Here is a 72,089-nt window from a genome sequence, read left to right as displayed (position 1 = left end):
TGAAAGAGATACAAAGATCTTGGGAGGGTGTTCATTTTAACAAAGTTAATTATTGCGGCTAGAGAGAGGTGTAGTATAGACCAGCGTTCAAAATCATCCTTAGTATGAGTTAAGAGGGGGGCAAAGTTGGCCTGAAAGAGTTAGTTGTATTTGTCTGTAACATGTACCCCAAGATAAGTAAAGCCATCGTGGGCAATCCTAAATGGCAGATTGTGTAAAGGAGACTTTTTTGCGGCTATATTAAGTGGCATCAGTTCACTCTTGTTAAGGTTCAATTTATACCCTGATAAGCTACCAAAGGATTCAATAGTGATAAGGGCAGCAGGGACAGAAACATAAAGATCAGATGTATACAATAATAAATCGTCCGCATACAACGATACCTTATGTTCATGGCCGTATCTAACTATACCTTTGATGAGAGGGTTAAGGCAGAGTGCTATTGCAAGAGGTTCTATGGCAAGGGCAAATAATAAAGGACTTAAAGGGAAACCTTGACGTGTTGAGCGCTGTAGGGGGAACCAACTGGATTGTGTGTCATTAGTCCTGACTGAGGCTTGAGGGGATGAATACAAAAGTCGTATCCAAGTAGTGAATTTAGAGCCAAAGCCGAATTTATTTAGGGTGTAGAAAAGGTATTTCCATTCCACCCTGTCGAATGCCTTCTCTGCGTCTAGGGATATGACAGCCTCAGAAGTATTGGTCGTAGAGGGGTTATGTATGATGTTAACTAAACGTCTGAGATTAAAGAATGAGTGTCTATTTTTTATAAATCCTGTTTGATCAGGTGAGATAATTGACAGAAGGACTGATTCTAAACGTATTGCTAGGAGCTTGGCTAAGATTTTATAGTCTACATTTAGTAGGCTGATTGGACGATATGAAGCACATTCCAGCGGGTCTTTGTATTAGAGAGATCGTGGCTAAGGTAAGAGTCTGTGGGAGAGTGCCATTTACAAATGCTTCATTGTACATTTCGTTTAGGATAGGGGCTATCTTAGGAAGAAACTTCTTGTAGAACTCGGCTGAGTAGAGATTTTACGGCCATAGATAGTTCTTCAGTAGTAAGTGGCTGTTCTAATTTTCCAACCAGATCTTGGCTAATTAAAGGAATATCGAGGGAGTGGAAGAAGTCATCTACTTCTGAGATATCGGGTTCGTTTTCAGATCTATATAAAGATTGGTAGAAACGCTTAAATTCGTTATTGACCTCTTTGGGGTCTAAGGATATCCCAGATGATGTGCGGACTTTATGAATCTGGTGTGAAGACGAGACCTGGCGCAGCTTGTGAGCCAGTAATTTATTGGCTTTATCTCCTTGTTCGTAATAAGTGCTTCTAGATTTGATAAGCAGTTCAGTAACCTGATCTGTCAGTAGTGTATCATGTTCTGCTTGCAAAGCTAGACGCTCCTTATAAGCATCTGGAGATGGTGATACAGCATATATATTGTCTAATTGAGCGATACTGTGCTTCAGCATAGATAGTCTGGTATTTTTCTGTTTCCTCTCATATGCAGCATATGAAATTATTTCGCCTCTGAGATAGGCTTTCAAAGTTTCACAGAGAGTCGATGCAGAGATGTTTGGGGTTCTATTTGTACTTAAGAAAAAATCTATTTGGTTTGACACAAAATGTAGAAAGTAATCTTTACTGAGCAGGTGGGTGTTCAGACGCCAGGGTGGTCGTAGATTGGTGGCAGCCTGAAAGACTACTACTAGGGTAACAGGGGCATTATCAGAGATAATTATTGGATTATACAAGCATGAAGATACGGAATGAAGAAGTCTGTCGAATGAAGGAAGTAGTCTATACATGTAAAGGTATGGTGGACTGGTGAGAAGAAGGAGTATACTTTACCAGATGGGTTAGATAATCTCCAAGGGTCATAAACCGCATAGTCAGACATAAAGGTCCGGACTACCCTAGCTGTGGTTGTCAAAGTGTCATAATCACAGCAAGAGCGTTCTTCACTCCTCATTTCCCCCTCACATTCACCACACACCCTCCTCACTCCTCTTCATCCTCCCTTCCATCCACCACGGAAGCCTCATGCCCATATATGGTCAGCACCCCTTCACCCCCTGTCACTCAAATCAGCTGCACCTCATCCCCTGATTCGCACGCTGCCAGGCACCTCACTCCTCACAGCTGTATCCCATCCCCTGATGATGAAGACCCTACTTCTACCGGACGACGCTGACCAGAAGTCGTCGTGGTGTTAGTATCATTACCTAGGACCTCCGTGCCAGCGTGCCCTTGTCTGGACCCCCCTGGAGCTTACCAAGGAGTTCCTGCTCCCTCTCTCGACACGGTGTCTTCCGTCCGCAGTAGCACTGGAGTGCACCTGCTCCCTTTACCTCAAGAACATTCCCAATTCATATCTGTTGTACATTTCTGGATGTAACTCTTGCCTACTTGGGAATACTATTAAACAACCTGAAACGCTCCATTCTCTCCTCTCCCGTGTTCAGCGATTGGGCTCTGCTTAAAACCCATTCTCACACAAAGTAGTAGGTTTAGTGGAGGAACGGTCCAGATGTGGATCCAGCCAGCAGTTAAAGTCACCTCCTACTATCAACATGTGGGAAGACATATCAGGGAGAGTGGAAAAAACTGATTAAAAGAAATCCCCATTGTCCCAGTTAGGAGCATAGATATTGACAAGGAGTACATTTGTGTTAAATAACCTACCGCTGACAATTACATATCTGCCATTGCGGTCTGCAATCACATTGGAACATGTAAAAGGTACTGATCTGTGAATTAGAATAACCACCCCCCTGGCCTTACTCTGAAATGAGGAGTGAAACACTTGACCCACCCATCTGCTTCTAAGACTGGAATGTTGTGAGGTTTTAAGATGAGTCTCCTGCAGTAAAATAATATGAGCCTTTAATTGGTGAAGGTGGTGGAGAACCTTACTACGTTTAACTGGGTTATTAATGCCTCTGCAATTCCAAGTAATAAGATTAAAGAACAGGGTACCATGTAGACCAGAGATTTTGGTTGACCTTGAATGTGTAAAATCAAAAAACAAAAACAAGTAATACAGTACAGAAAACACAAAAACTAGAACCAAGAACACATAATACAGTACAGAAAACACAAACATACAAAACGAGAACAAATAATACAGTACAAAACATACAAAGAACACAGAAAACACCCCTTCCCTTGCCGAAGCATCTGTGAGATGCAAGCAAAACCCTAAATACCAAAATAGCCTAGAGAAAAATGTGCGTCTACTTCCCCCCCCTACATTCCCACCCACCTCCCCTCTATACTCCCAGCAGGATAGCTTTCCTACTTCTATAACTTCTCCTATCCGGAGATTAAGCTGCATCCCACCTGGTGTGGGATGTGCATGAAGTCCCCCCTGTGTCTCCCGAGTTTCGTGGTCTCTGTCCAGCAGAGAGATTTTTACAACTTTTTTAACTAAACCTATAAACTGAAGCTATGACATCAGACATGGCCACAAGTAAATGTCTCACATTTAGCAGATGGACTTTATATGAAATAATAAATGCAATAAAGTGCATACGTATTGCACGTGTGCCTGCGTTAATGCTGCACTTACACACATGTACATGGGCTTTGAGTGAAATAATAATAAGTGGGTGCGTGCACCTGCTGCCCATGCATAAGAAAAAAAAGGCTTTAGATGAAATAGTAAATGCAGTATTCATACCAACGCAGTGAATGGGCTTTAAGTGAAATCATATTAAATGCATGCGTATACGTGCTGCACCTATCTGCGCAGTAAGTGGGCTTTTAGGAGAAATAATAATAAATGCATACATACATACTGTGTGTTCACACATACACACACATGCCTGCCCACGAATGCATGTGCACTCACACACATTCATGTAGCCATGTGCATGCAAGCAAGCCTACCAGTACCACACTAATTGTCAAAAATTCACATTCTTGGAGAGCTAATACCACAATGGCCACATGTAGCCTTAATTTATGTTTTGAAGAGAGGGTCTTTCCTCAGCCTTGGAAAATAGCTAAAGTAACTCCACTACCAAAGAACTGTAAAGAGCCATTTACAGGTTGAAACAGCCCCCCCCCCCCCCTCACAGTGAGCTGTGGTGTTCCACAAGGAAGCATACTAGGACCGCTACTGTTCCTAATTTATGCAAATGACATGTCGTCAGCTTGTGACTGCAACTTGTTCTTGTTCGCGGACGACTCAGCCCTGCTGGTCTCTGACAAGAACAAGTTACAGGTTGAAAAAACCCTCAGCTCTGAACTCGGCAAAATCTGCACCTGGCTCGCTGATAACAAACTAATATAATATAATGCAGGACCTGCTCAGAGGTCTTTAATTGGCATGCAATTATCCTCAACACACACATACACATCATTCATCTATCATTACACCTGGGTAAAACAGAGTCCATTCTCTTCAGATCAAATAACAAACTCAGCAAGACCGACGGCTTCTCAGTTACAGTGGGTGACAATATTGTCACAAGGAAAGATGAAATTACATACCTAGGTTCCATCCTAGAGGCAATTCTTTCCTGTGACAAAATGGCATCCAAGGTAATAAAAAATTGTCAACCAACGAACTAGATTCTTGTACCGGATCTCCTCTCTGGTAAACAAGAATACCCTGAAGACTCTGGCAGGAGCACTCATTCAAGGGTACTACGACTATGCTTGCACCTCATGGTACCAAAGCACCTCAAAGGCGCTAAAAACTAAATTACAAACATAACAAAACAAACTGGTCAGACTTCTACTTGACCTTACCCCTAGAACCCACCTCACCCCTGCCCACTTTGACAACCTAAGATGGCTTAGAGTAGACGACAGAGTACAGCAACTTGCAATGGGCCTGGTCTACAAGATACACTATACGACTAAGGTACCCATGTACATGTCAAAATACTTCCCAAAGGTCAGTGAATACCACGACCACAACACCAGAGGAAGCTCAACAAATCATGTTAAACCCAGATTCGGCTCAAACAAGGGACTAAACACGTTTCGCAATTATGCCACATCAATGTGGAACGCCCTACCCAAAGCTGTAAAGGAATGTGAATCCCTACCCACATTCAAAACCGCTCTTAAACAGCACCTACGGGAGGCTGCAATTCGAAACTGGCCACCGTAAATGTCCAAACCCCCCCACCCCCACCCCCTCCTAATAGACAGTCTCCTCCCCACCGCATTTATATATTCTCTCCCCACCGTATGTATATTTCTCTCCCACCCACCCACCCCCTCCTAATGTACAGTCTCCTCCCCACTGTATGTATATATTCTCTCCCCACCGTATGTATATTTCTCTCCCACCCACCCACCCCCTCCTAATGTACAGTCCCCTCCCCATCATATGTATATACTCTGTCAGGATCTATGGGTAACAGTACTGTATATTTGCATATCGTATATGTCACAAATGTAACAGTACTAAATACCTGTATGTCATGTATGTCCCTATGCCATAAATGTCATGTATGTTGTGTATGTCATAAATGTCACTATGAATTGAAAATGGGGGACCCTGATGTAAACAAGACAAACGTCTTTCTCTGGTCTGCATCCCCTTAACAATTGTGTGTATTGAACCGTACTGTATTGTACCCATTCTGCAATCTGTTAAATAAAGTTTTCATTCATTCATTCACAGTAGGCCCATTAGTATTTTACCAGTAATATGTAAGTTATTGGAAGGAATTGTGTTCAAGCAGATTCAAAAGTATTTCAACGAAAACAACATTCATTCTGATTTCCAGCATGCATACAAAGTAGGATACTCTACAGTCTACAGGAACTGCTTTAACACTGCTTACAGATAGCTGGCTACAACTGATCGATAGGAAGTTAGTTGTGGGTACAGTGCTCTTGGATTTCAGTGCGGCTTTCGACATCATAGATCATGACCTATTATTATTGAAATTATAAACATATGGGTTTGAAGACACTGCCATGGAATGGATGAGAAGCTACTTGTCTAATAGACAACAATGTGTTATATTTAATGTTTCCATGTCAAATATGGTAACACTCCAGTGTGGTATTCCCCAAGGAAGTTGTCTTGGACCCCTCCTTTACTCTATATTTGTAAATTATATGCCTTATGTATTGAAAAGTGCAGGTATAGCGATTTATGCCGATGATACAACTATATATGCATCCGCTGAGAGCACAGAAGTGAATAAGATACTTCAGAGTGAATTATTTATGATTTCGAATTGGATAACTGAAAACAGACTCAAATTAAATGTAGCAAAAACAAAATGTCTTATACTCGGCTCTAAATATGCCTTAAGGTCGGAGCATAGACTGAGTCTCTCATTACAAGACGCTGGTATTGAACAAGTGAAGGAGGCCAAATTGTTGGGTGTAACTATTGATGAGGCACTACTTTGGTCTACCCAGATTAATAACATGGTTACCAGGATGAGTAGCAAAAAAGGAGGTAGGGACCGCACTCTGTACCAGGATGAGTAGAAACATCTCCATAATAAGAATAAATGCTTACCTCCTAACGAATACAACAATTAAAATGGTAGTACAATCTTTAGTCTTGTCCCATCTTGACTACTGCCCAGCAATTTGGTCTAGTGCGTCAAAGCAAGAGCTTAGTAAACTCCTGCAGCTCACTCAAAATAGAGCTGCCCGACTCACTCTTCACTGCTCTATAAGGAATAGTGTGGAGGGAATGCATGCTAGACTGTCGTGGATGAGGGTGGAAGAGAGACTAGCATGCAGTTTGATTAGGTTTTTAAAGAACATTTGTACCTTGGGTAAACCCACTCAATTGTATTCTATGCTTTTATCCACCAATGATAGACATGACCATAATACCAGACATGCTTCAAGTAGTCGCTTTACCCTACCTCTGCCTAGAACCAACGCTCTAAAGAAAACGGCAATGTATAGAGCCATAACAAAATTATTGGAATAGGATCCCATTACATATTATACGGACGGAAAACAAGGCCAGTTTAAAAAAGAAACTTAAAGGAGCCATAATCCGGAAGGAAATCAATATATGTCATGCATGAGTGTAGCTGCAGCCATGTTATCCAAAACTTCTTCTGTTTACTTTGTGTTTTTTCTTTTTAAAGGTATGGTGAAATGGATTCAAGGCTATTTTAGACATCATTTTAAATTTTAAATTTACATTTTACATTTACATTTAGTCATTGAGATGACGCTTGTATCCGGAGTGACTTGCAAGTTCTGTACGACAGGTCAGCAGGAAGGGAGCGGTTCCGGGATGCTATCGCCCTGTATAGAGTACCGCCCTTTTCATAAAATTACCTACCTAAGTCTGGTTTTGTGGAGGGGCTGTGTTTTGTGGGGAGATGGTATCCTGGAACTGTCTTCCCAGCGATGTTTGAAACATCAAAGAAAAGGCTATAGTTTTAAAAGAAATCTCAAACACTATTTACACTCACACACACAATACAATCTAGTCTGATTGATTGATTGATTGATTGATTGATTGATTGATTGATTGATTGATTGATTGATTGATTGATTGATTGATTGATTGATTGAAAATGTCATTGGCGGATGGCAGAGTGGGTACAATACAGTGCGGCTCGGTGCATGCGGTTATTGGGGGGATGCGGACTGGAGGGGGACTTTCGTCTTGTTTGCATCGGGGTCCCCCATTTTCTATTCATGATACAGCACAGCTTGAACCATGATAAAAAAAAATATTTGGTTCTAACTTGATTTTATCTCTTTGTTTTCTATCTCTTGTTTATCATCTCCTGTTTTACATTTCTTTTTATTCTATGATACATGTTTTTTCTCTATTCTATGATTAATTTTCTTTGTGATATATGCGGGGTCCCCCATTTTCTATTCATGATACAGCACAGCTTGAACCATGATAAAAAAAAATTATTTGGTTCTAACTTGATTTTATCTCTTTGTTTTTTATCTCTTGTTTATCATCTCCTGTTTTACATTTCTTTTTATTCTATGATACATGTTTTTTCTCTATTCTATGATTATTATTCTTTGTGATATATGCTTTCTTATGTTCTATAGGTGTATGTTATCTTGTGTATGTGTATGTTGTTGGACCCCAGGAAGACTAGCTGCCGCTAAGGCATCAGCTAATGGGGATCCGTTTAAATAAACAATACACAGGGGAGGGGAGAATTGGAGGGGAGAATTGGCAATGCGAAATTGGGATGGGAGAAAAATTGAAAATAAGGAGAAAAAGTGGATCAAAAGAAAAAAGGAAAACGAAGACCGGATTTTGGAAACGTATGTTATGTCAGTCTTTTCATACGGAGCAGAAGCATGGACACTGAATGAAGAGGCAAAGAGGATGATAGACTATTTTGAAATGTGGATGCTGAGGAAGATGCTGAAGATAACATGGAAGGATAAGATCAAGAATGAGGAGGTACTGAGAAGAGCGGGTATGCAAGGAGGACAGCTGCTGGAGAGGTTGAAAAAAAAAAAGATGGAGTTGTGCAGGCATGTTCTGAGAGGATCCAGCGGGGAGATGTTCAAGAAGGTGGTGATGGGGAAGGTGGATGGAAAGAGAGAGAGTGGAAGACCAAGAAGAGGCTGGGTAGACGACGTCTGTGATTGGAGCGGAGTGAGAGGCGGAGTCACGGAGTTGGAGAGAAGAAGTGGGGACAGAATGGGTTGGAGAGTGATAGGCAACCTTCGGAACGAATAAGCCACCTGATGATGATGATAACAACTATAGCTAAACTTACTTTTTGGACAACGAACGCATAGGGAATTATCTTGGGAAATTGTTTAGATGAATTTCAAAAGCCAAAGGTCTGGTGCACTATACTGTATGGGTGATTCCAATCAATTCAATTTCTGTTTTTTATTTATTTATTTTGTATGGTCATATAACTATTTATAATGCATGTGATGTGAATGAATGAATGAAAATTTTATTTAACAGATTGCAGAATGGGTACAATACAGTACGGCTCAATACACACAATTGTTAAGGGGATGCAGACCAGAGAAAGACGTTTGTCTTGTTTACATCAGGGTCCCCCATTTTCAATTCATAGTGACATTTATGACATACACTGTACAACATATATGACATCATGTCACTGCAGCATACATATTCGTATAGCCCAGTTTGACCTGAAAACAAAGATGTATATAACATGATTGTGCATTAGGGACTAGGAGACCCATATGATTGTGCATTAGGGACTAGGAGACCCATGCATGTTACTGACTGAACATGATCAGTGATTGCTGTAGGAATGTATACACTATTGTTTCAACATGTATTTAAAAATAGATATATAATTGTTTAAAATATATAAAGAAAATAATAAATATATATACACACCACTTACAGTACCTTTAAAGAAAGGACAAATTATTTGGCTGATATATATTTTACCCAATGACCTGCATGCACTCAAAATACATTGCATGCTCATGATTGGGTGAACCAGGTTGATAAGCTGTCAAGCAAGCTGTGTGCGTGTGAGGAGAGGAGACTAGTCTAGCTCTGTGATGCGTATTGCACACAGAGACATGTCTAAACACAAACAAAAAGTGCCATAGTCTACATAAAGTAATGTATAAATGAATTTTACGAGACATTGAGGTAGATTGATTACAGTAGTTGTCAGAATCCACTCAATGCTCATGAGTGCCATGTGCTTTATAGCAAGCATTCTTCTGTTCTGGATAGAAGAATGGTTCCTGAGATGGTTCCTGTATAATAATAATAATAATAATAATAATAATAATAATAATAATAATAATAATAATAATAATAATAATAATAATAATAATAATAATAATAATAATAATAATAATAATAATAATAATAATAATAATAATAATAATAATAATAATAATAATAATAATAATAATAATAATAATAATAATAATAATAATAATAATAATAATTTTTGTATAGCACTTTTCATAAGAAATTGCAGTTCAAAGTGCTTCACAACAGTAAAAAATACAGGCATAAAAAAGATAGAGAGGCATATAGCAAGGTAAGGTAAATCACATATTTTCACATTAGGATCTAGCATCCCATTAGGCCTCTCTGTTTACGGTTTCATTCAGTAATAAAAATAATAAAATAGAATAGACAGAGTAAAAAAAATGTATCATTAAATGCATGCAGTTTCGACTATAGTTGGAAGTTCTTCAGAATAAAGGTTTAGGAGTACAGCAAATCTAACATAATCTGTGAGTTTGCTGAAAGGTTACTGTAATGACTTCATTAAAAAAAGGAAATAAATTACGGAAATGTATTTAACTAAAATTGTATTAAAACGTATACATATTACTAACTAATGCATTTTATAGACTAAACCTAAATCAGCTGCCAAAATTAACACAATCTGCATAGATATTACTCTTCTATTTTTGCTTAATAAATACTGATTATATGAGTAAATCATTAATGTTATACATTATTTGTTATGTCATATTATAATTCATGTAAATATGAAATTAACTAATGATAAAAAAAATGTATTCAATATGTCCTTGTCTTATTTACTGTCACTTATTTTATATATCATCTTATTTCTTTGTTGACTGCATGTCTTATATATAGGTGAGATACACCTATAGGTTTTTTTTTTATCTCACCTGCAATCTCGTGCATGTGTTGCTTTGTTCTTCCTTGGTTCCATTTTGCAAATAAATACAATCTAAATCAATAATGTGATGCAGTATCCATGTCTTTGTTTTAAATGGTGCATGGGGTCACCCGCAAAAAGAAGGTTAGGAGTGACGGAGTCCCTGCTATATAGAGCCTGAGGCCATCTACAACTCTGATAATAAGATTTTGAGTATACTCCAGTAGTCCAGAATAACGCGCAATTTATTAATTCGAGCTGCTAATGTCTCTAACGTATGAGATATAGAATAAGGCTGCAATATCACACCATAGTCACATTTTAAGGCTAAGCATCACTTTATGTGTGCAGTTCCTGGCATCGATCTGTGTTAAATCTGAATGGCTTTATGTAACGGTCTTGTCATTTGTCGTTGACGGACGCATTGTTGACGGAATTTGATTAGTAACTTCAGTAACTGACATCTGATTTCGTCAAGTTAAAGCACTTTGTTTTTTCCAAATATTTGAACCTGTTGAACAGTGACGCCTCACCTGAATAATTGTCATTCTCACTCCTCTTCATGGCTTCTGCCCAAGATAACGGAATGGCCGCTGAAAGCAGGCAGATGAAAAGTAAATATTTATCCATCATCTTCTCCAACGGTCCAACAGTAATCTGTTAATGAGAGATTACAATTAATGTTAAATTAATACATTTAGCATCGGGCAGTCAAGCGCATATAGAGCTAAATGTGATATCTTACTTAATATTCTTTTCTCCTTTGGAAGAAAAAAAACATCCTTTATTGGCTATAACCTATTTTCTCTCTCGGGTTTTCTAATGCATTCAATACAATATCCACACTTCATTTTGGGAGGGTGCACGGTAGGGGGGTGTGGGGGGGCTAAGCGCAACAGTTGCTTCCACGCCCATTCTCGCGTGTTAGTTACAGCGTACTTAAAAGGACAGTTCGGCCAAAAATAAAAATAAAAATAAAAAACATATTTCCCCTATACCTGGAGTGCTATCTATCCATCCAGGTCGTTTTGGTGTGATTTGCTTAGTTTTGGAGATATCTGCGTACAGTATATGTCTGCGTTAGAGATATTTTAAATCACTTGAATACAATGGAGCTGAATGGCACTCGGCTTGTGGCACCAAAGCACAAAATCGTTTTTTTTTGTTGCAAAAACTAAAAAAAATTGCCATTAGTGAGCTTATTTCTGGCTATACCCTTAAAAGTGCCAGTGAGGCCATTTCAGAGAAATTAGCAACAGTGAGTTTATCGGTCCAGCATCGGTCCCCCCCCCCCCCCCCCCCAATGGTGACATTTGCGTGATCGGTTTTCTATCACTCATTGAACATCACGCCGGGTCAATTAACCTTGTCAGAGTGGGCACTGGGCACCCTGTTTGTGACTGTGAGCTATAGGCAGGCAACTGCCTGGGAAGGTCCCACTCACTCAGCACGACATGGGAAGGGAAGGGGGGCGGGGGTAGGGATTTGGGAATCAAAATAGCACACCTCTATAATGCAATTCGTCAAATTAAATCGACCAGTCACTCAGGCAGATACAGTAAGATGAAGATAGATACAGTAATAATAATAATAATAACAGATCAAATTTATATAGCGCCTTTCATAGAACCCAAGGTCGCTTCACAATCAGGATTGATTGAAAACTTTATTAACAGATTGCAGAATGGGTACAGTACAGACACAGTACAGCTCAATACACACAATTGTTAAGGGGATGCAGACCAGAGAAAGACTTTCGTCTTGTTTACATCAGGGTCCCCCATTTTCAATTCATCAGGACATATATGACATACATGACATACAGATAGACAGTACTGCTACATCTATACATTTATGACATACCAGATTTGCAAATACAGTACTGTTTGTGATACAAAAAGAGTCCAGAAAAGGGAGTATATACATTTGATGTAAAAACTGTACATTGGAGGAGGTTGGGTAGGTGGGGGGGGGGGGGGGGGGGTTGGGTAGGGAGGGGTTTGGGGGGGAAACACTGTACAACTGTACAAGCAAAACTGTACATTGGGATATTGACAACCATACTAGGTAATTTACATTGGAGGGGGTTGGGGGGAAACACTGTACAAACAAGCAAAACTGTACATTGGAATATTGACAAAACCATACTAGGTAAATTACTGTACATTGGAGGGGGTTGGGTTAGGACATTTACAGGGGCCAATTTCGAATTGCAGTCTCCCGTAGGTGTTCCTTGAGAGTGGTTTTGAAAGTGGGTAGAGATTCACATTCAAAAACAAAAAATAGGGCTAGGGAAATAGGGGGGGAAAAAGGGGATGAGGGAAGGTAAGGGATAATGGATAATGGACCTAATCTAATCTAAACTAACTGATGGGGGAAAGCCTTGGTGAATTTAAGAGGTGTGTTTTTAGAGCAGATTTGAAGGTGTCCACTGCACAGTACTGAGACTGCACTTTTAAGAGTTTTTAATGATATCCTTCTGGCCACTGACTCTGGTGACTCCCTTATGTTATCCTCGTATTTTTAGATCTCACTGCTGCCTTCGACACAGTGGATCACAATATTTTGCTCTCCCGTTTGGAGCACTGGGTTGGCATTAAAGGCCAAGCCCTGGAGTTTTTTAGATCATATTTGTCTGAGAGAAGCTTTTGTGTTAGCCTGGGCGACGCTGTATCCTCCACAGCACCTCTCCCCTGCAGGGTTCCCCAGGGCTCAATTCTCAGGCCAATTTTATTTGTGTTGTATCTGCTCCCCTTAGGGCCTATACTTCGAAAGCATGGCGTCTCCTTTCACTGCTACGCAGATGACAGCCAGATTTACATGTCATTAAAAAGAAACAATAGCAACCCGGTAAACCCACTATTAGCATGCCTTGGCGATGTTAAGGCATGGCTGGCATCAAACTGTCTTTGTCTCAATGACAGTAAAACAGAGGTCATGGTGTTTGGTCCCAGCAATGGGCATGTGTCTCCTCCTGGTGACTTGGGCCCTCTTGGGCTTTTTGTGAAGCCAACAGTCACCAACCTAGGGGTAAAATTTGATTGTGACCTAAAGTTGGACAAGCAGATCAATGCTGTGGTGGGAAAGAGTTTTTTCCAACTTAGGAGGCTGTCCAAGGTCAAACCTTTTTTATCCCGTTCCGTTTTTTAAACGGTTATCCATGCTTTTATGACCTCTCGCCTTGATTACTGCAATGCCCTGTACGTTGGCGTCAGTCAGGCCTCCCTCTCTCGTTTGCAGTTGGTGCAGAACGCCGCTGCCCGTCTGCTGGCATTTCCCCTGTGCTGGCTGCCCTCCACTGGCTTCCTGTGCATTTTAGGATTGATTTTAAGGTTTTACTGTTTGCTTTTAAATGTTTGAACGGCTTGGCACCGGGTTACCTCTCGGACCTGCTGGAACCCTATGTTCCCCCAAGGTCCCTCAGGTCCTCTGACCAGCTCCTCTTGGCCGTTCCAAACTCCAGGCTGAAGCTTAGGGGGGACCACTGCATTAGGCAGGCCCCCACTCTGCAGGTGTTTAAATCACGCCTCAAAACACATTTATTTGCTCTGGCTTTTAAACCGTTTTTTTGAGACTGGCCTTTTTATGTGACATATTGTACTGTTTTTATTGTGTGCTTTTATTCAATTTTTTTTTATGTTTTATCTTATGTTATGGACTTGTACAGCACTTTGGTCAACTTTGTTGTTTTAAATGTGCTTTATAAATAAAGTGGATTGGATTGGATGATGAATTGAAAATGGGGGACCCTGATGTAAACACGACGAAAGTCTTTCTCTGGTCTGCATCCCCTTAACAATTGTGTGTATTGAGCTGTACTGTATTGTACCCATTCTGCAATCTGTTAATACAATTTTCAATCAATCAATCACAAATGTAACAGTACTGTATATCTGTATGTCATAATTAGATTCGATTCTTATATCTGTATGTTGTGTGTATCATGTCATAAATGTCGCACCAGTAACACGTAGTGAGAGAGAGCCCCCCCCCCCTCATCCGCATGTGCAGTAGTGCACCTCATTCATTTTCATTCATTCATTCACACCGCACGGTACAGGCCCCAATGCCACGCCCACGCACAGTACAGGCCCTGACGCCCCGCCCAGTACAGGCCCCGAAGCCCCGCCCAGACATTGGGGGCTGCGGCACTGCAGATTTACCCTATTGCTTCAGAGTGGTGAGAAGTGTTGCTATAGTGCCACCTTGTGGCAGTTCCTGTGTTTAGATATTGTCAATGTTTCAAAATAAATGTTGAACTCAAGCCAGATTGATAAAGCATCAGTAATATATCATGTTCTACTTCATCACATCGAGTTAAAGGACACGTTTATTTAGTTATTGTAATTCCCAGGTAGGAATTTAGCCACACACTCACTCACTCACTCAATAGAAACACATTCAGAATGATAAGACAAAGGCAGAAATCCACAAGGTGCAAAATAATATGATTGCTGAATGAATATGAATAAATGATGATCCCATGATTCTATTCCTCTTGTGCATCTTTACTGGCCTATTTCAGGTCCCACCATCTTTTATTGATCCTCCAAATCACTACTGTCGCTTCCTTCGAGCAACAGTTGTGTTCGGAGGATCAAGAAAAGAGGGCGGGCTTGAGATAGGCCAATTGAGTTCAGGCTAGGAGAATCAAGTCTGTTACTTTCTTTCATCTTCTCTGGATTACAATGGAATGGAGTCCGTTCATTTCTTTCTTTCTTCTTCTCTGGATTACAATGGAATGGAGTCTGTTACTTTCTTTCTTCTTCTCTGGATTACAATGGAATGGGGGAACCACTGATGGCCAGATTATTCCAGTATGCTCCATAGCCCTTCTCTGATCCAGGAGCCTCACACCTGTGGAAGATCATTCAGTTATTCATTAATTACCAACAAACAAACAATAGAATCTGTCAGACGTAAGAACTGTAGGTCAGATGAGCAATGTTTTCAAACCTAATTATCAACAGACAATAATAAGTAGGGGTGTTGTGTGCATAAAAGACAGTAGATGTTGAGTACTTTCAGTTCAGTTGATGCATCACATTTGCACCTATAGGAGCCCCACAGACTTGTGATGTCACTATCTTTTCCCTCGCATCACTTGCCGAGGACCCTCCTCTTTGTGCCAGAACAACATGCGAAAGCTCTTCTTTTTTTCTTTCCCAACACTAATTCCAACACGATGACGTCTTCCGTGGGCATACGAAGGACTGGAACAGGCTATATATATATAATATAATAACCCTAACCCAATCTGAATTTTTGTCCATAAAGGTGTGCCACAAGGTTCAGTTTTGGGTCCTGTCCTTTTTACAATTTACATTAATAATATTGTTTCTTCTTTGTACAGATGTCATGCCCATTTGTATGCTGATGACACAATTGTGTACTGTATTGCTGACTCTTTACAGTTGGCCATTGAGAAATTGCAACTTTCCTTTTATGCTCTTCAGGATGCCCTTGTTAATCTTAAATTTGTTCTTAATTCTAGTAAGACTAAATGTATGTTGTTTTCAAGAGCCAGAAATATTAACTTTGATAATGTGCGGATAATGTGGCTCTTGTATAGAGAGAGTCACTGAGTATAAATATCTTGGCCTGCTCTTCAGGATGCCCTTGTTAATCTTAAATTAGTTCTTAATGCTAGTAAGACTAAATGTATGTTGTTTTCAAGAGCCAGAAATATTAACTTTGATAATGTGTGGATAATGTGGCTCTTGTCACTGAGTATAAATATCTTGGCCTGTGGCTTGACGAGAAAATTACATTTAAGTTCCATGTGGATAATCTTGCCTCTAAACCAGCGGTTCTCAACAGGGGTGCCGCGGCACCCTAGGGTGCCTCAGAGAGCTGCCAGGGGTGCCTTGAGATAATAAAAAAAAAAAAAAACTTTTTTTTTGACTCTTTTTGGATTACAGAAAATTATCACTAAAGTGCTAACTGTTGCAGCTGCACTGTTTTCCATGAAAATACCATATTTGGATAAGTTTGACCATTTCTCAAAATCTGAAAATCATTATTTAATAAAACACAGAAAAGGATCACCAAGTTACTCTGGATAAAAAAAAAACTTTACAGACAACATTGAGACAAAGCTTCCGGACACATCTCCATCCAAACTCTTGGAAGAACTCATTGAAATCTCATCCGATACCACCTGGAGAGCTCGTTTCAGAGTGTGGTGCTGAGTACCAAGTATCTCATGATGCAGCAGTTAAGGTGTTGATACCATTCAGCACCACATATCTGTGTGAAGCTGGCTTTTCATCCATGACAGCTCTGAAAACAAAATATAGGGCCAAGTTGAGCCTTGAGGATGACATGCGTGTTGCCTTGTCAAAGATCTCCCCACGTATTGACCGTATTATTAGCCAGCAGCAGCAGACCTCGCATTGAGCTAGAAATGTCCACTGAGTGAACGAGTGCTTATTTTCTGTATTTATTTATATTTTTGGAGAAATGGTAACTTGGTGATCCTTTTCTGTGAAATGGTCACACTTATCCAAATATGCAATTTTTATGGAGAACAGTGCAGCTGCAACAGATAGCAATTTAGTGATAATTTTCTGTATTTAAAAAAAAATACATGATTTTCAGTTTCTGTGAAATGGTCACACTTATCCAAATATGCTATTTTTATGGAAAAGAGTGCAGCTGCTGCAACAGATAGCACTTTAGTGATAATTTTCTGTAATTTTATTTAAAGAAATATGCTATTTGATTTACTACTACAAGCTACTACTACTTTACTACTAATGTCAACAGTACTAAGCCATTTAGACCTGAAACACATGTTAATAATGCATTATATAGCCTGCATATACACACAGTTGTGTTTCCCGGTTTCTTAAATAAACATTATTTTGAAAGCAAGCACTTTTCTCATCATTGTAGCAAAAAAGACAGGACCGGAAAAGTCTTTATCGTATGTAGGGATGCCCTGGAATATTTTATTGAACACAGGGGTGCCTTGGCAGCAAAAAGGTTGAGAACCCCTGCTCTAAACTGCAACAGAAAATGTGTTTCCTGTACAGAAACAGATCCAATTGTCCTCTATTTCGTAGAAAAATAATAGTTGAATCAGTCTTCTTTATCAGTTTTGGATTATGGTGATGTAATTTATAGGCATGCTGCAGCATCAACTCTTAATGCTCTGGATTCCGCATATCACTCAGCTCTTAGGTTTATTACTGGTGACAGATATGATACTCACCATTGTGTCCTGTATGATAGGGTGGGTTGGCCTTCTCTTGCAGAAAGGCGCAACAAACACTGGTATTTATTTATTTTTAAAGCCCTTATTGGTAAACAGCCTGTTTATATCTCTTGATCTCTTCACTGTTAGATTGGAATATTGGAACCTAATCAACTTGATCAAATGACTGGATGGTTCTTAGGGTCCCTCAAGTTTGTTCTGATCTAGGGAAGTCAGCTTTTTCCTTTGACGCCTCCAACTCTTGGAATGTCCTCCAACTCTCTCTGAAGTCGGAGGTTCTCCCTTCCCTTGGTATGTTTAAACGTATGATTTCAGACCATTGTGTGACTAGCTGTAACTGTTTTAGCTGATATTTTAAATGATTGAAAAATGTTTTTATTTTTACTCTGTTGTGTTTAATTTTCTGTTAATATTGCTTTTATTATGTTCCGTTTACATTTGTACAATTGTCGTTTCTGTAAATGAGGGAAACCTCAGAAGCTTATGATTTTAAATAAAGGTTGAAATTTCCACCATGCGCACCAACCATTTCCAAGTCTAGACTTTAGCCATTCTCCATGCAAGCTCTGCTGTGTCTTGCCGGTTAGGCATGCTTGCACAGAACAGCTGAGTCTACTCTGGACATGAGAACTCATAGCCAAGCTCAGGAACCTGGGCTTGAACTATGACCTCTGCCAGTGGGTCTTGGACTTCCTGACGGGCAGACCCCAGGTGGTGAGAGCAGGCAACTGCACCTCCTCATCCATCACCCTCAACATAGGGGCCCCACAGGGCTGTGTTCTGAGTCCCCTCCTCTACTCCCTGTACACACATGACTGTGTGGCTCAGCGGAGCAACAACACAATCATCAAATTAGCTGACGACACAGTAGTGGTGGGCCTGATCTCTGCAAACGACGAGAGGGCCTACCTGGAAGAGGTCAAGGTCCTGGCGGGATGGTGCCAGGAGAACAGACTCTCCCTGAACGTCAGCAAAACAAAGGAGATGATTGTGGACATTAGGAGGTCGGGGTCAAGGACTACAGCCCCCTCAGCATCGACGGGGCACCGGTTGAGAGAGTGAACAGTTTTAAGTACCTCGGAGCCCACATATCCGAGGACTTGACATGGACCACACACATTGACAGTGTTGTGAAGAAGGCACGACAACGCCTCTACTTCCTCAGGCGCCTAAGGAAGTTCCAAGTCAGTCAGAAGATCCTTAAGAACTTCTACTCATGTACAATAGAGAGCATCCTGACTGGCAACATCACCTCCTGGTTTGGGAATAGCACTGCACAAGACCGAAGCAGACTACAAAGAGTGACACATTCAGCGGAATGCACAATTGGAGGGGGGCTTCCCACCCTCCAGAACATTTACAACAAGCGGTGCAGGGGTAAGGCTAAGAGAATCATCAAGGACTCCAGCCACCCGAACAACTGCCTCTTTGAACTGCTGCGGTCAGGCAAGCAATACCGGAGTCTCAAGGCGAGCACAGAAAGACTCAGAAGAAGCTTCTATCCCCAGGCCATCAGGCTGCTCAACGAACAATAAACACTATGCAACAACCATAAAATGCACACAGCACACACATCCACACGCACACACTCACTTTAAACAAACAACACACTGCAGCACCCACTCTCCACACTTTAGATCACCTAAACAAGTTTCAAGTTTCTTTAATAGTTGTCATACAGAAGTACAGAATACTTTCATACAAAATGCTTCTTACTGTTACGCTCCAGAGACTGTGCTAGACAAGATAGTATCAAATAACATAGTATAGCATGTAAATTAGAAGTAGAAAATGAGGTCACAGTGTTCAGTATAGACATATGTACAATGTTCGATGCAGAATAGACGTAACTGAGTTACCATATAATATACAATACTATGCAGTGTACTAATGTACAATACTATATAGTGCAAAGCAGAAATGGGATGAGGTACAATTTAGGTACAATTTACAGTAAGGTGTACGAGTTGTAGTGCAATCCTTCATCAATAAATATAAAGTGTGGGGAGTGGGTGCTACAGTGTGTTTGTTTAAAGTGAGTGTGTGCTATAAAGTGTGGGGAGTGGGTGCTACAGTGTGTTTGTTTAAAGTGAGTGTGTGCGTGTGGATGTGTGTGCTATGTGCGTTTGATGGTTGTTGTTGTGTAGTGTTCATTGTTCGTTGAGCAGCCTGATGGCCTGGGGATAGAAGCTTCTTCTGAGTCTTTCTGTGCTCGCCTTGAGACTCCGGTATCGCTTGCCTGACCGCAGCAGTTCAAAGAGGCAGTTGTTCGGGTGACTGGAGTCTTTAATGATTCTCTTAGCCTTGCCCCTGCACCGCTTGTTGTAAATGTTCTGGAGGGTGGGGAGCCCCCCTCCGATTGTGCGTTCGGCTGAACGTGAGGCGTTGTCGTGCCTTCTTCACAACACTGTCAATGTGTGTGGTCCATGTCAAGTCCTCGGATATGTAGGCTCCGAGGTACTTAAAGCTGTTGACTCTCTCAACCGGTGCCCCGTCGATGCTGAGGGGGCTGTAGTCCTTGACCCCCGACCTCCTGAAGTCCACAATCATCTCCTTTGTTTTGCTGACGTTCAGGGAGAGGCTGTTTTCCTGGCACCATCCCGCCAGGACCTTGACCTCTTCCAGGTAGGCCCTCTCGTCGTTGGCAGAGATCAGGCCCACCACCACTGTGTCGTCAGCAAATTTGATGATTGTGTTGCTACTCCGCTGAGCCACACAGTCGTGTGTGTACAGGGAGTAGAGGAGGGGACTCAGAACACAGCCCTGGGGGGCCCCTATGTTGAGGAGGTGCAGTTGCCTGCTCTCACCACCTGGGGTCTGCCCGTCAGGAAGTCCAAGACCCACTGGCAGAGGTCATAGTTCAAGCCCAGGTCCCTGAGCTTGGCTATGAGTTTGGAGGGGACTATGGTATTGAATGCCGAGCTGTAGTCGATGAATAGCATTCTCACATAGTTCCCCTTCCTCTTGTCCAGGTGTGATGCTGCTGTGTGCAGCACATGGGCTATGGCGTCCTCCGTGGACCTGTTGGGGCGATATGCAAATTGCAGAGGGTCCAGGTTGATGGGGAGGGAGGAACAGATGTAGCCCTTCACTAGCTTCTCAAAGCACTTCATGGCTATGGAGGTCAGGGCTACAGGGCGGTAGTCGTTGAGGCAAGCGGGCGTAGATTTTTTGGGTACAGGGATGATGGTGGACTTCTTCAGACAGGTGGGGATGACAGCCTGTTCCAAGGACAGGTTGAAGATGTCAGTGAATACCGGGGCCAGTTGGTCGGCACAGACTTTTAGGACGCGGCCGGGGATGCCGTCCGGTCCTGCTGCCTTCCTGATATTCACTTTTTTAAAGATCCGTCTCACCTCATGCGGTATGCAAATTGCAGGGGGTCCATGTTGATGGGGAGGGAGGAGCAGATGTAGCCCTTTACTAGCTTCTCAAAGCACTTCATGGCTATGGAGGTGAGAGCTACAGGGCGGTAGTCGTTGAGGCAAGCAGGCTTGGATTTTTTGGGTACAGGGATAATAGTGGACACTTTATATTTATTGGTAAAGGATTTGCACTACAACTCGTACACCTTACTGTAAATTGTACCTAAATTGTACCTCATCCCATTTCTGCTTTGCACTATATAGTATTGTATATTAGTATATTGCATAGTATATTGTATGGCAACTCAGTTACTTCTAGTCTGCATCGAACATTGTACATATGTCTATACTGAACACTGGGACCTCTATTTTTACTTCTTTTTACATGCTACTTTATTTTATTTCATACTTATCTTGTCTAGCACAGTCTCTGGAGCGTAACAGTAAGAAGCATTTTGTATAAAAGTATTCTGTACTTCTGTATGACAACTATTAAAGAAACTTGAAACTTGAGGAGCTTAAGCAGAAGACAAATTCAGACAAATTCAAAAGACAAATTCAAGAGAGAAATTCTGCTCTGAAGTGGCTGCTTTTTGCATGTTCCAGTCTTGCCCTTGGAAAACACCATTGTGTTATAATCAGTTTTGGACCAACTGCTTTGAGCTGCACAGTAGCTTTCACAAGTTGTTCTAGTGTGAAGAGGGACAGTATCTTTCACAAGTTGTTCTAGCGTGAAGAGGGAGGGGGCTCAGTGGGACAAGTGATGCAAGATAAAGGACAACAACATTAAGAGTCCATGGGGGGGGGGTTCTTTGTTAGAGGGGTTAAATTATCTATCTAATTCAGTTATATCCAATTCAGTTTCATTATACAGTCAGCTATGGAAACAACTGTTATATTGTGACACACAACAGCAATTACTAGGATTTATATGGCAAGGAAACAGAACAAATAGGAAGTTAGGAACGCTATCAGGCTCTAAATGTCTAGATGTAGCAGTACTGTCTATCTGTATGTCGTATATGTTACGATGAATTGAAAATAGGGGACCCTGATGTAAACAAGACGAAAGTCTTTCTCTGGCCTGCATCCCCTTAACGATTATTGAGCTTACAGTATTACAGTATTGAGCTGTACTGTATTGTACCCATTCTGCAATCTGTTAATACAATTTTCAATCAATCAATCAATCTTTATTTATGAGCTACTATACCTTTCGTCAGGTTCCTGCTCAACCTCAGTGATAGAGGATCTCTGTTCTGCATCTGCTTCTTCTTTCTTATCCGTGTCTCTCTGTCCATTGGTGTTGGTGTCTGTCTCTGTGTCTCTGTGTTCGTCTGTCTCTGTGTCTCTGTGTCCGTCTGCCTCCGTGTCTCTGTGTCCGTCTGCCTCTGTGACTTTGCGTCTGTCTGCCTCTGTGTCTCTGTGTCCGTCTGCCTCTGTGACTTTGTGTTCGTCTGCCTCTGTGTCTCTGTGTCCGTCTGCCTCTGTGTCTCTGTGTCTGTCTGCCTCTGTGTCTCTGTGTTCGTCTGCCTCTGTGTCTCTGTGTCTGTCTGCCTCTGTGTCTCTGTGTCTGTCTGTCTCAGGGTCTGTGCAACCGCTGCTTTCACTGCCCTCTGCTGATAGCCGGCAAGGACTCCGAGAGGACTCTGGATTTAGAGACACACCACTGTGAAAGAAGGGGACAATTATAGGGGACATTTTGTTGTTGTTATTTTTCGTTATTTTGTGTAGATTTGTAGAACACAAAACAGACGGTTTATGCAAGGATCTGGTATGAAAAACTAAACTATATATACACACACACATACACATACATACACATACACACATATATACTGTAAATGAAAACAACAACAAGTAATCAATATAAAAGTATAATGAGTAAGAAAGAGAAAAATAAATGTTAAGCCCCTTTCTGTTAGCTACTAGCTAACATGGACTACGTATTTGATGTCATCTGAAACCTTGAAATCTCTCCTTTTAATGAAATATGTACAATGTGGATGGGAGCAAAGCCCGGCTATTCTAATCATGTCACTAGGGGGTTAAACAGGATTTATCGGGTTCACATGAATTCACATGAAGATAAACATGAACTTCAGAGTACAGCGTGTAAATAAATGCACATCAGATTCACATCACATTTATATTTGCACACACCAGGGGCGTAGGTTTGATTTGAGCTTTGGTAGGGACACCTTTTTAGGGACACAAATTGTGAACCACCAATGCACTAATTTGAGCGTAAATACATTTTTTTTTAGCTACAAAGAGCATCAGATGATCCTGAGATGACTCTTTAATTAACCTCCTGAATCGATGCATTTGGCCTACATACAAACCGATAGCAAATTGGGTCCAAAAAGATTTTAGTCCGTGAACATATTTTATTCCCTATTGTTTCGAGAACTTGAAAGTCCAGGTTGTTGATTGGATGTTACAAATAATAGGATAGCTTGCTGATCAACCTACACTTTTGTGAAAGATAAAAAGGCTCTGTTTTGCAAGAACGTGATGTTGTGAATTATAATACTGAAACTATAGTTTTCACTCTGCAAGTTCTTGGTAGGGACAGTGTTTCATGTCCCTAGCATCCCTATATAAAACTACGCCTATGGCACATACTGTATACATAGGCCTTCACCTGCTCTCTCCAGTTTACATAGATTTCCAGCATGCATGCGCCCACATACAAACAGTGAACAGATCTTTACTTGACTCTTTCCTCTAGGAGAGCGATGCGACTCTCCCTCTCCTCCAGAGCGATCTGCAGGTCAACGATCTCCTTCTGCCTCTCCAGCAGCTCCGTCTGGAGGCGGTGGTTCGTCTCCTCCAGGGTTTCGCAGAAAGCCTGTAAACAACACAACAACACACAACACAGCCCATCGTTTATCTCTCAAAATCAAACTTCTCTATTCATCTCTTCATCAAAGAGAAGCCAGCTATTCCGTCTTCGCTTCACATGGGTGGAACAAACTTCCCAGTTCCCACCAGTCAGGACAGCTGAAACCCACCCAATTTTATAAATAAATAAATAAAATACTAACCTTTGTACTGTCTTTTACAATGATGCACTCTGCTGCTAAGGAATCTACCTTGCCTATACTACTACCTACTATGCTAATATGTCTATACTACTATGCACTCAAGAGTGACTGTAGCATATTAGACTTACGAGGCTTCAGACAGGGCTCCTCTGCTACACTCACTCATTCCCCTTTTGATGGGGAAGCCCGTCTGGGACACGGCACCAATGCAACACACCTATTAACCTGGGTCACCTGTATGGGAAGCCAAACATCTAGCCTTAAGCCAGAGGGATAACCATCCCACTGGCCAAGGAAGATGTAATGTTTACCAGGCCTCAGGACAAGGTAGATGTAAAGCTTACCAGGCCTCAGGACAAGGTAGATGGAAGGCTTACCAGGCCTCAAGACAAGGTAGATGGAAGGCTTACCAGGCTTCAGGGCAAGGGAGATGTAAGATTTACTAGGCTTCAGGACAAGTGATATGTAAAGCTTACTAGGCTTCAGGACAAGGGATATGTAAGGCTTACCAGGCCTCAGGCAGTGTTACTCTGCTACAATGGCATTTAAAATAGACGTGCCAAGGTGTTGTTGGAGGTTACTGAAGGGAGTGTAGGAAGCACATACCCTGCTCTCCACCAGACTGTCAAAGGGCCCTGGTGGTTCATCCAGACACAGGAACTGCCTGACCACTTCACTAAGGAGAAAAGGAAATAATCCAAATTAAACAATGTGAAAAAGACTTATAGTGGCCTGGAAATGAGGAATGCATTGATCCAACTTTCTCAGTCCCGGTACCAATACCTGGACTTTGGGTATGGGGAGATACAGAGTACCGATCTGATTCATTACCCTTAATGAACAGTATAGACTTGGACCGTCATTTTGGGGTCATTGGACTAATATTATTGAGATAGAATAGGACTGGGCAATTCATATAATTATAATAACAATTATGAAAACAAGATAATCACCTTTGAGTCATGTTTTAGTTTTTCAGTTGAATTATATTTCAAGTTCAAAGAAATCCAGTTTTTTTAAGTTAAATAAATACAAGATGTTTCCAAGGTCAATGAGTAATCATGTTAAATAATCGTGATCTCAATATTGACCAAAATAATTGATTATGATTTTTGCTATAATCAAGCAGCCCTAGATATAATACATTTTCCATTAGAGAGAGTTCGAATGCAGCAAATCAAGTCAATTTGTCAATGTTTCTTGGTATTGGATTTTTGTATCTGGAAATTCTCTGATACCGATATTCTATTTTGGGCTGGTATCGGACCCATATCCAAAACCAGTATCAGTGCATCCCTACTACAAACTTTTAAATTCAAGCAAACAGTGGCAATGTTGTTCTGTATGAAACTGTGACACCCCCCCACCTTTTTTTTGGGTGTCTGTCTTGTGAAGGCAGACACGAATAAAAAAAAGTCAACCAACAAACTCGATTCTTGTACCGGATCTCCTCTCTGGTAAACAAGAATACCATGAAGACTCTGGCAGGAGCACTCATTCAAGGGTACTATGACTATGCTTGCACCTCATGGTACCAAAGCACCTCAAAGGCACTAAAAACAAAATGACTTAATCTAAAAAAAAAACTGGTCAGACTACTGCTTGACCTGACTCCTAGAACCCACCTCACCCCTGCCCACTTTGACAACCTAGGATGGCTTAGAGTAGACGACAGAGTACAGCAACTTGCAATGGGCCTGGTCTACAAGATACACTACACGACCAAGGTACCCATGTACATGTCAAAATACTTCCCAAAGGTCAGTGAATACCACGACCACAACACCAGAGGGAGCTCCACAAATCATGTTAAACCCAGATTCGGCTCAAACAAGGGACTAAACACGTTTCGCAATTATGCCACATCAATGTGGAACGCCCTACCCAAAGCCGTAAAGGAATGTGAATCACTACCCACTTTCAAAAACACTCTCAAAGAACACCTACGGGAGACTGCAATTCGAAACTGGCCCCTGCAAATGTCCTAACCCAACCCCCTCCAATGTACAGTAAATGACCAAGTATGGCTTTGTCAATATTCCAATGTACAGTGTCCCCCACCCACCCCCTGTGTGTCATATATGTTATGATGAATTGAAAATGGGGGACCCTGATGTAAACAAGACGAAAGTCTTTCTCTGGTCTGCATCCCCTTAACAATTGTATGTATTGAGCTGTACTGTACTGTACCCATTCTGCAATCTGTTAATAAAGTTTTCAATAAATTTCAAACAAACACTCTGACTGCTGCTGTGACCTCACTGTCACCCTTTCCCAGAACTGTGAAAGCCAAAGACACTAAAGACACTTTAAGTGACCCATTGTCACCTCCATATATTTATATTGTAAACACCCTTACATTTAGTCATTTAGCTGACGCTTTTATCCAAAGCGACTTACAAGTTCTGTACGACAAGTCATCAGGAAGGGCACAACTCTATCAGCAGAGTAACAATGTTACAACACCCTTGATCCTACACTGTGAACGGAACGTGCAATAATGTTAATGTTACTTTTTTTAAGATCTCCTTATTTTTACCATTCGCTTGTATTTAAGTTGTTCATTCCAGTTAAGTATTGTGTGATTGTGTGATTTTGTGTGAAGGACGGACTAGCAAACTAAGTTTTTCATTGTACAGCAAACTGTCTGTTTAACTGTGCATGACAACAAATCATCTTGAATCTTGTATGGATGGTAGACAACGGATGAATGAAGCAGGTGCTCTCCCTCTTTCTCACTCACTCACTCACTCACTCACTCACTACAAACTGCTGTGCACCTGTTGATGATGTCTTTATGTGCCAACAGGTTCTGTAGGAAGATCTGTAGTCCGATCTGCCTTTCCTCCAGAAACTCCATGTCATAGTTATCTTTGAACCACCGTTTAGGAGGCAGGGCCAGACGAAACCTGGGGAAAATCTCCTTCAGCTGCAGACGTGCACATACAGAATGTTTGAGATGAGGGGAAACACAGGAAACAAAAATAAATATCTACTGCAGTAGGCAACTTCAGAGAAATGAGCAAGAGTGAGTTTACCTGCCAAGCCCATGCACACGCAACACTGGTTTTCCACAGACTCCCAGAGGCACTTGAAGATAACCAAAACTATTAACCCATGTGTTTGGCAGCCGCTCACCTTGTCATTGAGCCTGGAGAAGTCGGTGTATCTTCTGAAGATCACCCATGTGTCTCCCTGAAGCCCCGTCACCAAGATTTTATAAACCTGTGGTACAGAAAGACACGCTCTCTATTACTGACTCCTTCTATGCAATATAAGCAAAAGGGTGGAATCACTATGTGATCTCATGACACACTGGACCTGTGGACCATTGTGTATGCATAACTCTGTTCATAGCTGTAGATATAGGGTTGATACCGTAACCTGGAGGTTGTGTCAGTATGTGAATAGAAATATGAATCACAGTTGTGATGCATGCACCCTGTCTATTGACATCTGTAGAGATCTGTATTTTGGTCATATTATGTGAATAGAATTTACCTATCTCAAGCCCGCCCTCTTTTCTCGATCCTCCAATCACAACTGTTGCTTCCCTCTGACAATTTTCTGATTGGAGGATCAAGAAAAGAGGGCACATCGGTGTGCACATCGACAACAAACTGAACGGGTCAAAACATGCAGAGGCACTGTACAAGAAGGGCCAGAGCCGACTCTACTTCCTCAGAAGGCTGAGATCCTTCAATGTCTGTACAAGGATGTTGAGGATGTTCTATGAGTCGGTGGTGGCGGGCGCCTTCTTGTATGCTGTGACCTGCTGGGGCAGCGGACTGAGAGCAGTGGACACAACCAGGCTGGATAAGCTGGTTAGGAAGGCCAGCAGCGTGGTTGGGGTAGAGCTGGACTCTCTAGCGAGGGTGGCGGAGAGGAGGAGCCTTGCTAAGCTCCAGGCCATCAGGGAAAACCCCACCCACCCACTATACACAGACTTGGCTGACAGGAGGAGCATGTTCAGTGCTAGGCTCACACTACCCAAATGCAGCACTGAACGGCACAGAAAGTCCTTCATTCCAACAGCCATCACTGTGCCTCACTGCATCACTGAGCACAGAGCGGCAGCTCAATAGTGGCAGGAGGCCGCGACTAACGGCCTCCAGGCTCCAAAACAGGGGGCAGCGACGGCTGCCAGACATTGACCTTGGATTAATAGGAAACCAAGGAGGACAATACAATACCTGAAGCATACTGCACCTTATGTGACACTGTGAATACTGTGAATATAACTAACCAATGCAATGTTAGACATTCCCGATTACTCATTTATAATAGGTGCGGATTTTAATGCCATCTGGAACCCAAGGATGGACAAATCTTACCTCGCCTTTTCCAGCGAACAAAAGAATTCATCTAAGGCATTAAAGGATTGGTCGAAGATTACAGGTGTAAATGACTTATGGCGATTACTTAATCCCACGACCCGAAAGTACTCTTGTCGATCTGGGAGACATAACACATTATCCAGAATAGATTATGTCTTTGCATCACAGAGACTATTTGATAATTATGAAGTGGAAATGATACCCAACACACTATCAGATCACTGTTATTTACTCCTTAAAGGAACATTTGGTATACTATCCTCCCGAGCCCCAAGATGGCGATTTAACTCGATGCTGCTTAATAACAAGGAATTCATTACACAACTCAAAGAAGCTCTTATAGTATTCCAACGGGAGAATGCAAACTCGGTGCAAGACCCCAGAATAATATGGATGTCGGTAAAGGGAATGATCAAAGATTTCACTGATAGCTTTTCCTCCAAAATGCGCAAGAATCAATGCACAAAACTGGCTGAGCTGGAAACGCTTTACTCAACGTTATTTAATTCTCTAAAATACAACAACTCAACTCGACTAGAGAATCAAGTTAACGTAATAAAAATAGAGATCAATGCCATATACAGACAACAATCGGAAAAAATTTGCAGATATAACTACCATTAGAGCACAACAAGTACTTGAAACAGACCCTGTAAAAATAAACGATACATTCAAAGAATTCTACTCCGACTTATATAAATCAGAAACGACCTTCGATCAAAACAAAATGGACACATATCTTAATCAAATTATTCTCCCTAAACTTTCAGAGGATGACGCTAAACAGTTAGAAACACCGATCACACTAGAGGAACTCAAGAAGGCCATATCCGAAATGCAAAGTGGTAAGGCTCCTGGAAGAGACGGTATCCCATCAGAAATGTACCTTTCTTGTTGGGACATAATTGGACCCTTATTACTAAATATGATCTTATACTCAGTCAAGGAGGGGAACTTCCATAAGAATGACAATATTGCACTCATAACAGTCCTCCTTAAAAAAGACAAAGACCCAAACGAGTGCGGTAGTTATAGACCTTTAAGCCTCCTCGGAACCGATATCAAACTGTACTCTAAGGTATTAGCCATCAGATTACAAAAGCATATGATGTCTTTAGTTCACCCGGACCAAACTGGCTTCATAAGAGGCCGCCTGATCACTGATAACATAAGACGAATACTGCACATACTAGATGCCGACAAGGATGACACCATACCTAAGGCGATGCTGTCCCTGGATGCTATGAAAGCCTTTGACAGGCTGGAATGGTCGTATCTATGGGCAGTATTAGAAAGGATGGGGTTAGGAAAAGGATTCATTGATATGATTAAAGTATTATACAAAGACCCATCGGCCATGATTACAACAGGTACAATCATCTCCAAAATCTTTCCGGTATCACGCTCAGCCAGACAGGGTTGCCCTCTTAGTCCCGGACTATTCGATCTATGTCTGTACTCTGGTAGAAGAAACAATCCCCTCCACCACAATTAAAATCTACCCAAATCAAAAGCCCTGGGTAGACAAATCCGTCCGTGAGGCTCTGAAAGTGCGCACATCAGCATACAACACCGGGCTGGTGACAGGCAACATGGAAGAACACAAGATGGCAAGATACAACGTCAGGAGAGCAGTAATAGAGGCAAAACGGCGTTACAGGGATAAAGTTGAACTTCAGTTTGAACAGGCTGACTCTAGAGGCATGTGGCAGGGCCTCAGAACAATGACAGATTACAAAGGCACCCCCCTCAAACTGAAAAGTGACATCTCCTTAGCAAATGATCTCAATTCCTTCTATGCGAGGTTTGAGGCTGTGAATAACAACACCAGCCTACAAACCACGGCAATGGGGGGGGGGGGGGTCTGCTGATGGAGACTCAGTGTTCAGGGTAACAGAGCATGAGGTGAGACGGATCTTTAAAAAAGTGAATATCAGGAAGGCAGCAGGACCGGACGGCATCCCCGGCCGCGTCCTAAAAGTCTGTGCCGACCAACTGGCCCCGGTATTCACTGACATCTTCAACCTGTCCTTGGAACAGGCTGTCATCCCCACCTGTCTGAAGAAGTCCACCATCATCCCTGTACCCAAAAAATCTACGCCCGCTTGCCTCAACGACTACCGCCCTGTAGCCCTCACCTGCATAGCCATGAAGTGCTTTGAGAAGCTAGTGAAGGGCTACATCTGTTCCTCCCTCCCCATCAACCTGGACCCTCTGCAATTTGCATATCGCCCCAACAGGTCCACGGAGGACGCCATAGCCCATGTGCTGCACACAGCAGCATCACACCTGGACAAGAGGCAGGGGAACTATGTGAGAATGCTGTTCATCGACTACAGCTCAGCATTCAATACCATAGTCCCCTCCAAACTCATAGCCAAGCTCAGGGACCTGGGCTTGAACTATGACCTCTGCCAGTGGGTCTTGGACTTCCTGACGGGCAGACCCCAGGTGGTAAGAGCAGGCAACTGCACCTCCTCATCCATCACGCTCAACATAGGGGCCCCCCAGGGCTGTGTTCTGAGCCCCCTCCTCTACTCCCTGTACACACATGACTGCGTAGCACAGCGGAACTACAACACCATCATCAAATTTGCTGATGACACAGTAGTGGTGGGCCTGATCTCTGCCAACGACGAAAGGGCCTACCTGGAAGAGGTAGAGAACCTGTCACAGTGGTGTCAGGAGAACTGCCTCTCCCTGAACGTCAGCAAAACAAAAGAGATGATTGTGGACTTCAGGAGGTCGGGGGTCAAGGACTACAGCCCCCTCAGCATCGACGGGGCACCGGTTGAGAGAGTGAACAGTTTCTAGTACCTCGGAGCCCACATATCCGAGGACTTGACATGGACCACACACATTGACAGTGTTGTGAAGAAGGCACGACAACGCCTCTACTTCCTCAGGCGCCTAAGGAAGTTCCAAGTCAGTCAGAAGATCCTTAGGAACTTCTACTCATGTACAATAGAGAGCATCCTGACCGGCAACATCACCTCCTGGTTTGGGAATAGCACTGCACAAGACCGTAGCAGACTACAAAGAGTGACACGTTCAGCCGAACGCACAATTGGAGGGGGGCTTCCCACCCTCCAGAACATTTACAACAAGCGGTGCAAGGGGAAGGCTAAGAGAATTATTAAGGACTCGAGCCACCCGAACAACTGCCTCTTTGAACTGCTGCGGTCAGGCAAGCGATACCGGAGTCTTAAGGCGAGCACAGAAAGACTCAGAAGAAGCTTCTATCCCCAGGCCATCAGGCTGCTAAACGAACAATAAACACTATGCAACAACCATCAAATGCACACAGCACACACACCCACACGCACTCAAACAAACAACACACTGCAGCACCCACTCTCCACACTTTAGATCACACAAACACACTTTACACTTTATATTTATTGATAAAGGATTTGCACTACAACTCGTACACCTACTGTAAATTGTACCTAAATTGCACCTCATCCCATTTCTGCCTTGCACTATATAGTATTGTATATTAGTACACTGCACAGTATTGTATATTATATGGTAACTCAGTTACGTCTATTCTGCATCGAACATTGTACATATGTCTAAACTGAACACTGTGACCTCATTTTTTTTACTTCTAATTTTACTATGTTATTTTATTTCATACTTATCTTGTCTTGCACAGTCTCTGGAGCGTAACAGTAAGAAGCATTTTGTATAAAAGTATTCTGTACTTCTGTATGACAACTATTAAAGAAACTTGAACTATCATTAGAGCCTTTAGCACAATATATAAGACAATCCCAATCCATAGAACCAATCGTAATCAAGGGTACACAACATAAAATTAGTTTATATGCGGACGACGTAATATTGTTCATGCAAAACCCCAACACCACATTGCCTCATCTGCTCAAGTTGATTGAGAACTTTGGTGATTTATCGGGATTTAAGATAAATTGGCCGAAGTCGGCTTTCCTTCCACTTAACACCCCTGCAAAAAAAGATATAACCCTCCCAGGAGAGATACCTATGGTAAAACATTTTAGATGTTTGGGAGTGGAAATATTCCCCACCATAAGACAAACGGTGAAGCACAATTACACAAAAATCCAAAACAAAATCAAAGACGACCTTGATAGGTGGGCAAAACTTAAAAACACAGTACAAGCACGGATATCAATAGTTAAGATGGATGTACTACCTAGAATCAACTTCTTCAGTTCAATGCTACCGTTACCCCCTCCAGAGGGTTACTGGAAAAGATTACACTCCTCCACATACAAATTTATTTGGAATAACAAACCACCACGTATAAAAAGATCCACCGCACAGAGAAATAAAGCAGATGGTGGCATGGCATTTCCAGATTTTTTCCAATATTTTAAGGCGTACACATTAAGACCATTGACAACATGGTTTGACCCCCAAGCATTAGTATCCTGGAGAAAATTAGAAGAAAACATAGTAGCCCCACATAGACTGAAGGACATAGCATACACTAAACTACCAATCAAGCACTGTGAACGGAAATTTGGCCCCATAATTACTCATGCGATCCGGATATGGCGTGAAACACAAAAAGAAAATCCTAACCCACATAAATGGCACAATCATACTCCCTTATTCAATAACAATGCACTCTTAATTGAAAAACGACCTATAAGATTCCCTATATGGGAAGAGCAAGGCATACACTCATTAGGGGATGTTTTTAACAAACAGGGTTTTTGTAGTTATGGAGAAATATGCAAAAAATTGAATCTCACCAAGTCCACATGGCTTTTTTACATACAGTTACGGCTATGTTTGAAGTCTCACGGTGTTCCATTAGACATACCAATTGAACACCACAGATACCACAAATTCTTCTATGAAAGAGAGACATCGAGAGGTTTTGTTTCAGATTTTTATCATCAATTACTAAAGTCCTCGTCGTATGAAACCCTCCAACTAGACTCTGCCTGGAGGAGAGATATACCAGACCTGGAAAATGACTTTGATTGGCAAGGAGCATGGGCAAATGTCCGACTTACATCAAGGAACCCGGACCATCAACAAATCAATCTTAACTATATTCACAGGACATACTTGACTCCTATAAGACTGAGCAGAATGGGTCTTAAACAAGACTCCAAATGCTCCCAATGTACAAATGGGGACGAAGGGACATTTATGCACATGTATTGGGACTGCCCACCAGTTAAGACATTCTGGAAAGATGTGACCCAACAATTATCAAAACTTGTATCTTGGAATATACCTGTACACCCCTCGGTATTACTATTGAATGATGTTTTTGAGTTTGCAGTAAATCCACAGCTAAAGAGATTGGTTTTATCGGGTATCACAGTAGCTAAAAAGCTGATCGCATCACGCTGGTTTCAACCGGAAAAAATGTGCCGGAAAGTTTGGTTTCTTACATATCTCGATGTGATTTATCAAGAAATATCTACAGCAAGAATTCTGGGTCTCAATGAATCCAAAATGTCAATGTGGTTAGAAGTGGTGGAGAGAATAAAAGCTAGCTTATAATGGTAGTGTCTGGTTAGGTGCGACGGATAATGGAGGTACTACCCAAGGTGGGGTCCGGGAGGGGGGGGTTCGAGCTGGAGCATATGTGTGTAGGTTTTTAGATAACAGGTATTAGGGGTATATCCTATATAAGACAATTAACTAAAATGTGATTTCATTGGATGTGCACTGACAACTAATGCTTGTATATCTTATCGTGTGTTGTCATGTTTGTTTATGCGTTTGTTTAAAAAATAATAAAAAAATAAAATACAAAAAAGAATACTGTGAATATATATTTCATTTAGTTAGATAGTTAAATTATATTGACCAAATTGTTTACACTGCTGTGTTGTTTTTACTACCTGTACCCCCCCCCCTTCCCCCATGCTCAGTATATTTTTACTGTATTTGTTTCTGTATATTTTATTTCATTTTTATTCTATTTTACTCTACTCTTATCCTAGGCAACTTGATTGATTTGTGTTATTATTCTAATTCGTGACCTGTTCTGTCTAAATGTTTAAATGTTGAGCGATTTGCAGTGTCAAATTTCCCACGGGATAATAAAAGTATTTCTATTCTATTCTATCTATTCTTGAGATAGGTCAATTACTTGGGGATTTTAGAACTCATTTGTATTCTTATTTACTTTATTCTACTGGTATTGTATTTTACTTTCTTTTTCTTTATTTAGTGTTTTTATCTCTTTATCTTTAATTTTTGTATTTTACATTCTATTCACAGGCATGACGACAAGCATACAATTGACCTATCTCAAGCCCGCCCTCTTTTCTTGATCCTCCGATCACAACTGTCACGTCCCTCTGACAAACTGTTTGTCCAAGGGAAGTAACAGAAAAGATAAAGATCAAGATCAAGAAAAGAGGGCGGGGCTTGAGGTAAGTATATTTCCCCTTTGGATAGTAAAGAACTTTTCGGATCTGATCTTTTTAAAGTGTCCTATTAGCCTACCTTTTTCCCCCTCTTGGGTATAAATAAGTGCACAGACAAACACACATACACACTTTGTGGGTCATGGCTAGAAGCTAGTATACACATTTAGCTTAAATTCTTTATAACTTTGAAAATGAATGATAACACACAACTCACAAGATGTTTTTTTAATCCCTATTTTAGGTTAAGACATGATGTATCTAATGAGGTTATGGTTAGGGTTAAGGTAAGGTATAGGTTTTTTTAAGGTGAAAAATCATCGAAAAGAGGCCTTTGTGGTCAACAGTCATTATCATACGGGGGGAAATGGGGAAAGTTGAGGGGCAACTGATTGATTGATTGATTGAAAAGTGTATTAACAGATTGCAGAATGGGTACAGTACAGTACAGCTCAATACATACAATTGTTAAGAGGATGCAGACCTGAGAAAGACTTTCGTCTTGTTTCCATCAGGGTCCCCCATTTTCAATTCATCATATGACACACATGACATACAGATAGACAGTACTGCTACATCTATACATTTATGACATACCAGATTTTCAAATACAGTAGTTTGTGATACTAAAAAAATCCAGAAAAAGAGTGTATATACATTTGACATAGAAACTGTGCATTGGAGGAGGTTGGGTAGGTGGGGTGGGGCTGTACATTGGAGGTGGGGGGGGGGGGGGGTTGGGACACTGTACATTGGAATACTGACATACATTTGACATAGAAACTGTACATTGGAGCTGCTGTTCCTAACCGAGTGACCCTCTTCAGACTCACCTCCTTGTGACTGACTGACTCCCCGTCCCACGAGAAAATGCGCGATACGCACACAGACACACATTAGTTCCCATTTAGTTCAGCTTTTGCAAAAAAAAAATTGGAATGTGTGACACACACGATGATACATTCCAACTGCCACTCTCTGAAAATAGCAGCCAGCCATCCAAAACTGTGCTAATGGAAGTGAATTTAGTTTACAGTTGTATGATGTATGTAATGTTTAATTTGTGTTGCTGATTGTATTTATGACAATTTCCTGCCTGACTGATCTTGGGAGTGGGATCACGATGGAAACAAGTCATGTGACTTTATTGTGCTATGCTGATCATAGGATATGAGTGTGGGACTGTGGGTATATTGTATTTGAATTTGTCAAATAAATTCAACCAACCAACACATAGCCTACATATCAAACTTGTATGTAAAAAAATAAAACTAAAAAAAGAACATGGTGCCCCAAAGTCTTTCTGCTTAGGCTCATAAGAACATCCATCATCTAGCGTACTGCAGAAAAGGCATGGCTTCCTGTTCATCCTTACCGTGAACTTTGCTCTCTCCTCCATGATCTCATAGCCCAGCAAGGTAGGAGTGATGGGCCTCTTCACCCAACTGCGTCCGGGGGGGCACCCATCTTCCTGGACAGGTGATGACGACCCTTCCGCTGCTCCCCTGGTTCTCCTTCCACATCCCTCCGGACTGGAGCCAGGCTGAGGCAGGCTGGGAGGACGCGCCACTGTCTTCCCCCAGGACCCAGCACCTCTTATCCAGGGAGTCCTCCCAGGAGGGGAGGACCCAGAACTGCTTGAGGAAGGACTGCCAGAGGGAGATGTCCTCCTTGGCCTGGACATGCACCCTCCAGACGTGGTCCGTCTCACTTGAATGGGCACAGGGACAAACGGGGTTGCCATATCCGTTTGTATCTGGAAGTCCCACTGTAAATAACAAGCATAATGTTTGATTGATTGATTGAAAACGTTATTAACAGATTGCAGAATGGGTACAGTACAGTACAGCTCAATACAATTGTTAACGGGATGCAGACCAGAGAAAGACTTTCGTCTTGTTTACATCAGGGTCCCCCATGTCAACGTGAAAGACAAATAAAGAAGACTATAGTCACAGTAAGGCTGATACTCACATTATGGTACTGTAAATTCAGTAAATGTATTGTTTCTCCAAGCGTAGCAGCGTGCTTCCCTGACTGAACTTAGCAGTTTTCTTTCAGTTTGAAATAAACCGAACTGCTGTGGTACGTCGTTGCTTCTCCCGTTAACTTTAGGCTACCTCTTTAGGACAGACGATCCATTACAGCTCCCATTCTGTGCAATCCACGTAAGCACCCGTTGTGAGAGAGAGAGAGAGCAAGACTTAAGACTAGTTGTTGACACCCTTTCCTCATCGGATTCGAGTTACAACAAGGGCACGCAAAACGTAAACATGATCATGCGCTTCAGGGCATCTCCTACAAAATTATCTTCCTGTTGTAAAAGTGAAATGGAACATTTTAAATCAAATTGAATACGATCACATCAATAATCGATTACATCAATAATCAAACGAAACGTTGTTTACTGTTTGCTTTGCCATGATTCAAAACGGCGCTCGTACAATTCAAACGTGTACTAGATTGATTGATTGAAAACTTTATTAACAGTACAGTATGAGTATAAAGTTACTGTGGGATTCTTTCATCTTCTTAAACTCTGTTCTTTCGTCACTTAACGTACGCGACTGATATTTTCAATGCATTTGATTACATCATTCCAAAAGTAGTTTATTTGGGAATTCCCCACATATTTTAGGAAACATGGCCAGTCGGTTAAACAGATTTGACGATAGATGATATACATCTTTCCATAAACCATTTCTAGGCCATGCCATGTATTTAAAACAAAATATATAAAAAAAATATTCTGAATTTCATACTACATTTATTAGTAGTTTCCTGTCGCCGCATGTGGGCGTGCCTGGGTACGAGTTTGTAGGTGTCAGCTACCGTAAGTAGAAGATTATGCGCGCACTTTTAAATATTTATATTTATATTATTTCGCTTGCATAGCAGCAACAAGCCACCTGAACACACAACACATTGATACTCATATGACACCAAATTAAAAATAACACTGTGTTGTCTAGAATCGTAGGAATATCTATCTACACCGTTTCGTAAATTCGTTTGCGTTTGTGTCTTGAACCGCGCAACCCTTGAAAACCCAATAGGGGATATCTGCAGAGCCGCAAGCCCAACGTCTCAAACCCAGTACAAGCCACGAAGCCCCGCCCAGACGTTGGGCTTGCGGCTCTGCAGATATACCCTACTCTGAAAACCCCGGAAATCTGGTGTCGTCATCAGCAATAGCAATAACAACAACGCACACTTGCAATAAAATGACAAGGGTGGTGGGTAGGAAGGAGGGGGGGAATGGTGAGTTAGATGAGCCGTTCTCCTTGGGGGAGGTGGTGAGGGCTATAAAAAGGGCTAAGCCTACCACTCCAGGTAAGGATAGAGTGTGTTATAGAATGTTGCAGAATTTGGGGTGGGGAGCTATGAGGGAGTTGTTGAGTCTGTACAATAGGGTATGGGAGGAGGGGGAGTTGCCGGGGGCATGGAAGGAAGCTGTGGTGGTGCCAGTTAGAAAGCCAGGGAAGGACCCGACGCAGCCAACGAGTTATAGGCCTATTGCATTAACGTCTAATATTTGTAAGGTAATGGAGAGGATGGTGGCGGATAGGCTGACGCATGTGCTTGAGAGGAGAGGGGTGTTGGAGGGATATCAGAGTGGGTTTAGGAGAGGGAGAAATACTATGGATGCTGTGCTGAGGATGGAAGATGAGGTTAGGAGGGCTCAGTGTAATAGGGAGTCAGTGGTAGGTGTATATTTTGACATAGAGAAAGCATATGATATGATGTGGAGGGAGGGCTTATTAATTAAACTGCATTATTTGGGGATAGGAGGGAGGGTTTTTAATTGGGTGAGGAGTTTTTTGTCGGGTAGGAAGATTCAGGTTAAAGTGGGGGGGGGGGGTGCTGTCAAGTCAGGTCCAGGTTAGTAATGGAACCCTGCAGGGGAGTGTGATTAGCCCACTCCTCTACGTAGTTATGATAAATGATGTATTTGGAGGGGTAGTGGGGGGGATTGGAAGGTCTTTGTTTGCGGATGATGGCGCTTTATGGAAGAGGGGGAGGAGTGTAGAGTATGGGGTACGCAAGGTTCAGGAAGCAATAGATAGTGTAGAGCAGTGGGGGTTAGATTGGGGGTGTAGGTTTTCAGTGGAAAAGACGAAGTTTATGGTTTTTACTAGGAAGAGGGTGCAGGAAGGGATAAAGCTTAGGTTGTATGGTCAGGAGCTGGAGAGGGTAGCAACATTTAAGTACCTAGGGGTGGTTTTTGACTCTCATCTTACGTGGGAGGGCCATGTGAGGAGGATAGGGGAAAGGGGGAATAAGGTGTTGAATGTAATGAAGTGTTTGGCTGGTAGGGACTGGGGAAGTAGTAGTGAGGCGTTGAGGTCAGTATATGTAGGGTTAGTTAGGGCTATGATAGATTATGGGTGCTTGGCGTATGGGTCAGCGGCCCAGGTGCATTTGAGGAAGTTGGATGTGCTTCAGGTGTGGGCATTGAGGATCTGTAGTGGGGCTTTTAAGACCACTTCAGTTCAGGCTCTTCAGGTGGCGATGGGGGAGATGCCCTTGGAGATTAGGCGTAGACAGTTAATGGCGAATTATTGGGTGAATCTGCAGGGACATGGGGACTCTCACCCGACTAAGGGGGTTCTGAGGGATTGCTGGGAGAATGGGAAGGGTAAGAAGGAGAATTTTGGCCGGGTAGGGCAGGGAGTTTGCGGTGGAGTTTGGAGTGGGGGGTCTTAATATAAGCCCCTCGGTGGTATATCCAGCTGTGGCTCCGTGGTTGTTAGAGTGGCCTGAGGTGGATTGGAGGATGATGGAAGTGAAGAGGTCAGGGGAAAGGGTGGAGGTGGTTAGTGCTTGTGAGGGATTGATGCGTGATTCGTATGGGGACTTTACAGCTGTGTATACAGATGGGTCGAAGGATCCGGAGTCTGGGGTGTCAGGGTTTGGAGTGGTGGTCCCAGGGAGGGGAGTGGCGGTAAGCCGGAGGACTACGAACGGTCTGGGTGTGTACACGGTTGAGATGGTGGCTGTGCTGGTGGCACTGAGGTGGGTGGAGCAGGCTCGGGTGGGGAAGGTGGTGGTATGCAGTGATTCAGCGTCAGTGTTGGCTAGCTTGAGGTCTTTTCGATCCAGCAGCCGGCAGGATATGCTGTATGAGGTGTTGATGAGTGTGACTAGGTGTGTGAGCCAAGGGAAAGAGGTGAGATTTTTGTGGGTCCCGGCGCATGTAGGAGTGAGGGGAAATGAGGAGGCGGACGAGTTGGCAAAGGGGGCCTTGAGGAAGGGGGCGGTGGAAATGCAGGTCAGGGTCAGTAAGGCTGAGGCGAAGGGGATGATTTGGGAGAGGGCAGTTCAGATGTGGCAGGAGAGGTGGGAGGGGGGGGTAAAAGGGCGTCATTTCTATCAGGTCCAACGCAGTGTTAGGGGTCGGGAGGGGGGTAGTTTGAGAGATAGGAGGGAGGAAGTAGTGTGGATGAGGTTGAGGCTGGGGCACTGTGGGTTTAATAAAAACTAGCCCCTTTCGTGACTTTCGGTTTGCAAGCCTGGGGCTTTTGTGACCGGAGTCACTTGCCCACCCGCCCCGATCACCCAGTAGAGAAACGACCAAGCGTCATCAAGGGGCTCGCGGTGTGTCAAGAATACATCAGATCTGAATTTCAAAGATACCCAGCGTACAATATGGGTCTAACACAGCTTCACGATGGGGTCTGGAAGCTCGGAGTTGCTAATAAACAGTTTAAAACATTGTTACTCGACGAGCGGTATTTACAGACCGAACGTCCATCTCCGCCGTTGGTGTCACAGCGCATGCGCACCATGCCGCGTTCACGTTACTGGGAAGAAGCGGAAGAACCAGAGGACATCTCGTTGCTACAACTAGGAAGCCTTCACGCTTTGACTCTATATATATCTATGGATGAAACGCCCACATCCATACTTCCACAATTCGTGACGCGAAGTGGGAGATATGGGGTCTATAAAAGAATCCCATATGTCCTAGTAGGAATTACCACTAGGAGGCTGACGTGAATGGTTTTTCCCAGTCGGAAGCTGGTTCTTCCGCTTCTTCCCAGTAACGTGAATGCGGCATGGTGCGCATGCGCTGTGACACCAACGGCGGAGATGGACGTTCGGTCTGTAAATACCACTCGTCGAGTAACAATGTTTTAAACTGTTTATTAGCAACTCCGAGCTTCCAGACCCCATCGTGAAGCTGTGTTAGACCCATATTGTACGCTGGGTATCTTTGAAATTCAGATCTGATGTATTCTTGACACACCGCGAGCCCCTTGATGCCGCTTGGTCGTTTCTCTACTGGGTGATCGGGGCGGGTGGGCAAGTGACTCCGGTCACAAAAGCCCCAGGCTTGCAAACCGAAAGTCACGAAAGGGGCTAAATAAAAACCTGAAGCTGGTGGGGAAGCATCAGAGTGGGCTCTGTGAGGGGTGTGAGGAGGAGGAGGAATCAGTGGGGCATGTACTGTTGGAGTGTAGGGCTTATACGGTGCGGAGGAGAGAGATGAAGGGAAGATTGAGGGAGATGGGGGTTAGGGAGCTGGGGATATCGGAAATACTGAGTGGGGGAGGGGGAGATAAGGCGAGGGTGGTGATGGGGTTTTTGAGAGATGTGGGGGTGTATGATAGGGTTTGAGGGAAAGTGTTAGAGTTGGAAGGTAGATAGAAAGTTGAAATATAAGTGAGTCAGAGAGTGGGATATGTAGTATAATGTAGATGGAGGTTGATAGGGATGGTGAACAGTGGGGTTGTAGGAAGGTGTTTGTAGGTTAGGTAGGTAGGTAGAATAGTGGTTAGAGTGAGGGACTCATAGATTAGGTTTGGATATGGTGGTGATGTTAGGGATGGGTTTTGGTTTTGTTTTTGTTAAACCATTGAAGAAGAAAAGAAGAGGGGAGAATGGAAGACTGGCCGCGTGTAGCTTTATGCCAAGCAAGCAGTGCAAAAATTTATCGTAGTGGCATGCAGTAATGCGCCTTTCATTTTCCGCCGCCCAGCGCCCAGGTCGCGCGGAAATAGGCTGTCTATTGCCATTCTCTTTGACAAACTCTAACCTTAACCAGCTCCTTAACAACGCCTAAACTTAACCGTTCTAACCTTAACCAACTCCGAAACCATGCCTAACCTTAACCATAGAAATTATATTGCCATTCTCTTTGACAAACTCTAACCTTAACCAGCTCCTTAACAGCGCCTAAACTTAACCGTTCTAACCTTAACCAACTCCGAAACAATGCCTAACCTTAACCTTAACCTTAACCATGCCTAACCTTAACCGGCGAAATAACCTTAACCGGCGAAATAATACACGTTAAAAAAAAATCACGTTAAAAAATATTTTCGATGGGATTCGAACTCGCCAGCAAACAAGCCATAGGATCCACAGCCATGTGTCCTTGCCAATTGAGCTATTGGTAGATACAGAATATGGGGCGGTGACTTGTATATATTGAGCTCCGCTCAAGGCGGGATCTCATGCGCATGCGCGGGCACCTCGCGCGAGCACGCCGGCGCACGCACGCACCTGAGCGAGCACGCCGCCGCCGGTGCACGCACGGTAGCATTTGTCTGAAAAGAAGGGCGCTTTACCGCACTAGCGTGCGGTGACGAATGCGGAAGCATTTTTGCACTGCTTGCTTGGCATTAACGTACAGGCAGACTGGCCCGATTTCCGGGTCGGTAGGTGGCGGTAAATGCCCCATTTATGGTGGCCGTCCGCCGTAAAACACCAAAAAGAAGAAGAAGAGAATAAAATGACAACAGACATTATTACACACACACCCAGCCGTGTCGTCCTCATCTCAACCAACACCACGTTATTATTACAGTCTGTGAGTGGAACACTGGTGACGAATTAACGGGCACATTAAAGCATTATTATTATTTAATCCTGCTCGCGTCGCTTAGCTAACGTTAACGTTACCAAACGGGTGAATCAATTAGGTTGGTTCTTGATCAGTCCTCACTGCTAACGCGATCAGCTAGCTTGCTAGCGCTGCTAAACGAATGGCTTGCAATTACAGGAACGATCGATTCCTCTTTTTGTAGCTAAACTGGTGGGTGATAATAAACACTTCAAGACTTCCCGTAAAGGCTCACTACTACTGTTATGGAGCCGCACACAGCTAGTACGGGTTGTGTGAACATCGGGAGTCTGACTAGCACATTGCCAGTGATCCCGTATCAGAAGCTGACAGACTTGCACTACCTGAGCAAAGGTGGGTTTGGAACCGTGTTTAAGGCTCAACATTCGGACTGGCGAACAACTGTGGCCATCAAGTGCCTAAAGCTCGACTCTCCTGTTGGCGAAAGGTAAGCTTTAACTTTTTAAAGGTAAGTTCATGTGATTTTCCAAATTTCCACATCAAGCCAAGCTGACTTGAAGAAACCCTGTAGTGCTGGACATGAATATTGATGGCTTAATGCTGCAGAGCTAAATATACAGTAGGACAGTGACCTCCACCATCCCAGGCCGTCATATCTCTTAAGCCTATTGTCCATCATCACATTGTCCATGCTTATTCATTAGTTATTATTAGCATTGTTAATGACTTGCTCAACATAACTTGTGTGTTACAGGGAGAGGAATTGCCTACTGAAGGAGGCTGAAGTGCTTCATAAAGCCAGGTTCAATTACATCATCCAGATCTTTGGCGTCTGCAATGAGCCTGAATTCTTCTGCATCGTCACTGAGTACATGTGCAATGGCTCGCTGGACCTGCTGCTCCATGAGGTAGCTACATGTTAATGAATGAATGAATTAATATTACACATATGTGTGCATGCTGAATTGATTGATTGATTGAAAAGTTTATTAACAGATTGCAGAATGGGTACAGTACAGTACAGCTCAATACATACAATTGTTAAGGGGATGCAGACCAGAGAAAGACTTTCGTCTTGTTTACATCAGGGTCCCCCATTTTCAATTCATCATAACATATATGACATACATGACATACAGATAGACAGTACTGCTACATCTATACATTTATGACATATCAGATTTGCAAATACAGTACTGTTTGTGATACAAAAGTGTCCAGAAAAGGAGTGTATATACATTTGGCGTAGAAACTGTACATTGGAGGAGGTTGGTTGGGTGGGGTGGGGTTGGGTGGGTTGGGTGAGGGCTGTACATTGGAGGTGGGGGGGGGGTTGGGTAGGGGACACACACACATTTTACACTGTACATTGGAATATTGACAAAGCCTTACTTGGTCATTTACTGTACAACTAGGTTAGGACATTTGTAGGGGCCAGTTTCGAATTGCAGTCTCACGTAGGTGTTTTTTGAGAGTGTTTTTGAAAGTGGGTAGTGATTCACATTCCTTTACAGCTTTAGGCAGGGCGTTCCACATTGATGTGGCATAATTGCGAAACGTGTTTAGTCCCTTGTTTGAGCCGAATCTGGGTTTTACATGATTTGTGGAGCTCCCTCTGGTGTTGTGATCGTGGTATTCACTGACCTTTGGGAAGTATTTTGACATGTACATGGGTACCTTGGTCGCGTAGTGTATCTTGTAGACCAGGCCCATTGCAAGTTGCTGTACTCTGTCGTCTACTCTAAGCCATCCTAGGTTGTCAAAGTGGGCAGGGGTGAGGTGGGTTCTAGGAGTCAGGTCAAGTAGTAGTCTGACTACTAGCTTGTTTTGAGATGTTTGTAATTTGTTTTTTAGTGCCTTTGAGGTGCTTTGGTACCATGAGGTGCAAGCATAGTCGTAGTACCCTTGAATGAGTGCTCCTGCTAGAGTCTTCAGGGTATTCTTGTTTACCAGAGAGGAGATCCGGTACAAGAAACGCGTTTTATTACATTGGATGCCATTTTGTCACAGGAAAGATTAGCCTCTAGGATGGAACCCAGGTAGGTAATTTCATCTTTCCTTGTGATAATATTGTCACCCACTGTAACCGAGAAGCCGTCGGTCTTGCTGAGTTTGTTATTTGAACCGAAGAGAATGGACTCTGTTTTGCCCATGTGTAATGATAGTTTGTTGTCGGCGAGCCATATGCAGATTTTGCCTAGTTCCGAGCTGAGGGCTTTTTCAACCTGTAACTTGTTCTTGTCAGAGACCAGCAGGGCTGAGTCGTCCGCAAACAGGAACAAGTTGCAGTCACAAGCTGACGACATGTCATTTGCATAAATTAGGAATAGTAGCGGTCCTAGTATGCTTCCTTGTGGAACACCACAACTTACCAACTTACCAACTGTTTTGCCTGTTTTATTGCAACACTACTATCACTCTTCAACATTATAATAATAATGGATTGGATTTATATAGCGCTCTTCATGACACCCCAGTGACCCCAGAGCGCTTAGAGTCCATTATTCGTTCATACACACATTGCCTGTGGTGCATTTTTTCCTATTGCTAGGTTTTAGTGAGTTTTTCCTTGTCTGGGAGTGCTGCATTCATTTTTTTCTTTTTTTTTATTGATCTTTTCCCCCCTCCTTTTTCCTCTGATTTTCTCCCATCCCAATGTTAGTCGTTATGCCAATTCCCAATCCCCTTCCTGGTCGCTGCGCACTTACCCCCCACAGTCGGTCTGGGAGAGTGGAGGCGAAAACGTGCTTCCTCCGACACGCGTCTAGCCAATCAACCGCTTCTTTTCACCTGGCAGCGCGGACTCTCACTGAGAGGGTGTAACGTGTGGAAGGATCACACTACCCCCCTTAGATCCTATCCGCGCTGAGCAGGCGCCCCGACCGAACTGTAGGAGTCGCTGTTTACAACGACCCGGACCCACCCCGCCAGCTTTCCCACCCTCTAATACAGCCAATTGTATTAGTGTGAACGGCCAGCCAAGCTGGTGACAACGCCGGAGCTGTGAGCTGGATTCGAACAGGCGAATCCAGCGTCTCCGGTGTTGGTGACGAACGCAATCTGCATTCATTTATTTTAGATTTTTTGGACTTCATGGTGTTTTTGTTTTGTTCTTGATTTATTGTGATGTTTCTTCTTGACTTGTTTAAAGAAGACGTGTCCGGCCCATGGGGACATTAACGTGTGTTGTCGGGCCTTACAAATACATTTGATTTGATTTATTAAAGACTGGACCAGTATGCTGGGTACAATGTCCATAGTCCTTAGTTGCTCATTTGGTACTTCTTGACCAATAGCCTAAACACGATGGAGCGTCAGAGGCTATTATTTTCTGAGCTTCTTTCTGCTGACCAACTCAGCGAAAAAGGAGAACTAAGATGTTAACTTAGTGCTACTTGGTTGTGAAAATGAAATTAAATGTATTGCCCAACAACACAGACCACTGTCATCACCGGAGGCACAGGGGTGGTGTTCTGTTTGTTTAGTCATCATCAAGTTGCATGTCTCACATCTCTTTGGCAGTGAAAGGCAGAGGTTACAGAAATGGACCATGTTTACTGTGTAAATATATTTATAAATGTTTTACCACACAAGAGATGATGAGTCAATTGAATAATGCAAGGTAAGAACTTTATCAATTCCCTTGGGGAACTGGATTGTTGTTGTTAGTGGGAAAACACAACAAGCAGTAAGCACTCATGCAGCAAAACACCAACAATCATACAGCACTATATAGCCTAAAAAGAAGAAGAAATAACGAGATAAAAACACACAAAAGTACATAGTAAAAAGTTGCTCTGTGTTGTCTATTCACATAACAGAATTGGTAGATGTCAACAGATACTGTTATTATTCTTATTCTTAAGTGAAACTCCTGTTGCTTAATATTAAAAATTTGTATACTAAATATCTAAAGTGAAAGCTCAAGTTTTATAGTTCCTCTCGCATATCAGTTGTCAAGCCACTGCATTGTTGAAATTCCTGCCTGTATGAGGGGAAAATTAAAACGAAACTGGGATGCTTTACGTCGGCTAAACGGGGGCTGCAGAAGCAGGAAGGAAATAATGACTCATTAATGACTCATTGAGGAAAGCAGCCTAAGTCCGTTTGGGAAATTCCCAGTCTCTAACTTTCTTTTCCATCTTCTCCCCCTCTCTTTATTTATGCTATCTTTTTATCTTCCTGGGTTCATCATTAACCATCTTTCCTCACTGGCCTGGTCAGAAATGTGCTGGCCCAAAGCAATTTCCACTGTCTCCATTGTCAAAGCGCTGTGACTACTATAACCCTCTATTAATCACTTTATAAAGGGCTGTGACTACTATAACCCTCTATTAATAACTTTATAAAGGGCTGTGACTACTATAACCCTCTATTAATCACTTTATAAAGGGCAGTGACTACTAGAATAATCTATTCATTACTTTATAAATGGCTGTGACTACTAGAATCCTCTATTAATCACTTTATAAAGGGTTGTGACTACTAGAATCCTCTATTAATCACTTTATAAATGGCTGTGACTACTAGAACCATCTATTAATCACTCTATAAAGGGCTGTGACTACTAGAATCCTCTATCCATTACTTTATACAGGGCTGTGAATACTAGAACCATCTATTCATTACTTTATACATGGCTGTGAATACTAGAACCATCTATTCATTACTTTATAAAGGGCTGTGACTACTAGAATCAAGTTTCAAGTTTCAAGTTTCTTTAATAGTTGTCATACACTTTCATACAAAATGCTTCTTACTGTTACGCTCCAGAGACTGTGCTAGACAAGATAGTATCAAATAACATAGTATAGCATGTAATTTAGAAGTAGAAAATGAGGTCACAGTGTTCAGTATAGACATATGTACAATGTTCGATGCAGAATAGACGTAACTGAGTTACCATATCATATACAATACTATGCAGTGTACTAATGTACAGTACTATATAGTGCAAAGCAGAAATGGGATGAGGTACAATTTTGGTACAATTTACAGTAGGGTGTACGAGTTGTAGTGCAATCCTTCATCAATAAATATAAAGTGTGGGGAGTGGGTGCTACAGTGTGTTTGTTTAAAGTGGGTGTGTGCTATAAAGTGTGTGGAGTGGGTGCTACAGTGTGTTTGTTTAAAGTGAGTGTGTGCGTGTGGATGTGTGTGCTATGTGCGTTTGATGGTTGTTGTTGTGTATCTATTAATTACTTTTTTTCTCCCACTACTAAGAGATTTCACTTCTCTATTCGTATCCTACGTTTCTATAATACGGAGCAGCTGGGGGGGGGGTGTTCTGGATTTTTTTTTTATCTATGTGAATCAAGTTATTTTTCTCACTACTTTTGTGTTTCTGAGAGCCTCGTGTTTCTCTGCTGGAGGCGCCTCACGTTTTTGGCTGAGCTGGCCTGAATATCACAAGTTGGGTAAAAAAAGATATTTCAACTTGAGGCTTCAATAATAAAAGGCAGCATAGTGTCGTGCCTTGCCTTCTGCAGCCTGCATCCCTTCTGATCTGGGCCTCGGTCTCACATTCAGGCCTAAGGAGAAGTGCAGTGGACTGATACTGTTCTGAACATAAGCCTAATTATCAGAGGGCTGGAATATGCGCCACAATACACCAGGGCAGGGTTACTGGTAAATTGATAACTAAACCTTAATTAATTACTCACCCACGGAGACCTGCGAGTTCTGGCACGATGGGGCCAATGATTACGTTTACTGGCCCAATAAGAGCTTTTATCGGGCCCCCGGGACAGGACTGGTCTTATTGTTGGACCCTGCTGCTCCCACTCCAGACAACACATGTTCACTTCGTGCAGCACATGCACTTCACACGTGTTGTTGTTCCTGCCACACGTGGAGTCGTTACACCTGGTCTCTGCTTGTTGTGTTTCCAGACGGTCCTGTACCCGCTGGTCGCCTGGCCCCTGCGGCTGAGGATCCTGTACGAGATCGCCCTGGGGGTGAACTTCCTTCATAACATGACTCCGCCCCTTCTACACCATGACCTGAAGACACAGAACATCCTACTGGATGGGGAGTTTCATGTCAAGGTATGTGAGTATGTGAGTGAGTGAAACGGTGAGGGTCGGTTGTGAGTGAGGAGTGTAGTCGGCTATGCTACCTTTAGCGTGACCATTAAGGAAAGCAGATTGCGAAATTAAAAGGATAACCCCACTCCAATTTAGAATTTGAAGTCTCCTGAGCCGTTCAGCCATTGTGTAGTGTGATGTGTGCCGGGTGCCATTGTATGGTAGCCATTGAGCCTGCGTAGCCCAAGGTTGGGTGCTACCAGTGGTGGTGAAGGAGGCCATTTCCACCTTACATTGTGGGGAGCGCTTTGGGTGTCTAGAAAAGCGATATATAAATGTAATGAATTATTATTATTATCATTACAGTTCAGGTTTAGTCAAGTCAACAATAATTAGACTTTTGAACAAAAAAGGAGGCTGCAGCAGATTTGCATACCAAAGAGCACTTCATTACCCACAGGCTATCCATGAGGCATGAGCTAACATGATCTTAATCTGGCTCAGTTATGCAACAAATATTAAACCACAGTTTATTCCCTGTGTTGAGTTCAATCATCCAATTTCAGACTTCATTTAATCACGATGAATCTGTGAGTTTCATACTCCTTTTAGTATTTCTTTCTTTCATTGAGACGGCTGGAGGGCTGAGAGACAGCGTAGGCCATTTTTGGCCATGGGGAAGGTCACTCTGAAGGAGGAGTGCTTCTCCAAAGCCAACTGTCCTTTCAAAGCCTCAGGTGTTAACCGTTCTAATGATTTCGTCCAGATTGCAGACTTTGGTCTTTCCAAGTGGCGACAGCTGTCCATCAGTAAATGTTCTGGGTCCAAGCCCCAGGAGATGGGCGGCACGGTGATCTACATGCCCCCTGAAGAGTACCACTATGACCCCAACAAGAGCCGGCGGGCCGACGTCAAACACGACATGTACAGGTGAGACACACGGCCCAGAACAAAACAGGCACTTCTACCAGAACGGAAAGGAAGCGTGGGAATTTAAACTAATGTCACTGACTGTATGGTGACTATCCAAAACATACTGCAGTCACCGAGAGACTAACACGGGGAAATAATGGTACCTGCCAGACGCGCCGCTCGCCACATAACCACGGATCCAGGTGTGTTTGGTTAGTTTATTGTAGTTAAAACAGTTCATATAGTATCATAAAATAGAATGAGTCACGGTTTGATTCATCATAGTGTAGCGTACGTGCGGTCAGCAAAGTGTGACTTCCCCGTTCACCCCCTCATTGTTACTGTTTCCGAAACCCGCAGGTGAACAGCTGACTTTACTACTACGACACCACGTGACCCATTTGTGAATGACGTGATCAATGACGTGACCCTAACAACCCGAATTGTGTATACCTGTCACCAACATACCGGCCCCTAATTATTACATAATCTCATTTCACAGTAATAATTACCAATACTTCAATTAATATAAAACACCACAATACAAATTTCGTTCCAATTTTTTGTCTTTTTTTTCCGATTTTTTTTGTGCGCAAGGAGTTCATAGTTCATACATAAGGTCTTGATATAAGGTCTTGATACTCTTCTTAAATCAACCAAAGTCAAGTCAATTCAAACGTCAGAGTCATGAAAAAGTCAAAATAATCCAAAATCATGAGAAAGAAACAAAGTCTTCATGACTGTCGACTCCTGAAGAAGGCAAATCTTTGTCACAGGTCTATAGGGAAAGCTGCGGGTCCGCGTCTTAATCCAGACCTTTCGCACAGGTCCGATCTTGTCTGGCATCGTCTCTGTAATCCTCCCAATGATTCAGGAATTCCGTGGTGCGGAATCGTCCATTATTGAGCACTGTCATCGGGGATGAAGTTCCGCTTGATCCTTGTTCTGTCGTTCCTGTAATTGTGGCAGGTATGTGAGATGTCTACTGTTGAGAATTGATTCCACTTCGTGGAGTACTGTCTGGAGTCCCTCCTCATCCTCTTCTCTCTATACCATCCTCCTCTCCTCTCCTCCTCCATCCTCCTCTCTCTGTCCTCTCTTCCTCCTCCTCTTGCCATCCTCTCCTCTCTTTCTCCTCCTCTCCTCCTTTCTCCATGTGCTGCTCTCTCAGCTTCTGCAAGTCGATTCTGAAACTGTTCAATGGATCCATATCTCTGAGACCCCACGTCACTGAGGCTGCGTTGTTCTCTCTCCGCCTGCTCTTTCATCCTCTTCAAACTCTTCCTCAACCAACCAACACCTCCATCATTCTCTACTGAGGCTTTATGCGCTGCAGTACAAGTCTTATGCACTGGGGGAAGATCACTCCCTCCATCTTTCCAGTATGGGTTCAACTCCAGCTTATGCAGACCAGCCTGTTGGATGGCCTCTGCTTTGGCTTTCTCCTCCTCTTGTCTCTTCTTCTCCTTTTTGATATTTTTTGACCTTTTCTTCTTCTTGGTCTTGAAGATGGTCTCCTGCTGTATCTGATGAAGACGTTGGTCGAGCTCTGGGAGGAGCCATGTGTTCTCTCCTCTCTGAATCTTTAACTCCTGCTTGGCCTCGTCGATCACCTCCTGATGAATTTTACGTTTATACTCCATCTTATTGGTGCTGCTCGAGCTTTCAGAACTAGCTCCGAACGCTGCCATGACACTGTCGTCTCCTCCAACTGGTCCATTTACAGTCCATCCAAGCATCGTATTGACTGCATATGGCCCTCCATTCACACTTCGGATGACTTCCAGTGGTTCTAAGGCTCTGGGAACGTTCAGACCAATCAACATCTCCACGTCTGCATCTATCTGTGGCAGATAGACATGCTTCAGATGAGGCCATTTTTCCAGATCTTGCTGTTGTGGGATGTTACCTCGATTGACAGGCATTTGATGTTGTGCAAAGATTTTTGGTATTTTACAGTATCGGTCACCGTCCAATCCAGCGACTTCCAAGTCAGATGTAGTGCAACTGTCAACCACCTTTTCTTGACCCATGGTATGTAGAAGGATCCTTGTTTTACTCCCAGATAGTCCCAGTTTATCCATCAGACCCATTGTGCAGAAGGACGCTGAGCTCCCTGGGTCTAGAAAGGCATAGGTTTCCACTGACCTTTGACCTGTGCTTGATCTAACCTTAACTGGTACGATGGCAAGCTTGCAATCTTGGTCACCGGCCCCAGTAAGGCCACCGGTATGGATCTCGACTAGAGTTCTGTCCACTGCTCTGTCTGAGTTGCTCCTGCCTTTCTCTGCATCTCCATTCTCCTTAGAGTGGATGTGAAGCAAACTGGGGTGTCGTGAGCCACATGTCCTGCAAAACAGACGTTCCCTGCACTCTCTGCTGATGTGCCCAGTGCACAAGCATCCAAAGCAAACTCCATTCTCCTTCAGGAACTCCATCTTCTTGCTGTGAGCTCTCCTCTCCAGTAGAGTACATGACTCCAGTGTGTGTCCACCCTCTTTGCAGAAAAGGCAAGTCTCCTCACATCCATCCTTAACTCTGTTTTCCCAATGAGCATCTCTTTCAATTGTGGAGAACGTTGTGGCAAAACTACTCCCTCTAGCCTGAAGACGAGGCACAGGTCTAGCTCTGCCACTTTCCTTGAAAGCCCCCGTCATTGGAGCGTCTTGTATGTCTCCAAATACAGGGTCTGTAGCGATTCTCGCTTCCCGCTCAATAAAAATCACAATCTGTGAACGTAGCACGTTTGCGATGTCCTTCCTGGATGTTACATGCTTCTGTTCGCCATTTGTCCCTCAGCTTGTAGGGCAACTTCTTGATGACAGCAAGCATGTTTGCAGATGTGTTTAGGTCACATAGATTATGTACGTCTTTCATGGCATTGCAGCATCCGCGCAAGAATAGGCTGTATGTTTGTAAGGCTTTCCCATCCTCCGACTTAATAGCTGGCCATGCAAAGATTTTGTCCATGTAAGCGGATGCTATGACATGCTCGTTCCCAAAGTGTTCCTGGAGTAAAGCCTTCGCCGTAGCATATCCAGTGCCATCAGTCATATGTTGACAACTTTTGACTAGTTGTTTAGGCTGCCCCCTGGTGTATTGATCCAAATAGTGCAGGCAATCAACAGCATTGTCAGTCCTCCTTTCTATAGTCTGTTCAAAGGACTGTATAAAGCCATGGTACTGCAGAGGGTCACCTTCAAATGGTTGGATGTCTCTTTTAGGCAGTGAAGCAATGCATTGCTGATGCACCAACATGGAAGTGAGGTCGTTTTGTTTTTGCATAATAGACATTATGTTGTTCTGCTCACTGCTGTTGTTCCTGGAAACAGGTTGTATGTCTCTATGCACAGACAATGGAGGCCATGTAGTCTTTGGGACCGTGCTCTGTCTCGGTGTGAGCGCTGGGTACTCTGTAGCGTTTGAGATCACAGTCTGGGTCTGTGTGAGTGCTGAGGGCTTCTGGAGGTATTTGGCTCCGTCAGATTGCCTTTGCTTTGGTCGTGTGCCTCCAACATATGCAGGTTGTCCTCTTCCATCCTTGTGTGATACAAATGTCTCTGCATTAATGTTGAGGCCCTTTTCAAAGTAGGATTCCATTCCATCCGATTTACGAGAAGCAGCACTCCACACCCCTGACCCAGAGGTTCTCAGAATATTTAGCCTTGCTGCCGATGCAGCTATGTCCACTTTCAACTGAAGTTGTTCCTTTTGTTTCTTTATGTGAGCTTCCTGGTCCTCAAGAGCATGCTTTTGTTCAAGCAACTCTTGCCGAGCCATTAAGGCGGCCATGTCGGCCTCGGCTCTGAGGCGTGTGGATGCATTAGAGGAAACCTTTGATCTAGAAGATCTTGAACCATAATTCTTGCTACTATGGTTGGATATGCTGTCCCCTGGTTGAACATCCTCTTGAGCATAACGAGTACTGTGCAACTGAGGCCCCGTCACTTCCACATTTCCCACACCCCCATACTCTCCATTTTCCTCCTCTGCAACCTCATGCTGCTGTATTTCAGTAGGCCTGTTATGAGCCTCTAACTGAGGTGTGTTTCCTTTGGTTACTGAAACCCAGGCATTAACATCGCTAATGAACCCATCTTTATGTTTATTGACCTTTGAGAACCAGTCATTTTGCCGTTCCTGTTCATCGAGTGGAATAAGAGGCACCAAACAGCCATGAAGTTCATCAGCACTGTCAGACACCTGCATCAAAACGTCAAGTTGTGCTTCAACCAGTGCAACATTTTGCTCATTTTCCATGAGCTCTCTGACGGAGGTTATCAGACGTTTTATTTCCTCCACTTTCCCTTTGCATTTCTTTTGGAGTGATTCGACTTTGTTTGCAAGAGCTTTTGCAGTGAGAGTTATTTTTCTCTTTTCTTTGTCCTGTTTCCCAACATTTGAATCACTCATTTTGAAAGCACAAGAAAGTTATCACAAGCCATGAGAATCCAATTCCAACGTTCAACGCATTTGCAAAACCCGCCACATATATCAGCCACGGCAAGAGAGCAGTGCAGCGCACGTCAATTGTTTGTTGTCACACACACATGATAGAAGTTTTGCCCGGCGGGCTGCGCACACACATCCACAGCGTGTTTCAGCATAATAACAGTTAGTTAGGTAGAACCAGCTCAAAATTGTTCCAAACGAACCAACATGGGTCCACACTGCGCAACGGGTCGGGTTACATTACCGCAAATCCGTTGACGTATGCTGGATCGGTCCGGTCCTTTGTGCGTGCGATCATCCCATTGTTTACATGCGCGCGTTGCTCCTTTGCTCCGTCCAATAATGTCTGACTTATCGGGACCTTTCGTGGATCCAATCCTTCGTTCAGTGTCGCTTTTGCTGACAAATGTATGGTGACTATCCAAAACATACTGCAGTCACCGAGAGACTAACACGGGGAAATAATGGTACCTGCCAGACGCGCCGCTCGCCACATAACCACGGATCCAGGATACTGTGTTTGGTTAGTTTATTGTAGTTAAAACAGTTCATATAGTATCATAAAATAGAATGAGTCACGGTTTGATTCATCATAGTGTAGCGTACGTGCGGTCAGCAAAGTGTGACTTCCCCGTTCAACCCCTCATTGTTACTGTTTCCGAAACCCGCAGGTGAACAGCTGACTTTACTACTACGACACCACGTGACCCATTTGTGAATGACGTGATCAATGACGTGACCCTAACAACCTGAATTGTGTATACCTGTCACCAACACTGACGATTAATCTGAAGTTATGTAATCTACGACTAGTTTAAAATAAATAAAAAATATGAGTGGGGGGGGGGGGAATCATGTAATTGACAGTTATTTTATTGTGTAGGACAAACGCATTCAACCTCCATCTAACTTGGGCGACGGATGTTGACTTTTCCCCCCTTAACCTTCACATGTGTTATTATATTAATGGGACGTGTAGTGTTTTCTCCTGGCAGCTGTGCACTTTATATCGACGCAACGACTAGTATTTCTATTTTGGACTAGTACATCACCCAGCGGCCGATGAAATAGTTGTGTAATCCAACCCGTCCCTAATTGAAACAAGGAAATGCCCTCGGCTAACTTCCTTCACACAGTTGTTTTCCACAACGACAAAAAAAGCGTTATCTTGGTGGCTTTTCTCTCATCTCTGCTGCGACACACAGGAAGCTACCCCCTGGCCTTTTGTTTCCATGACGATAGGAACTATGGAGGCCCATGAGGGACTTTAATTGATCTGTGCAAACTGTTGAACATCTTGAATAACATGGAAAAGGATATGAACGAGGCAGCTCACAAAAAGCGGACCCCTATTTACCGGGAGGCATTCTTTGCAGACCCCTCTTTGCAATTTCAGTGGTATTTTAGGAGCATTCAAAGGGTCCTCAGAACCTGACAACCTGACTGTGTCTCGCCTCTTATTGTGGTACAATAGGAATTTGGCTCAATTAGCTTCTTATCTTCCCAACATAAGCATCAAAGGCAGAGCATTCCTCATGAGTGTGGCACTGCGGTATGCCAGCTCACTGCGGTAGGACGGCTCAGGATGGATTCCACAAGGATGCCACAAGGGAACACTGTGTGGTAAAAAGAAAAAACGGTGTTAAGCTCCCATTTCACGAATCACTCTCAGAGGGAGGAATAGTACAAAAGAGATAAAAGTCTAGTAGAGGCACAAACTCCTGACTGAGACGGAGTTCCTCATTCCTCATTCACAATGAGGCACAGGCCAGGTCGTATCTTTCTCCCTGGGTTAAAGACTAACCGAATGTCTGCCCGGGTTTGATTGATTGATTGAAAACTTTATTAACAAATTGCAGAATGGGTACAATACAGTACAGCTCAATACTAACAACTGCTAAGAGGATGACATATCTGCCCTGGTTAAAGACTAACAGAATGAAAGACTAACTGAATGTCTTCCCGGGTTAAAGACTTGACAGAATGTCTGCCCTGGTTAAACAGAGTCCATTGTTTGATGCAATCCTTCCCAACCTACTCTGTCGAGGGGAATACCACTTTGCAGGGATGACGCAAGGCTCAGTTCCCTAACTGTTCTTCCCCTTGGTGTTTGCATTATAGCTACGCCATCATCATGTGGGAGGTGCTTTCCAGGCGGATACCATTTGAAGGTAGGTCAATGGGTTTGTTTCGTTTTGTCATTATTAATTATTTGTGATGTATTCTTTATTATATGTTTATGGGCACTGTTGTGATTCAGCTATATATGAGGTGTACTGCATCACCAAAGCAGGGTTATTATAGTTTTGTATTTTTCTTTAGTGTTATTTTTTTATTTAGTTTGTATTTGTCAATATTATTATTATTACTAAAATTACCTTCCCATGCATGAAAATGCACCAAACGTTGCACATAGGTCCAGTCCCATCAAGACTACATCCCTACAGTACATCCCATTTTTATTCCATCTCAAAAACAGAATTTTCCACTTGAATTTTGAATTATTATTATCTCATCAATACATTGTATTCAATGGAGAATAGAGTTTGATTGATTGAAAACTTTATTAACAGATTGCAGAATGGGTACAGTACAGCTCGGGGGGGGGGGGGGGGGGTGGACACTGTACAACTTTACAAGCAAAACTGTACATTGGAATATTGACAAAGCCATACTGGTCATTTACTGTACATTGGAGGGGCTTGGGTTAGTACATTTACAGGGGCCAGTTTCTAATTGCAGTCTCCCGTAGGTGTTCTTTGAGAGTGGTTTTGAAAGTGGGTAGTGATTCACATTCCTTTACAGCTTTGGGTAGGGCGTTCCACATTGATGTGGCATAATTGCGAAACGTGTTTAGTCCCTTGTTTGAGCCAAATCTGGGTTTAACATGATTTGTGGAGCTCCCTCTGGTGTTGTGATCGTGGTACTATTCACTGACCTTTGGGAAGTATTTTGATATGTACATGGGTACCTTACCTTGGTCGTGTAGTGTATCTTGTAGACCAGGCCCATTGCAAGTTGCTGTACTCTGTCGTCTACTCTAAGCCATCCTAGGTTGTCAGGGTGGGCAGGGGTGAGGTGGGTTCTAGGAGTAAGGTTAGGGATGGGAATCGAGAATCGGAATAGATTCGGAACCGGTTCCTAATTGTCCGATTCCTGGAATTGCATGCCTCCGTGACTATCGATTCCTCTTATTGATGCCATTATTTTATTTAAGTGTATAGTTAATTAATCTTTTACAGTTTTTGTATTTTTCTGACATGGGGGCTCAACAATAAATGATAAATAACAATCAGAAATGTCAAGTTGCATGTTGTTATTCTAACCAGCTTAGTTCTGTTGCATTTCCAATTTATTTATCAAAATTATAAATGTACCAGGAAGCGATAAGGGAATCGATAAAGAATCGGATCGATAAGCAGAATCTATAATGGAATCTGATCGATAAAATCTAATCAATTCCCATCCCTAAGTAAGGTCAAGCAGTAGTCTGACCAGTTTGTTTTGAGATGTTTGTAATTTAGTTTTTATCGCCTTTGAGGTGCTTTGGTACCATGAGGTACAAGCATAGTCGTAGTACCCTTGAATGAGTGCTCCTGCCAAGAGTCTTCAGGGTATTCTTGTTTACCAGAGAGGAGATCCGGTACAAGAATCGAGTTTGTTGGTTGACTTTTTTTATTACATTGGATGCCATTTTGTCACAGGAAAGATTAGCCTCTAGGATGAAACCCAGGTATGTAATTTCATCTTTCCTTGTGACAATATTGTCACCCACTGTAACTGAGAAGCCGTCGGTCTTGCTGAGTTTGTTATTTGAACCGAAGAGAATGGACTCTGTTTTTCCCATGTGTAATGATAGTTTGTTATCAGCGAGCCATATGCAGATTCTGCCTAGTTCCGAGCTGAGTGTTTTTTCAACCTGTAACTTGTTCTTGTCAGAGACGAGGCCTTTTGTAGGTCCAGCATGACCATGCCGCAGTATTTTCCCGCGTCCACCTCTTGTTTGATGTGGTCGTTTAAATAGAGAAGACATGCGTCAGTGGAGTGGGATGTTCTGAAGCCAGATTGGAATTTGTAGATAAGATTTTTTTCTGCAAGGTACTTTTCGACCTGTTCATATACTATTTTTTCCTCGACTTTCGAGATGGAGGTAATGATAGAAACAGGGCGGTAGTTGCCTGGGTCTAATTTGCTGCCCTTTTTGTGCAGGGGTGTTACTCTCGCAATTTTGAAGTCCTTGGGGACGTGTCCCTGTTTTATGTAGAGGTTTATTATGTGCGTGTGATGACTGGGGTGATGGCGGCTGCTGAGTCTCTGAGGAATTTGGAGGGGATGTTGTCATGGCCAGTGGCCTTGTTCGGTTGGAGGGCGCTCAGTTTTTTGAGTACCTAATCTGTTGTTACCATTTCCAGTTTGAAGTCGTCTTTGTGGATCCTAGGTTCTTGTAGTATGCTACTATGTATAATAATGCCCATAATGCCCTGAGCATATTTATATTTTGCCTATGCAGCGATCTTCAGCGATAATCTTCATGGAAACACAATTCCAAAATGTTACATAATGCCTTAGGCTAGATATCAGAATTTATAAAACGGAATCTTGGACAGCTTTTTTTATATTTCTGGCAGTATGTGAATTGTTCCCATATTAAAGTCAAAACACAAAGGAACACCACTTCTCAGTTGTCTCAACATGTTCATGACCTGACATTAGCTACAAAGACTGAGTTCAGAGGACCCGAGTGGTGCTTAAGAAATGTGACAGTAATGCAAGTTCTTATCTTTATCATGTGAAACTCATGACACCCACATAATCAAGCTGAAGGCTTTTCATTTTCATAAACAAGTTGGAAATGCCATGCATATTGTAATTTATTAAAGATATTACAGAAACTAAGTTACAGTACAGAGGAGGAACAAGGCTGAGGAGGACTCTGCCAATCTGTAGTTCTTCTTCTTCTTTTTCTTCTTCGTTGTGCCTCTTCTTTTCCTTCTTGTTCATGCCTCTTCTTTTCCTTCTTCTTCATGACTCTTCTTTTCCTTCTTCTTTTTCTTCCTCTTCTCTTATTTTTCATCTTCTTGCCTCTTCCTTTTCTTCTTCATCTTATTTTTCGTCTTGTCTCTTCTTCCTTTCCTTCTTCGTCTTCTTTGCCGCATTCTTCTTTTCTTTCTTCTTCTTCCCTCTTCTACTTCTTTTCCTTTGGTTTGTTATTTAGTTTCAGTTCTAGTATCTGTTACTTTCTTCATAATATGGGGCACATTTTCCACGTTAATAGGTATTATTGTGTAATGCAAATGCAACACATTTTGGTGGCAACTGACTCACAGCCTGTAGACATCCCTTTCTTAATGAACATAATGCACCAATACCTGCCCACGTTTATGGTGTTGACAAATCTAGAAATTTCTGTTTTAATACACATTTAGTGTAGCTTTGTAAGTAAAACACAATACAGTTTCAGTTTAGTTTTCTCTAAAGTGTCATTTGTATATTTGGTTTTACTTGACTATAATAACCTTGCTAATAACCTCTCAAATTCCTCATTGTGTGAATATTGTTCTTATGGGCAACGACTGAATTAACGTCTAATAGAATCTGTAATAACACTGTAATAAGGTTTATAGTATACCTTCTTGTAGTACAACCATATTTCAATTATCGTCTGGCATTATTTTAAATGCAAGCCTCCTGTGTGTGAGCAGAGGTGACCAACCCCATGCAGATCATGTTCAGCGTGTTGCGCGGGACACGTCCGGACACCAGCGTGGACACCCTGCCCGCCGACATCCCCAACAGAGACACCCTGGTAGACCTGATGACCAGCGGCTGGACAGCCAACCCTGACGAACGACCCTCCTTCATCAGTAAGAGACGTCACGATGGCATCCTGGTGGAAACACTTTTATTCTGCTTCGATAAAGCGCAATTCATCCATGTGTGCGTTTGGGGAATACAGCGCTTTGTTCGCAGGTCCGTGTTGAGAAGATGGAAGTGATGCTGATTTGTCAGACAAAAGCTCATTCAGTGCCGCTGTTTACTCTGCCACACTTTCTGCCTTCCTCAGTCAGTAAGGATTGATTGAAAACTTTATTAACAGATTGCAGAATGGGTACAATACAGTACGGCTCAATACAAACTGCTAAGAGGATGCAGACCAGAAAAAGACTTTAGTCTTGTTTACATCGGGTCCCCCATTTTCAATTCATCAGGACATTTATGACATACAGAACTGTGTAGTAAAAAGAGATCGTAAAAAAAATATATACATCCAAAGGGGAAGAAACTGTACATGGGGGCGATTTGGACATTTACAGGGGCCAGTTTCTAATTGCAGCCACCCATAGGTGCTCTTTGAGAGCGGTTTTGAAGGAGGGTAGGGATTCACATTCCTTCACGGGACGCCTCACTTCCACCTCTGAATATGAAATCCTGAATTTGATCTAGGGATCAGCTTCTTTCCCGACAGAATTAACTTAAAGGGGCACTTCACCAAAAAACAATGCTGATTTATTTTGCATAATCTCACTCGCAACCAAAAATTCAGTCTAGTTATTAGTTTGACCGTTATTGAGAGTATGAGAAAAAACTTGGGTAGATGCTGTGGGTTCGGTCAAATGTCCACCTCCCCCCACCCTTTCCTCATTCACTGAGAGCTACTCTGTGAATGTGTAAATAATATATTGTCAATGTTAGCCTAAACAGCTGTTTGCTCTGCACATCCCCCCCGTCTCCCCTCTCCCCTGCCTCTCTGTCTCTCCTCTCAAGAGTCAAGTCAAGTCAAGAGTTTTAATTGTCACGGCATACAAGTATACAATGAAATGCGGGTGGTCTTGCCCGCGACGATGTGCAATACAGTGGTACAACATATAATAGAATCCAATAAAAATACAGTGGTACAACATATAATGGAATCCAATAAAAAAAAAACATTGTGCAATAAACAGGTAACAGGTAACATGGTGTGACATCTCGGTATCTGTACATAGTATTTACAGAGCATTAGGACATGCTAGGTAGCTTTAGTAGTGCAATACACTGTTCCTGTTGTTATACTAATTTAAAGTGGCCTTTCCTCTTGGCCATAAGTGTCTTGCACACCTACACTGACACGAACATTTTAGAAATTGTATTTATAGATATCATTTATCTGTTCAAAAGTTGTCATGCGTTGTCATGGTATGACAAATATGCATGCAACAATCTGCTTGCTGGCCAAGACGCAGCAAGATGACGCTATGATAACCTGATCGCTATGATATGATTTGACATGGTGAGGGGCCATTATAAAAGGCGATATAGTATAGTGTAGTCTGATCCCGGCATTATTTGGAACAATGTAGAGACTATAACTTGATTTTACATGATATCAAATGCATTTCAGTTTATTCAAACTATGCATATATAAGCATCATGCTTCAGACTGTCTCTGCTCAGAAAATCACACAAATAATATGGGCAGCCTACATATATTTCATTATACAGGCTGCATGAGAAGAACACACACAAGGAAGACTAGCGTCATTTGTCCTCTGCATCTCAAGGAAGGGCGCTAGGCAGCTGTTCTGGTGTTGATGCTCGTGGCACCCTAATGCTTGGACCGAGTGTGACCAACATTGCCATCCTTTGAGTCCCTTGCACCCTAGTAGCGCTAAAAATGTAGCAAGTCACTTTGCTTCAATTTCTGACATGTTCCATGTGGTCTTTGGTATCGAATTTTAGTATTGGGGAAATTCTCTGATACTGATGCCCTGTTTTGGCCCAGTATCAGACCGATATCTGATACCAGTATCTGTATTGGTGCATCCATAAATAAAAAATTGTATATAACTAAGAAAGCCTCTGATGATGGACAAAAACATCACAATACAGTACACATTATCGTACCAGATCATATTCTTGTTTGTTAAATCCTAGTATTTCCCCCCTCTGTATTCTGTAGTGCTCCAACAGTGTGGTGTCATTTGTCTTGGTCCTGTGTAGAGTGTCTGATCGAGCTGGAGCCCATGCTGAGGAGGTTTGACGAAATCCACTTCCTGGAAGCCGTGCTGGAGATCAAGAAGTCAAAGGTCAGCCAGAGTGTCAATGTCTGGGATTAAAGCGCTCCGTCTTGAGACTGATTTCCGTCAATTTGATTCGGAGTCGTGACGGATTTTCCGTCAATTGGCTACCTGGTATAATATGATTTGTAGACTGGGAACAACATAAGCACCCGCCAAGCGCCAATGGCGGGCAGGTTTTAGGTTTGGCGAGTGACAATTGAGAGGTCTGTCCGCCACATGGCGGGTAACAAAATAGTCATGTAAAATAATTAAAACTGCAGTGTGTTTTGGTCTTACGACAGTCAGACCCTCGTTTTTTTTTTTTTTTCAGCCCTCTTGTGTCAATTCTCTCCTTGTTTACCGACGTCACATCCACCTGCTTGCACTAACGTTACGCACGCCTGCTATACCGATTAGCTAACGTTAAGCTTAATAAATGTTATGTAAATGTTAAATGGAAGGAGTAAACCGGCCGCTAAAAAGAAAACCCACCACGGTTTTCTCATCCTTTTCTCAAAAGGATGAGCGGGACCACCTAACAAAAGAAAGTTTAGAGTGGACGTTTGAAGAGACTGGCTAGGCTACTGGGGGCTGTAGTGGTGAGTTGTTAACTTGTTCTGTGTTCCGCAACTATGTCAAAAAGAAAAACAGAAACAACACATTTGTCATTGTCGTGTTACTTCACAGTACAAATATGTGAGTCCTCTGCTGTGGTTGTATCCTTTATTAGCTTAACTCCGTAGCAACATCACACAGGTGTATCTGTAGACAGTCTCCTCCCCACCGTATGTATATATTTTCTCCCCACCATATGTATATTTTTTTCTCGCATCCACCCACCCCCTCCTAATGTACAGTCTCCTCCCCATCATATGTATATAATCTCTGTTAGGATCTATGGGTAACAGTACTGTATATTTGCATATCGTATATGTCACAAATGTAACATTACTATATACCTGTAGTATGTCATGTATGTCACTATGAATTGAAATAAGACAAACGTCTTTCTCTGGTCTGCATCCCCTTAACAATTGTGTGTATTGAGCCGTACTGTATTGTACCCATTCTGCAATCTGTTAAATATTGATTGATTGAACATTTTATTAACAGATTGCAGAATGGGTACAATACAGTACAGCGCAATACACACAATTGTTAAGGGGATGCAGACCAGAGAAAGACTTTCGTCTTGTTTACATCAGGGTCCCCCATTTTCAATTCATCATAACATATATGACACACATGACATACAGATACATCTATACATTTATGACATACCAGATGATATACCAAAAAATATATACATACGGTGGGGAGGAGAATGTCCATTGGGGGGGGGGGGGGGGGGGGGTTGGACATTTACGGTGGCCAGTTTCGAATTGCAGCCTCCCGTAGGTGCTCTTTGAGAGCAGTTTTGAATGTGGGTAGGGAATAGGATTTAAAAAAATGTACGGCTGTGGGTAGGGCGTTCCACATTGTTGTGGCATAATTGCGAAACGTGTTTAGTCCCTTGTTTGTATGATAACAAGCCTTTTAGTTCATGGTGCAAAAAACTAAAAAAGCCAGGTGTGTGTTTTTGCAAAGTCTGCCACAGGAAATTACAGTGGCAGTAATGGGAAAAGGGTGCTAGCTCGCCATCAATCAGAAGCTAGCCACAAGACTTGCATTCACGCTCTCCAGCACACAGCCTCCCTGCCTGGCACAACAACCACAACAATAGGGTCTATAGTCACAGTCAGGACAGTAGGCTCTACAAGTAGGCTCCCTTAAAACACTAACGCTATTAAAAAAAAAACACACACACAGTGGAGGTTAAAATAAGAATATGACTTGGCCTGAAAAAAAGGTCAGGAGATTTTCTTTTTGTGCTTTAATCCCTGTAATGTACAAGTCTGATTTCAAGCAATCAGCAGTGCCGTACAGAGTTATGAGTTATGCTGTAGATCTGGTTTGATGATGTCATATTTGGGCAGGGGAAGACATGACTTTTGAGTAATTTGGTGTGACCTGTTGTGACATCACTCCAAAAAGAATGACTTGACACTTTTGAAACTCTGACACCGGTTCCGGTTCCCCCCCTGAGACATATCCTTCCTTCTTTTCAGTTTTGATCTTCTTACATCAGCAATAGGCGGCCGTTGATTTTGGATTCGACAACACCCTTCCCAATCAGAACGTGTCAGGATGAAAATCACCATGTTTCTGAAGACTCAGTCGTATTGGGTCCAGATAGATGATGATTAATCACGTTGAGTCATTGTCCATGAGGATGGTTTTTCACAATGCCTCCCACTCTCCTCTCAACGTCACCGTCTCTTTGTCCTCATTCTTCATTGTCGTGTGAATCTTCCTCTTCCTCATCTCTCCACAGCTGATGAGGAGAGCAGGCTGCTGCTCTGCCGAGCCGGCGTGTGAGAAGAGGAGAGAGGAGAAGTCTCTGAATGTTCTGAAGAATAGCCCAAGCCCCTGGCCGGTCAGTATCCATTAAGACACCACCTCAGCACCGTCCAGAGCCCATAAACAACTACAATTTACATTTTACAATTCAGTCATTTAGCTGACGCTTTCATCCAAAGCGACAAGTCACCAGGAGAGGTACCTCTCTGGCAGCTAAGGGTCAGTGGCATTGTTTGTCAAATAGTATCGAGCTTCAGTGTTACCCTCTTGAGTGCATAGGAGTATAGACATATTAGCAAGATGGGTGGTAGTATAGTAGTAAGGTACATACTAGTAAAAAGACAGTAAGTAAGAGGGTTCGGTTTTTAAAACATTTAATTATTATATATTCTTTCCAGATATTATTTCAGATATTGTTTGAATAGGTGTGTTATTAGTCGATGGCGGAAAATTGGCCGGGTTTCTGTGGTGCAAGGACTGAGAATGCTCTAAAGTCTCCTAGAGACTTGTTGTACTTAAGTTTCTTACAGAGATTGTGGACCGAACAACCCATGTTTCTAAATATTAGAGAAAGGGGTCCATTTTCAGTTACCTGGACCTGGTTTGAGTAACTGTTGTGAAAGGTTTAACTGTAAGTGTTGTACGTTTCTAACCCACAACTCTGTGTTCCTGACACAGGAGAGCTCCACCTCGGGGTCAGGATCCTGCTCCTCCCAGGAAGCAGACATATCTCAGCCAGGCTTCCTCACCAGCAGCAATGCCCCGCCCTCTAAAGGTAAATAAAATGTATAAAATGTGACATCATGTATGGCTGTGCTGTTGACGGGCAGAGCTTGAGAGGGTTAGCTGCGCTACTATAATGTGTATAGTGTGAGACTTGACACATTTAATAACACATTTTACCTCATAGTCATCGTTTGATTTGAAATGCAAATGTGATCGAGAGAAAGCGACCAATTTGACATCGCTGTCCCTGTTGTGTCTGCAGGACTGTTTGTCATGCTTCTCCATCTTCCACATGTATTTCTTTTTTATTATTATTTGGATGGGACAATGCAAAATTAATGAACACTAATAGTATTTCTGTGTTTTGCTGTTATGTATTTGTAAATTTTTTACTGTTTCTATGAGTCCTGTTTTTATGTTTGGGGACAACGGATGGAAATTAGCCTTGTGCTAAATCCAGCCATTTTTACACTCCACAGTGTTCATTAATTTTGCATTGTCCCATCCAAATAATAATAAAAAAAATAAATACTAGTGGCTAGAGATATGTCACATGTCTGGTTGGTCTTCAGCCATTTTTTTAGTTGCCCTCTAAAAGAAGCAAGGGTCGGGCTTTCCCTAATGGAAATGGGGAGACTGTTCCATGTTTGACTGCCTTTTATGGACAGGATGTCTTGGCCAAACGTGGTCAGTCTACGTCGGTTGGACCATGCAGTCACCTCTGGTGTCTGACCTGGTGCAGAGTCAAGTGTTTATTTTTTTGTAGATGAATTCCTGTACAGGAGGGGGAGCTAGTCCATGTAGGCATTTGTAGATGAAACAAGCGCTTTTTAAGACATTGACATTTTCAAAGCTCAAAAAGCTATGTTGTTTCAGAATATTGAAGTGGTGGTATGCCAATGCTTTCCTGGCAAATACATTGATGGCTCTATAAATAAGCTGTTCGATGGGTTTCATGACAGTGACACCAGCAAATGACCAGTTTGTGAAGCAGTATTCAATGTGTGAGAATATCATGCAATGAAGATATGTTTTTGCAGCATCAACTGTTAAAAAAGGCCGGATTTGTCTAAAATTAACTAAATACAAATTAATTGTGCGTTTCACTTTTTTGATATGTTTCTTAAAGGATAGGTTAGATTCCAAGATGATTCCGAGGTACTTGAAATGGGAAACCAATTCCAGTTCCAGTATACTATTTAGCATTAACCCTTTCACTGCTGCACTATCAAACGGTTAACCCTTTCATTGTGACAATACACAGAAGGTTAACCCTTTCACTGCCACACAACAGCAGGTTAACTACTATCACACGACCGTCGGTAGTGTGATAGTAAAGGGTTAACCTTCTGTCATGTGGCAGTGAAAGGGTTAAGGCATCTACCAGCGATGCATAGAATCATAGATCATATTTTACTTAATGGCTGTATATCCATAAAACTATATCGGAGGCAAAATTGAAATACTTAATATAATAATATATCTATATATAATATAAATATCAATGTGATATTTTTTTTTGCACTGCATTTTTTTTTGCACCGGACTGTATAAATCCTTGTATATCATTTGACATATTACTGTATATTTTAGAATGTATATATACATATTTTAGAATGTATATCTTTGACTGTGTATTCTTATTTTTGACTACCTAAATGTTTATTGTGAGCAATCTGTGGTGCTGAATTTCCCTCTGGATTAATAAAGTACTTCTATTCTATTCTAATGTAGAAGTGTCATCGTTCATGTCCCACACCCTGGAGCCGCCTCAGCCCCTGAGGGCCAACAGCCCCGACAACAATCTAAACCAACACGGCCAGAGTGCCAGGCTTATGAAGGACATCAACATCCCCATCAAACTAGGCCTGCCTGTCACAGAGTGCGAGACCCTTGTGGAAAACCTTACCCTCATACCACCATCCCGGCCGCGGCAGCGAGGTACTGGGGAGTGAGAGCAGAGATCATTACAGTTGGGGGATGCCAAGTACTGATCCGATCCGTAGTTTTTACCAAACAGACTCAACACCATCAGTTTGGTCGGTGTTGCTTGTCAAACTGAACGCCTGTCGTCTTGAAGTTGACTGAAATGAGTCCGAGGTGGACCCAACTAACAAATAAAACGTATCCATATTTCTCCATCAGAAATGTAACATGCCTCTGTGTGCCAGAATGCCCCAAAAAAGTAGCTTTGATTTGATTTCTGAGACATTATACACACACGGCCCTTGTTTGGTATCGAATTTAAGAAATTCTGTTTTAGCCTGGTATCAGCCTGATAACCAATATTAGTATCGGTGCATCCCTAATTACAGTACCATAATGTCATGTGTGATATCAGTGCATCCTTAATTACAGTACAATAATGTCATGTGTGATATCAGTGCATCCCTAATTACAGTACCATAATGTCATGTGTGATATCGGTGCATCCCTAATTACAGTACCATAATGTCATGTGTGATATCGGTGCATCCCGAATTACAGTACCATAATGTCATGTGTGATATCGGTGCATCCCGAATTACAGTACCATAATGTCATGTGTGATATCGGTGCATCCCTAATTACAGTACCATAATGTCATGTGTGATATCGGTGCATCCCTAATTACAGTACCATAATGTCATGTGTTGTTACATTTTCTAAATCTACATCGCCTATGAGTAAAATGTGGAAAAACCTCCCTCTCTTCCCACCGACAGACTGCTCTCCCCCGTTGGAGCCCCCCTCCCCTCCCTCTGAAGGCCCCGTCGGCCAGTGGATAGTGGGGCGGCGCGGCGAGATCGTCCTCCAGATGACGGACGCCTGTCTGAACCAGACCCTGGACGCCCTGCTCTCCCGCTCCCTGCTAAACCGCGAGGACTACGAGCTGGTGGTCAACCAGATCACGCGCACCGCCAAGGTCCGGCAGCTCCTAGACATCTGCCACCGGCGGCACAGCGAGGAGGTCTGCCATGTGATCGTCCACAAGCTGCAGGACAACAAGCAGCTGGGCCTGCAGCCATTTCCGCCCGCACTCAGGCCCCCGGTGCCCGCACTCGCACCCAGCGCCCCGCCGAGGCCTGCGGTGTCCTACCATTAACCCCGCGCACATGTAGCAACGGTGAGGCTGCGGAGCGTCGGGACATTACAGCGGAAGGGTGGACCGATGTGCGCTTCACCGTGTGTCGGACAGTGTTCGGTTTGTTTGTGGAAAGAGTCCTCGGGGACAACGACTAGGCGCTTAGTTCAGACCCACTTGTCGTCCAGACACTCATCGTGGTTCCTGTCCAGTGCCAGTGTTTGTTGTGTTGTCTGTCTCCTTGAGGTGAAATGAGTCAAACCTAAGTCGACCATTTTTATGTGATCATGATCAAATAATGGGATTCAATCAGTGGTTCATTATGGCGACGTTGTGAATTCGATGAGGTTGCGAGTTGCTTGCATTCCCCTCATTCTGAATGGATTTGGTTACTTTTCCATGTATCGCTGAGGCTTCACGCCTGTGGTACGTTAAGCTCGGCCACGCTGACCCTGTGCTCATTCGTCTCACAATGCCACCTGAAGCCCAAGGTGTTAATAATCATGTAGCTTAGTTTTTGTTGTGGCCTTATTTATATTGATGCACACATCCCTAGTATCGATATTACTCAGTTGATCTGAGTAAAACACAGTGGACGTACCACTGTTATAGGCTGGTAAACCTATAGCCCAGAATACCTGTCTGTATTGTATCAATCATCTTGTATAGTAGCTGAACTTGTCCCTAGAATTTTTTTTTACCACCAGAGCCCAGACATGATATCTGTGTGTTTTGTATTTAAATGTTCATGTTAACACCAGGGAGGGAACAAGGAGGACCTCGGAGCTAATAATATGAACTGAACCTCGTGGTCCTTCACAGGAACTAGTTGTAAACCCAGACCTGTGGTCAGTTGTTATTGTTAACAATTGAAGCTAACCTTTGCTGAAACATGATAGCGGACAACTTTACCCGACCCGTCTGACGAGAGTGACTCTGGTTACATTTAGGCGGTGGTGATTTGACTGTGTGTGGGTGTGTTGCCTGGTTCTATCTATAGCTTGTTCCTGGGTTGTTTTCATAGCTAGAATTTTCTAGCTAAGCTAGAGAGAGTTACTAGGAAATGGAGGAAGCGTCATTTTAACACACCACACACCCTGCTTTCAAACGCTCTGTTTAGTTTTAACCCACCCTTTGAATTCTGTGTGCGTTTGTGTGTTAGTTAATAATGGACCAAAGAAGTCCTTAGACTTCTTATGGTATTTTTGTTAATAGCCATCTGCCATCACCTCACTTCACGGTTCCCAAATAACATACATCCAGTATTATTCACTCAAGACTGGGCGATTGGTTATTTTCCATAGATTCATGGACACTGCTGAGATGCCTCCTCCCTTGGATTCCTGGCTGAAACCTGCAGTAAACAGATGTGTGGTTGTACTGGGCTGTTCTGTAGAAACATAGACTATTCTGAAAAATGACTCTACTAGATAAAACTCGTCACGCTGATAACATCATGTCGTCATGCTGCAAGCGGGTCAAGCAGGTTGTATGGAAGGGCCGATGAGGTCACACAGTTCATCTACTCCAGTGTGTCGTTGAAAACACAACACAACGCTGTTATCAGTGAATGGCTCATCATATTAAAGGGGAACTACGGCCATTAAAAAAATTCATAGATGTTATTCTTAAGACGGTCCAAAGTGCTACCATTTTTTATTTATGATGTCATCAAGTATAAAGTATGGAGCTGCTCCATAGATGATGAATTGGGAAAGATATTATAGGTGACATTGAGAACACATTTTCTGTTTCGGTTTCCCATTCATCGTCTATGGAGCAGCTCCAGACTGTATTCCTTATGACATCACAAGTTTTAGACTTACTTCTCAGGTTTCTGGCTTTGAGAGAGAGAGAGAGAGTAGCTCATGTTCACAAATATTGATTTAACTTTCCTAGGCCGTGGGAATAACATATTGGATTTCTTGATTTAGAGGTGGTGTTCTACCATTTCACCAGTATCCGCTGTCAACCACAGTGCTTTCTGCTGCTTGTACATGGTCAGAGAGGCAGCCTACTTCAAGTGCCAAAATCCGCTGTAGATACAAGTAGTTAAGCAATCTCTCCGTTAGAAAGACCGGGTTCCTTCTGTTTTCTGAAACCCTCAGTTTTACCTCCTGATGTTTGCTTGATGTTTGATGTGTGTAGGCCTCGAGCAGTGTGGCTGTGTTGTCGTTTTGTCTTTTAACCATCATCACCACTGACTGCACTTCCTCAAATGGGTGCAGAGATCTTCTGTAGCATTGATGTAATATACAATGGCCAACACTGCTCCTGAAGTCCAGTCCTTGGTGGATTGTAAACCAAAAAGAAAACGAACTTGACTTAAGGAGCATCAACTGACGCATACAGTATGTCAAGCCTAGAGATAATTCTGTTCAGTGCACTTGGCTGGTTATTAAACTAGGTGTTTTTTTTGTTTTTTAAACACGGTAAATCGATATACTCAATAGATGTACAGTTTCCCCCACAATGAGGCCGTTCAGAGTAGCTTCTGATTTGTATTGTTTTAAAAATGTACTACTTGCTCAGAAAAAGTCAGTATCCACCTGTCTTTCAAACGGCATCATCAATATGATGAGCAACATCTTTTTATCTGCCAAAAAAAATATTCCCACCGTTCCCTATCCCTCTCCCAGGCGAGCCCCTGGTTGGGGGGAGTTATTGGAAAATAAATGAATTTGTAAACCGGAAGACTTAAAAGAAAAGGTCACATAGCTGGGTTTTGTTAGGATGTATAGCAGGGGGTCCAGCAGGGTAGATGATGCATCCAAACTCCTCTGCACTGCCTTGTCTTTCATAATAGGCCTTGTATTTTGCCTTTTTGTTCTATAAACAATAATGTTGCCCCAAAGGTTTTGCACATATGAAGTCAAGTTTAAAAAATATATATATTATAATAATGAAAATGTGGGTTTGTCTGTTTGCCTTAAATGTTGTGGTAAACTTATCTCGTAGATGACGTAGTTTCATCCCTTTTTTCTTCTTTTTTCTTTTTCTTTTCAATGATCTCTCGTTAAAACCTAGTGTTGCTGTAAATTATTTGATATTCTGATAATTGCCTTTTTGTTTTGTGCCCATGTCATTATTGGTTTGAAATGGCAGTTGGTCAAAGTACATGACTATACATGAAATAATGTACAGTTGTTGCATAGTTCTGTCTTCAACAGGAATTAGGCCTGTGTTTCAAATGCTTCATTAAAAAGAGGGTACCTTTCCACCTCCGTCTTTGTTGTAGATTCCCCTTTGACTCCAAATACACACACTCTCTCCCTCTTGCTCTCTCACTCTCTCTGTCTGGCAGTTGCAATGTGTTCTGCCAATGACCGGAATTCTCGATTATTTTTCAACAAGTATTTTATTTGAATACATTTCCATCATTGTCCAATTAAATACATATTCAGTATGAAGTTACACCTTTTGAACGCAAGAGCGAAATACTATACTATACAAAATACTATTCTCCGTGTTCGGGGGCCCTGTGCTACGCCGAGCTGGGGACGACCATCGGCAAGTCCGGGGCCAGCTACGTCTACAGCCTGGAGTCGTTCGGAGGGTTCCTGGCCTTTATCCGGCTCTGGACATCCATCTTGCTCATCGAGCCGGCCAAGTAGGCCGTCATCTCGCTGACCTTTGCCAACTACCTCGTGGAGGCCTTCTACCCCACCTGTCAGCCTCCGTACGATGCTGTCCGCCTCCTCGAATAAGATAAGAT

The 72,089-nt window shown here is 42.7% G+C and overlaps 2 protein-coding genes across 3 annotated transcripts; one reads left to right on the top strand and one right to left on the bottom strand.

Moving 5' to 3' along the window:
• Positions 1–14,963: 14,963 nt before the first annotated feature.
• LOC311238822 (sorting nexin-16-like) lies at positions 14,964–37,572 on the bottom strand. Of its 2 annotated transcripts, none has more exons than XM_084327024.1 (8): positions 37,458–37,572; positions 36,321–36,713; positions 27,364–27,450; positions 27,006–27,154; positions 24,832–24,901; positions 23,893–24,029; positions 22,389–22,844; positions 14,964–15,448 (listed from the first exon to the last, which is right to left on the bottom strand). In XM_084327024.1, the coding sequence occupies exons 2-8, from the start codon at positions 36,687–36,689 to the stop codon at positions 15,367–15,369; spliced, it is 1,350 nt and encodes a 449-aa protein (XP_084183150.1). In that variant the 5' UTR covers positions 36,690–36,713; positions 37,458–37,572; the 3' UTR covers positions 14,964–15,366. The 2 variants fall into 2 exon arrangements, with proteins under 2 accessions (XP_084183150.1, XP_084183149.1); XM_084327023.1 differs by lacking the exon at positions 37,458–37,572 and adding an exon at positions 36,920–37,377.
• Positions 37,573–42,631: 5,059 nt separating this feature from the next.
• Positions 42,632–71,598, top strand: ripk2 (receptor-interacting serine-threonine kinase 2). Its single transcript, XM_084327997.1, has 11 exons — positions 42,632–43,242; positions 43,510–43,663; positions 48,647–48,802; positions 49,548–49,711; positions 56,267–56,316; positions 59,848–60,009; positions 62,126–62,211; positions 64,559–64,660; positions 65,263–65,359; positions 67,045–67,251; positions 68,016–71,598. Exons 1-11 carry the CDS (start codon positions 43,040–43,042, stop codon positions 68,393–68,395), a joined length of 1,761 nt encoding a protein of 586 aa, XP_084184123.1. The 5' UTR covers positions 42,632–43,039; the 3' UTR covers positions 68,396–71,598.
• The last annotated feature ends 491 nt before the right edge of the window (positions 71,599–72,089 follow it).

Source organism: Notolepis coatsorum (genome assembly GCF_963971535.1).
Source record: "Notolepis coatsorum genome assembly, chromosome: 13".
NCBI lineage: Eukaryota > Metazoa > Chordata > Actinopteri > Aulopiformes > Paralepididae > Notolepis > Notolepis coatsorum.
Note: the sequence above shows the minus strand (reverse complement) of the source record. Positions and strands in the feature narration are given on the sequence as shown.

Bases quoted from the DNA above. Each gene is read 5' to 3' on its own strand.
- LOC311238822 (XM_084327024.1), bottom strand. From the start codon at position 36,689: ATGGCAACCCCGTTTGTCCCTGTGCCCATTCAAGTGAGACGGACCACG. The intron at 27,451-36,320 runs GTAAGGATGAAC...TCTGTACCACAG, and splicing joins AGGAGAGAGCAAAGTTCACG to GTTTATAAAATCTTGGTGAC. The intron at 24,030-24,831 runs GTATGTGCTTCC...TGTTGTTTACAG, and splicing joins ACAGTCTGGTGGAGAGCAGG to GCTTTCTGCGAAACCCTGGA.
- ripk2 (XM_084327997.1), top strand. From the start codon at position 43,040: ATGGAGCCGCACACAGCTAGTACGGGTTGTGTGAACATCGGGAGTCTG. The intron at 48,803-49,547 runs GTATGTGAGTAT...GATTTCGTCCAG, and splicing joins ATGGGGAGTTTCATGTCAAG to ATTGCAGACTTTGGTCTTTC. The intron at 65,360-67,044 runs GTAAATAAAATG...ATTCTAATGTAG, and splicing joins CAATGCCCCGCCCTCTAAAG to AAGTGTCATCGTTCATGTCC.